At 40.7% G+C, this 70,971-nt stretch overlaps 5 protein-coding genes across 11 annotated transcripts in view; 1 reads left to right on the top strand and 4 right to left on the bottom strand.

Moving 5' to 3' along the window:
• klhl3 (kelch-like family member 3) overlaps positions 1-2,954 on the bottom strand; it is a 15,620-nt gene extending 12,666 nt beyond the window's left edge. For both annotated transcript variants that reach the window (XM_026182231.1, XM_026182237.1), the window contains exons 1-3: positions 2,857-2,954; positions 1,039-1,173; positions 54-160 (exon numbers count right to left, since the gene is read on the bottom strand). In XM_026182231.1, the coding sequence (XP_026038016.1) occupies positions 54-160; positions 1,039-1,173; positions 2,857-2,906 (292 nt within the window). In that variant the 5' untranslated portion in view covers positions 2,907-2,954. The remainder of the gene's footprint in view (positions 1-53; positions 161-1,038; positions 1,174-2,856) is intronic.
• A 2,243-nt stretch (positions 2,955-5,197) lies between these two features.
• LOC113030650 (heterogeneous nuclear ribonucleoprotein A0-like) lies at positions 5,198-7,385 on the bottom strand. The gene has a single exon (XM_026182289.1). The coding sequence runs from the start codon at positions 6,979-6,981 to the stop codon at positions 6,109-6,111; it is 873 nt and encodes a 290-aa protein (XP_026038074.1). The 5' UTR covers positions 6,982-7,385; the 3' UTR covers positions 5,198-6,108.
• A 971-nt stretch (positions 7,386-8,356) lies between these two features.
• On the bottom strand, positions 8,357-12,540 carry LOC113030641 (heterogeneous nuclear ribonucleoprotein A0-like). Of its 2 annotated transcripts, XM_026182280.1 has the most exons (4): positions 11,359-12,540; positions 10,295-10,445; positions 9,890-10,002; positions 8,357-8,461 (listed from the first exon to the last, which is right to left on the bottom strand). In XM_026182280.1, the coding sequence occupies exon 1, from the start codon at positions 12,451-12,453 to the stop codon at positions 11,548-11,550; it is 906 nt and encodes a 301-aa protein (XP_026038065.1). In that variant the 5' UTR covers positions 12,454-12,540; the 3' UTR covers positions 8,357-8,461; positions 9,890-10,002; positions 10,295-10,445; positions 11,359-11,547. The 2 variants fall into 2 exon arrangements, with proteins under 2 accessions (XP_026038065.1, XP_026038055.1); XM_026182270.1 differs by lacking the exon at positions 10,295-10,445.
• Positions 12,541-17,778: 5,238 nt separating this feature from the next.
• On the bottom strand, positions 17,779-31,840 carry maea (macrophage erythroblast attacher, E3 ubiquitin ligase). 2 transcript variants are annotated; one of them, XM_026182246.1, is made up of 9 exons: positions 31,721-31,840; positions 27,976-28,158; positions 26,090-26,293; positions 22,677-22,799; positions 22,024-22,100; positions 21,806-21,914; positions 20,101-20,234; positions 19,755-19,950; positions 17,779-19,618 (listed from the first exon to the last, which is right to left on the bottom strand). In XM_026182246.1, the coding sequence occupies exons 1-9, from the start codon at positions 31,787-31,789 to the stop codon at positions 19,523-19,525; spliced, it is 1,191 nt and encodes a 396-aa protein (XP_026038031.1). In that variant the 5' UTR covers positions 31,790-31,840; the 3' UTR covers positions 17,779-19,522. The 2 variants fall into 2 exon arrangements, with proteins under 2 accessions (XP_026038031.1, XP_026038040.1); XM_026182255.1 differs by lacking the exon at positions 31,721-31,840 and adding an exon at positions 30,703-30,866.
• An 11,337-nt stretch (positions 31,841-43,177) lies between these two features.
• Positions 43,178-70,393, top strand: LOC113030599 (C-terminal-binding protein 1). 4 transcript variants are annotated; one of them, XM_026182199.1, is made up of 11 exons: positions 43,178-43,406; positions 58,494-58,648; positions 60,251-60,395; positions 61,476-61,579; positions 61,954-62,056; positions 62,495-62,619; positions 63,992-64,081; positions 64,612-64,742; positions 65,966-66,093; positions 66,257-66,371; positions 67,717-70,393. In XM_026182199.1, exons 1-11 carry the CDS (start codon positions 43,313-43,315, stop codon positions 67,943-67,945), a joined length of 1,419 nt encoding a protein of 472 aa, XP_026037984.1. In that variant the 5' UTR covers positions 43,178-43,312; the 3' UTR covers positions 67,946-70,393. The 4 variants fall into 4 exon arrangements, with proteins under 4 accessions (XP_026037984.1, XP_026037987.1, XP_026037993.1 ...); XM_026182202.1 differs by having other exon boundaries at positions 43,187-43,406; positions 67,750-70,393; XM_026182208.1 differs by lacking the exon at positions 43,178-43,406 and adding an exon at positions 49,899-50,152.
• Positions 70,394-70,971: the final 578 nt, after the last annotated feature.

Here is a 70,971-nt window from a genome sequence, read left to right as displayed (position 1 = left end):
ACACAACTGTGTGCAGCATCATACACAATGCACCAACAATAGTGTGCATGTACCTGTGAACATGGCACAGAAGTAAGGGCTACAGGACGCCAAGACCACCCTGTGAGCTGGCACTTCAACGCTCCCGGCTACCAGCTGGACGTCACACAGCATCTTTTTACTGGAGGAAGGACAAACAGACGGCGTTATGTACGAGAACCTTCAACTGACGATGTCCATAACTAGACATCTGATTTTATCGCTTGCAATTTTCAGATTCGTCATTATTTTTGTGCAGAAACACTCAATTTCCTAATGTTACACACCTACAAACACGACGTTTATTAGAAAGTAAATCTAAACAGACACGTGGCAGTAACACTATGAGATTAAGGCATTGAAACAAAGAGAATTTAACTCACTTTTCGATAAAGACTAAAAGAATTACTGACATTAGAACATAAATATGTCACAGACATACGATAAACACAAAATAGAGCAACAGATAAGCATTAATGCTTCTGGTCATTCCAGTTGCTTTGTCAATTGAGAGTTCTGGAAGGATTATTTGAGTTGCGTCAAAAATATAAGACAGAATTATTAAAATGTTTTTTGTACAAATGTGAAGTTAAATCTGCACTCAAGAGCCAAGCCAGGCAAGAGGGGCACCTTTGAAGTACAAAAACTCTGGTATTCATCACCAGTTGATGAAATATCACAGTAAAATACATGAACCTGGGCCAGTTGTGTTGAGGTTCACATTTCACAATTAACAAGCCCACAGTCGTTTTTGTCATGCATGTGCAGAATAAAACATCCCCACCCAACAGAAGAGGTTTGCCAGTAGCTGTTCGACAGTGATTTGCAGTTGAAGTCGCTTCTTTAAAAATGCAGCAGTTCAGTTCAGGCAGAAGTCATGTACTGCTGCACTGACATTTTCAGACAAGCCAGGTGAACAAGCGAAGACTTGCATGTCCTTTCTGGCTTACAAAACTCGATACGGCCTCTTCGTTCTCAAGTTAAAACGAAACGGTAGAAACCACAATTTGAGCTACGCACCTCCTCAGGTCGTTCATCAACTGAAACGCTTTCCTCATGTGCGTCTGGTTGAAGGTGTGCATCCCTCCATTCACCGTGTCCTCTTCTGAATCGGTGGCACATGGTGGACGCGGTGAGGCCGGTGTGGCAACCAGACTGGTAAGACATAAGAGGCGGTGTCTGGATCAGCGGATAGCGATGATGACAAAAGGCAACCACAAACCATAACAAAGCCTCCACCATCTTTTACAGATGACTGTAGACACTCACTGTTGTACATCTCCCCTCACCTCCTCTGTACATATGGATGATCTGAACCAAAAATAATTTTATACGGCTTCTTCACTCCATAAAACTTGTTGCTACAGTCCAGTTCTTATGTAATTTGGCATAGCTCAGCCTTGTCTCCTCATTTCCCTTCCTTAGGAACAGATTTTGAACAGCCACATATCCAATGAGACCATTTCTGATAAGGCTTCAGCAAACAGTGGACAGATCAACTGAAGGTTCATATGCATCTCTCAGATCCTGTGTCACGTCTTTGTGTAGATACAACACTGGCTCATCCTTGAGTTAGGTGCCTTTTTATCCTTGAATGGTTAACTGGTTAGTGTTAAGTAGAAAGTTTGGATTTCTCAAGACAATCAAAACAACAACAACAACAACAACAGAGTCTGGCTTCTTGGAAGCAAACTACAAAAAAATGAGTATGTGTATACTCAAAGCTGATCCATTAGACTGATGGATGTCATCTTCGCGTTAATCCAAAGGTACCAAATAACCATTCAAGCATGTCTATTTAACTGAGCATACCTGCTCTATTCAAGATGATTGGAGGAAAGGTGTTCTTTGACCCTATCCTTTATTAAGGATTAAAGCTGGATACATTTTATGGTCAGTGCATCCTTTAAAAGGGTAAAAACAGCCACAATATATAGGGTTTCATTTCTTTTAACGAGCTAAGCAATTAGTGCCTATTTGCTGTGGAAGATTAACAAACATCTGCCACACAGATGGCATGTGCATATTACTGGTAACTTCTTTTACACAGGGACTGCACAGAAAAAGAAGCCCTCACACATGCTTACAAGGAAATGGGGGGAGAAAGAGCATGCAGACCCGAAGCTTCAGCCCAAACCTTAGGATATTAATTTACAAGCAAATGTGACCTGCAGCGAGCTGAAAGCACATCTGATAGTGTCGGACAGAAAAACCGCTGTTTATTTAAACAGTGCTTGGCCGTCTCCACCGTGCATGTACTGTACGATGTGCTATCTTAACTCTCAAAACAAGCCGTCTCTTCACCCACAGATAATCAAGCATTTCGAAGAATTTATGATGCTTCACTGAAAAGTCCCAGTAGCTGCCCGGTAATTCGTTTTTGTTTAACAGCTTACGGTAAGCTTGTCTTCATGCGTCCAAAAAAACCAAATCAACAGGAAGCTGTTCAATTCATATTAAGTTTGTTGTGGGTTAAGTTAGCTAGCTCCTAGCATTGCTAACCAACATATAACCTTATGACAGCCATGGATATCAACTGAAATCGTATTCTAAGCTACTTTAAAAATAATTACAAACCAACCCACTTTCAGTCAACTATCTACAGTCTGGTTTGGTTGGCTGCCATCAGCTGAGCAGCCAGTGATGCTAGCTGACTAACGGGCGCTAACTAGTCAACACAGCTAGCCCCGAGTTCGCGTGCTGTGAGCGAGCTCTCGAGCTGTCCGTGTTGGGTTTCTGGCCACTACATCGCGTAGGTTCAAATGTCATCCAGCAGATGCAGAAGCAGCCTGAATCCCATCTTTAGAAAACATAATCCCCACCGATGAGCCAACTCACCCCAACGACACACCGTCCATCCTCCCGGAGTCAGAGAACACAGCGGGCATGAGCGCCGAGCGGCCGGCTGCACGCAGATCGTCTATTAGAAAGATGAGTAACTCCGCAAGACTGGCATACACAGATGGTTTTATATGGTGACTCACTCCCTTTATTTTTATGCACATTTTTAAAAATAGTTATACAAACTGTATTAAAACACAGTAAGCCAACCTTTGAAAGATAATAAGTAATGACAAGAATTATCAACAAGACCACAATTTCATAAGAGTTATAGGGTTCATCGTTCTTTCTTTGTATCATTCGTCTTTTGTTGTCATTTCCAGTGAAAACAGGATCAGGGATCAACATTTCCCTGAAATTACTAAATGCTCCTCCCACGATAAACTTGAATTTCTCTTATCTTAAAAACACAACTGATTTGAATTTAAATTAGCTGGATGATTATAATTCAGATATGGGGTATGCAGAACTATTTCTATAAGTTAATTGTTCCTATTTTAACAGCACAAACATGCATTTAGTTTACTTCAGCAATAACAAAAAATAACTTGAGGAACTTTCTTCTATCAGTTGAGGTTAAAATAAAAATGCTTATAGGCTTTGTATTAGCACTTTTATGCACTATTTGCAAGGGATTCAGCAAATTATAAAAGTGGCTCAAAAAATAACTCTTTGGACTACAGTTAAAAAAATTACATATCAAGTTCTGCACGTAGTGTAAATAATGGTCGTCTCTATAATAAATCTTTCTAGCTCCACCCACTGTTTGACTTAGTATTTTACATTCACAGTCATCTGTCCAGTGATCGGAGCTTTATTCTGGCTTCCTGTGAGTCAGAGATTTTTCTGCTGTTGTAAAACACTGAACGGGTTGGTGTCAACAGCACTCCTCTCACAAACTCTAAAGGGAATAATTATGAGTTATACACCGGAGTCTTCTCAGTTAGCCTCATTTAATATTGCTAATCTCACTCGCTATGAATTGAAGTTGACTTAAAATCCTATTTGTAACCTGTGAAAAACAAAAAAACCTGCAACCCTGTGCCTGAAGAACTGAACTCTGTGTGACCTTTGGGGAAGCTGTACCTAGATCCCTGTAGGGTGGCTTTGAAGGGAGGTTGTCATACAGTTTACAGGGAGTAAACACTGGGAAGCATGCTGAACATAGGCACGCTCAAATACACTGGAAAAGCAAAGCTTGGCCTGATATGTTTGGCATGTGAGAGGTGCTTCACATTAATATGCATTTAGAGTCTACGCTTGTGCACAATACATGTGGTTAAATAACAAAGAGAGAAGGTGTCAGCGGCACTTTGTCTTTCTCTGCTGCTCGTGCTTAAGTCTCGACACCCCAGGGGATCATTTTTACTCCTTAGTTTTTTATTTTACATTTTCTATTAGGATCTGTTAATCTGGTTTAAATCAAGCATTATATCTAGCAAGATTATGCTCAAAATACTTTGCAAAACAAGCATTACAAATTAACGCTCAAACCTTTTGTGAAGTGTAACTTTTCATTAAATATATTAAACAGGATACAAGGCAAGGCTGCACAGAAACGTTAAAATCATAGGTTTTCCAGGCCTGTTTTCTGCATTTATTTCTGATTTCCTTCCTGGAAATGCACATTCTCATCTCCAGGCCTCTTAGGTCAGGTTTGTGATGAGTATGTGCATTTCCATGTACTAAACTGATAACAGAAGACCAGCATTCAGTTTTAAGTTCGCTCGAGGTCTCTTCCAACTCTCATTCCATTTAATCTAAAGCCAAAATGATTCAGTCAAACAATGAATGTATGCTACTAAACGTGCTTTATAAAAATCAGGCATGAAAGGAGTGATAAAATGCAGTGTACAGCTGTAACAACATCAGGTTATAACACTCAATGTTAAAAAGAAAAATACTTTCATATAAAAACACCCAGTATTTGGATATTTTCCAAACCAGAAACAGGTTCAGAGTGAGAGCTCTCACTTTATTCTTCCTTTGCCTGTGCACCTACTTTCCTCCATAAAATCTTGTAGGTCATGTAGGTGTTGCTGATGACATCCAGCCCTTACACAAGCGGATTTGGTACACACTTTAGCACCATGGCCGGTTACGTTCATCTATATCTGCCAATACCTAACACCTCTCCCCTTTGTTTGATGGACACTAAATACTGGTTGCTCCCAGGTGAAAATATTTATCAGCTGGCTGAATCTGTGAGGGTTTTAGGAGCCTGATATTGTGAAAACCTGTCATCGATGCGTTTCTGTAGATCAATATGGAGGAAAAATAAAAAGACAACTGGTAAGTCTTAAAAAAACAAACAAAAAAAACAAAAACAAAGCAGCAGTTAATCAAAATGAGGATGCTCGTTTATTTTTTATGTTGTATAGGAATAACAAATACTGCTTTGGTGATTCACCACCTCCAAAATGGCCGATGTAGCAGAAATCCATGATTTCCAGGCAATACTACCTCCTAGTGGTCGTTTCCTGAACCCAATTTAAAGAGGAGAGTTTAAGGATTTAAAAAGGAAATAAAAATAATTGTTCCCAAACGTTCCCAAAGTGGGGGGTTTAAAAGCACTTTCTGTTGATCTGAATTAAGACTGCGAGATTAGATAGATTTTTAAAACATTAAAAACTTTAATAAAAGCAGAACATAGGGGGTGAGCTGAACACATGAATTTCAAAGGATTTTAATCTAGGCAAAACAAAAAAAGAAAACAAAAAGAAAACTGGGACGGGAAAGTGGGGCAAGAGTACAGTGAAAATAGTCCCTGACATTTCTCAAAACAATAAACAAAAGAGAGCAAAGAAAAAAGTTTTAGGGTCAAGAAGCTGAAGAAATCCAGTCCCATGCTGCCGGACACTGCCACAAACTTTACCTAAAACCCTGAGTTCATGGTGTGAAAACAGGCAAAACTGACAGATCTGCAAATCAAACAATCGATTTTTTCTCATTTGAAGCAGTGACTGACAAAAATTATACTTAAAGAATTCAACATAACAAAATACAGTTCAATAATTCACAATTCTTAGTATTAAAGTCCATAACGTGTGGAATAAGAGGACAAGAAGGGAAGTCCTGGTGGGGGGTGGATGGGATCCAGAAAGCAGGCTGTGTGGGTGATGGGCGTTGCTTCCTTTTTAATTGAACTCGAAGACCACCTCTCACCCCCTACCTGGACATGTGTAGCTCGTGTGTGTAAATCAAGTCCATTTCAATTAGAAATGAATCTCTCATCGTTTGAGGGCGCCATTAGTAGCCACTGCTAAATCCACCACCCCTGTTATAAGGAGCCCCGCTCCGGTAAGAAGTATAGTTGCCCCCCTTCATCGCTCCGTAACTGGAGTGCTGCTGTCCATAGCCGTCCCCAAAGTCCCCATTGCTGTACCCGCCACCCATCTGGCTGTCGTATTCGTCGTATCCCCCGTAGCCTCCGTAGCCATCCCCCCCGTTATAGCCCCCGCCGTAGCCGTAGCCACCCCCGTAACTACCGCCGTAGCCGCCTCCGTAGCTGCCGCCGCCGCCTCCTCTTCCGCCGCCGTAACTCTGCATCCCTCTCCCTCGACCCCTTCCTCCCCGGCCGCTGGTGGACATTTCCTGCTTGGTTAGAGCCTTTTTCACCTCCACCTTGTTCCCGTTGATGGTGTGGTATTTGGTCAGGACCGCTTTGGTGGCGGAGTCGGTATCCTCGAAGAAGACAAAGCCGAAGCCTCTCTTCCTGCCGGTCTGCTTGTCGGAGATGATCTCGGCCTTCTCCACCGCGCCAAATTGCGAGAAGTACTCGGTCAGGTTCTCCTCAACGATGTGGTCTTTCACGCCGCCGACGAAGATTTTCTTGACATTGGCGAGTATGTCCGGGTTGTTGGCATCCTCTCGCGCTATGGCCCTTTTCACCTCCACGTTGTTGCCTTCGACGACATGTGGCTTAGCGGCCATTGCTGCGTCGGCCTCCTCCGGCGTGGAGTAGGTGATGAAACCGAAACAGCGGGAACGTCCAAGCTGCTGGTTCATGACCACCACGCAGTCGCTAAGGGTACCATACTGCTCGAAGTACTTGCGGAGGCCTTCATCGGTGGTCTCCACGTTCAATCCCCCAACAAAAAGCTTACAAAGTTTGGATGTCATGGTTCCTCCGGAGGATGGTGCGCAGCTCAGACCGTCCCTCTTCTTCAATGAACCGACGTAAGGGCGGGCCGTTTCACTCACGTCTTCGTAAGACGTTCCTCTCGCTGATTGGTCACCTTAAACCAAATCACCCCCTCACAATCGGCGCGCGATTGGCGTCACTGTCCTGTTCCCTTCAGGTCCCATCGGAAATCTTAATTTCCTGAAAAAGGACCGCGTAAATTTCGACCTTTGTTTTTCTTCGAATACAGTAATAAAGCTACACCCCCGATAAATTAATTTTACTTAAAACACATAAAACGTCAATCCGTGTTTTATTTTGTGTCGCACTTTAGACCCACTGGGACAAAATATATTTTTTCCAAGTGTGTACGTGAACCACGTTCAACCCTAAAATAAACGAAACTCATAAGCCTGAATTTCATGTTTTATTTTTTTAAGTGTATATTAGCTCTGCACGACTGGCTGTTTCCAGCAATTACAGCTGTGAAATGCAGTCATTTCGCTGTTAAACTATTATGATCAGAGAAAATCTGAAGTCGCTACAGCCTTAATAAATTAGGTTAGCTGGAGGCAGGCGCTTCACAATAAATGCAACTTCTCTCAGCGCCCCTCCCCCCTTGTTCCTGGAACACGATTTGAGCCCGACAGAAGCGAATAACTCCCATCACATAGTCTGACACACGAAAAGCATTTTTCCTATCAAATTCAGCTTCTTAGTTTGATCCACCTAATTTCTGATTGAAAAAAAAAGACATTTTGATAGGACACCTTGTGGAGATTGTTCTGCAAGCCATTTAAACTTCAGTCTTAGTGGTCGTGCAGATCTGAAATGTAAATTATGTTAATTTAATTCTATGTGAATTTTCAGTAGTGGTAACTGAGATTGGATATAATTTATTCATTTAACACATACTTATTTATCTTGTTTGGCAAACATGTTGCAAAACACCAACTGTAACCAAGTGAAAATATAGTTAAAAGGTACCACCAAGGTTTTATTATTATTGCCACTATTGAACTATTATTTCAGCTAGTTATTTAGCCAAAACATGCAGCAATGTGCAGGCAAAACCAAAGTGGAAGGAGGCCAAATAGGAGTGATGGTGATGGGCAGACCTCCACAAGGCACCTTCAAAACTGGCACAGTATGTGCTATGCATATGGAAAAACCATGAAATCCAAGCTGTATTATGGAACACATGGGATGGACAGTAAAGAAGGGCACTCTGCATGTTTTATAAAACACCCCTAAAACAAAAACACATACCAGCTTTACATCTCTGGGCTCCCACCTCTGCAAACCCTCCACCCAACAGATTGAAAACAAGCAATCAGACTGCCCTCAGTGTAAAAAAGCAACATAACAGACATCTTGATATACAAAAATATATTGATTTATTGTGAATTCATAAAAAGAAAGGCCAACATAAGTTTCCTTTTCCTACAGGGTGATCAGAATTCGCCAAGCACCATCATCCTATAAAAAAAAAAAAAAGGTAAGAGAACAAAAGCATAATTTACACTCATGACCACATCAAGCAGTTCCTTTTTAAATCAGCACAAAACCTCAGATTGGTTTTAATTTTTTATTATTTAAACCCTAACAAATACTTAAGATTACTGTGGGAGTTTTAGTCAACTCTTGTACTGATTTTCTAGTGCTCATTAAAGCCAAGACATCAAGTATTGTCTTGCATTTCATCATTGAAGCGCTCTTTAGAACATCTTTCAATTAATCTGAGAAAACTGCTTCAAGAACCACAAAGACCAAGATTCACTTTTAGACAGTGGTCAGCAGACTTGAAGACTTAAAGCAGTGCTGGAAAAACCAAATAGCTGAATATAACAGTCCACTCTGTGTAGATGACTAGTTTGGTCTACAGTGTCTGTTTATGCAAATTCTGAGTGCATTATGGCTTTTACCTGATACAAAGTAGCACCATCTCCCCTCTGTTCAATTATATATGACTAACGTTCATTGTCAAATGTGGAGGCCGTTTTAACAGCTAGCCCACTTTGCAGCTGTTGAACACTTTAATAATTTAGGTAAGAAGCATTGAGCTGCAGTGGGGTCTGCCACCATCTCCCATGTTTTTATTCCCCACCCCTTCCATTTACTGACCCGTCATGTTTTAATTTTACAACCATCCATTACCACATTAAAACCCGACAAGTGGGTTATTTTAATTACTTATTTGCAAGTTAATAAAATGAAATGTGAAGTCAATTCTGTAGACAAATGTACAGTCAACTGTGTTGTTTACAAAGATCAACTAGATTTTTACTGGTCTTGCAAAACAAGTAAAACCAGAACTACAAGAGCCATTTGAACAGTTTCCCTTTGGCCAAAACCCCACAAAGCATGTGACTGACTTGAAATGCATCTTAAAAAGCTTTACAATTATCAGCTTCAAGTGTTAAATACTTTTGAAACAGCGCAAAAACGCCCATGCTCCCTATGAACATTGGTGGTTTCCAACCAAGATGTTGAATCAAGTAGAAAATTCTCAGACTTGACCTCAATTTTATTTGGGTACTGTTACTCAATGCCAAGTTCTCCTTTCATACGAGGATTTATTCTGGTATTAAACACAAGTTAATAAGTTACCTAGATGAAAGTCAAAACTGTAAAAGCTCAAATACACCAAAAAGAACACACTAACGAGGACTAAGAAAACGCTTTATTTTAGAAGGTGTTCCAGACCAAAAAGGCTAGAAAACCCCGATTTGGATTCAGTACTTATTTTTTTAAAACAAATGCATCAAAGGTGTACACTGGTTAGTCAGTAGCACTGGGGTACTGTATAATCAAAATTCCCTGGAAACCCAGTAACAGTTCACATTAAAAAGCACATTAACACTGCCTTTGACCACACCGGGGGAATCCTCTGAAAACTGACTTCACCTGTGGGGGAAGAAGGCACAACCACTCTTTGGTCCCCACTGTCAGCGTGGAGAGACACACACCCCCCATCGTTTCGGGGGTTACCGTCCTCGTGCCCAGGTTACAGAAGCAACCTGGAGGAGATGAGAAAGAAAACAACAGGGTGAGATTCTGCACCGAGCAAAGCTTCTCTGGAGGAGACTCCAATTTACTTGTTCCATCGTTTCATTTAATTATGGAACAATACTTGGACCCCCTTCCAACCCCCCATCAAAAAATAATTAACCCACCCACCCCTCCCTTTTATTTATTTTAAGATTAGCTATATAAGACGCTGATAAATTAAATAATGGCACACGTGTGCACCATCTCAAAGATATGCCATACAATGACCAACACAGAGTGAAGACAGGTTGATTTACATACCTAGTTTGCTGGATGTGGATATCCTAAAGAGATATTTCAGACTCCTATCACAATCGACCCCAGGTAATCAACAGGGTCCTGATGTAGCCTACAAACAAACTGCTACGGCTATTTTGGCTGGGATAGCCTACTGGAATAAGAGTAAGAACACCTAAATGTAGGAATAATCAAAGATAAATATCAGAGCCCTCATGTCCACATAAATATATGTATTCAGAAGAAAAATAAAGAGTTATTAGCAATATCTAAAAACCACAATTTTAAAACAACGTCACACCCTACAAAGCCTACATGCATTGGCTGTGGGTAGACAACCATTAACCATTTCACCCACCTGAGTGTAAGGGAATAAACTGTGGGAATGATGCCATGTAACTAAAGAGCAACAAGGTGATGCCACTTATATACCTGTGGATGAACTTGAGGAAGCCTGGTTAAATAAGTAAAATAACTAAGCTAAGTGGTATAACGTTTTATTTAAAATGAACATACATGAGCATAGCAAATTGTTTTTTTTTTTAACAGTAGGTTTTGTTCTCCAGACATGAAAGTATACAATATACATTAGATATTGCTACAGGTAAAGGAAACATGAACAATATTTAGACTGAGACTGGCTGAGAGGTTTGGTACAATAAGGGAGAAGGAAACAGTGGTCCTGCATCCCGTCCCGCCTTTGCTGAATGACCCAATAAGTAAATAATACATGTCCGTTATCAATAATGACATAGCTATGAAAAACCATAAACATGCTTTCTCATCCTCATACATTGAAAAGTCACACTAAGTTTTCTGCAGAAAAAAACAAAATCGAAAACGAACTGCTTTAAAATGCAAATATTAAAAATAAATCAGAACTTGTCAGAAAAACAATCCTACATCGAAAAAATCCAAAAACAACGAGTGAACGCAAATAAAAAATAAATTCAACTCTAGACAACTAGACGCCGGAGGCGTGAGTACATAATAAAAAGCGATGTTATTCTTCGTCTTAATGTGTCCTAGTTGAACGGCAACAACCGCTTCTCGTTATAATCAGGTGTTCTGGGAAGTGACCTTCCTACCTGTTTGGGTTTGGAGGTCTTCGTAATGATTTGGGGGAGGGGGTCTTTGTGTCCGTATCTCTGCCATGGTTGGATTTCACGGCAGACGCCCCGTTACTGGCTTTGACTCTTGGCGTCCAATTCCGGGCTGAGGGGAGAGGGCAATTTGTGGGACAATAGTAGGGGTTGCTTTCCATCGTGCAGTCTCATTTAATAGCCGCCGCCGCCGTAGCCCCCCCTTGCGTAGCCGCCACCGCCGCCGCCGCCTCTGGTGTAGGGAGCTGCGCTCCTCTGGCCGCCGAAAGGTGGCCCTTTCATGGGGCCATAGCCAGAAGGATGCTGACCATAGCCGCTGCCAAACTCATTGTAGCCGTTGCCACCGCCATAGCCACTTCCCTGATCTCCATAGCCACCCCCATATGGCCCGCTGCCGTACCCTCCGTAGCCGCCACAGTTGTAGCCTCCGCCATTACCGTAGTTGTAGTTTCCGCCATAATCCCTGCCGCCGTAGCCATTTTGATTTCCTCTCATACCTCTACCGCCTCTGCCTCTCGGTGTCATAGAGGTTCTGTTGGCTGCCTGCATCTCCTGTTTGGTCAGGGCTTTCTTTACCTCAACTTTGTGTCCTTTGACGGTGTGGAATTTCACGACAACCGCCTTATCGGCCGAGTCGTGATCGGTGAAGTACACAAAGCCGAAGCCCCTTTTCTTTCCGGTCTCCTTCTCTGAGATCACTTCGGACTTCTCGACCTGTCCGTACTGGGAGAAGTATTCGGTCAGATGCTGCTCTTCGATGTCGTCTTTCAGACCGCCAACGAAGATTTTCTTCACCTTAGCGAGGGCCTCGGGCTTGTTTGCGTCTTCTCTTGCCACGGCTCGCTTCACTTCGACCGCGTTGCCATCGACGGTGTGCGGCCTAGCCGCCATTGCCGCGTCGGCCTCCTCCGGCGTGGAGTAGGTTACAAAGCCGAAGCAGCGAGATCGCTGGAGCTGCTTGTTCACGACGACAACGCAGTCGGTGAGCGTGCCGTACTGCTCAAAATGCTTGCGTAGGCCATCGTCGTCGGTGTCCACGTTGAGCCCACCGACGAAAAGTTTACAAAGCTGGTCGGTCATTTTTGAAAAATGGCGAATCGATTACACCCGAACACCCTCAACAACGCTCTGAACTCAAGATGGAGGTGGGGGAGAACGCAGCTGTATTTATATCATACGCGCTGTGACGACATGCTAGGCTGACTATTAGCGCCGCCTTTTCCGGTCCACTGCTGTTTCTTTTGTAGAAAAAGACTGAAGATACATGAATAACCCATGATTTAAAAAGACTTAACTACAGTGAATAGTTTTGGCCATGCTACCCTTTTCTCACGTATTACCAAACCACATCGATCTCAAAAACTTAGACCTTAAAACATGGAGGTGGGGAACCTTGTTATGTATTGCGTATCTCCTCCTCATTATTTTAAAGAGTGCGAGGCTATGACCCAATAAATCGGATGAACAAAAAAAGACTTATTCGGACTTATTCTCTTTTCTATCTCTCCGAAATATGGCATTGGAAGATTTGCTAATGAAATTACAATTTTTATATTTGGTTTTATCTACGGCAGAGGATTAGGGCCACTGGGGGAAAAAAAAGTGGGCACGTCTTTCCCCCCTTTTCCAGAATCCTGAGATTGAAGTCAGAATCCTGAGATTGAAGTCAGAATTCTGACTTTTTTCTCAGAATTCTGGAAAAGAAGAAGAAGAAAAAAGACGTGCTCTCTTTTCCCCAGCAGCCCTAATCCTCTTCCGTATTTATCAAGGTAAGAAAGGCTGTAGAAACTGAATAGGCTCTCAACTAGTGTGTGAAATATTACGGGAATGGATGTGGAAACCGGATTTCAAAATAAAAGCCAACTTCGAGTGAATTAACAGATATGTTAAGAACATAATAACATATAATTTAGGCTTTTTTTTTTTTTTACAAACTCTAATGTTAGATCTATATGACACAGCCTTGTACCCTAATTGTGCCCTGTCACTATCAAGGCCATCTTATTTTGGATTTCAAAGTAAAAGCCCTGTGAATCTTCATTTTTGAACTACTCTTTCAATGACTTAATAATGCTCTTAAAAGCAAAAGTCGTATTTCCAAATACTATTTGAACTTTATATCAACACTTTCCAACCACAGTCTTTTTACAGTGATACCATATCAATATCAAGTCAGTCTGATTTTGCCTTTCATAGTAATGGCCCTTTGAAATTGTCCATAATTGACTTAATCTTCTAACGATTCAAAATGCTCTAAAATGAAAAATTCTTGTTTCCACAGGGTAATTCCACCTTAGATCAACAGTATACAGCCCCACAGTGATACCATATCAATGTCAAGTCATTCTGATTTTGCCTTCCAAAGTAAAAGCCTTTTCAAATTGTCCACAATTGACCTAACTTTCAGTGATTTCAAAATGCTCTAAAATGGAAAATTCCTGTTTCCACAGGGTAATTCCACCTTAGATCAACAGTATACAGCCCCACAGTGATACCATATCAATATCAAGTCATTCTGATTTTGCTTTCAAAAATAAAAGCATTTTCAAACTGCCCATATCTGACTTGATCCTGGAACAATTTCAAAATGCTCTAAAATGGAAAATTCCTGTTTCCACAGGGTAATTCCACCTTAGATCAACAGTATACAGCCCCACAGTGATACCATATCAATATCAAGTCATTCTGATTATGCCTTCCAAAATAAATGCCCTTTCAAATTGAGCATATATACGACCTACTTTTTTAACGATTTCAAAATGTTCTTAAAAAGAATTTTGCTGTTTCCACAGGATAATTCCACTTTAGGTCAACAGTATACAACCTCACGATGTTACCATATCAATATCAAGTCATTCTGATTATGCCTTCCAAAATAAAAGACTTTTCAAATTGCCAACATACGACCTACTCTTTTAAAGATTTCAAAATGCTCTAAAAGTGAAAATTGCTGTTTCCACAGGATAATTTCACTTTAGGTCAACAGTATACAACCTCACGATGTTACCACATCAATATCAAGTCATTCTGATTTTGCTTTCAAAAATAAAAGCATTTTCAAAATGCCCATATCTGACTTGATCCTGGAACAATTTCAAAATGCTCTAAAATGGAAAATTCCTGTTTCCACAGGGTAATTCCACCTTAGATCAACAGTATACAGCCCCACAGTGATACCATATTAATATCAAGTCATTCTGATTATGCCTTCCAAAATAAAAGCCTTTTTAAATTGTCCATAATTGACCTAACTTTCAGTGATTTCAAAATGCTCTAAAATGGAAATTTCCTGTTTCCACAGGGTAATTCCACTTTAGATCAACAGTATACAGCCCCACAGTGATACCATATTAATATCAAGTCATTCTGATTTTGCCTTCCAAAGTAAAAGCCTTTTCAAATTGTCCACAATTGACCTAACTTTCAGTGATTTCAAAATGCTCTAAAATGGAAATTTCCTGTTTCCACAGGATAATTCCACTCCAGATCAACAGTATACAGCCCCACAGTGATACCATATTAATATCAAGTCATTCTGATTATGCCTTCCAAAATAAAAGACTTTTCAAATTGCCAAGATACGACCTACTCTTTTAAAGATTTCAAAATGCTCTAAAAATGAAAATTGCTGTTTCCACAGGATAATTTCTCTTTAGGTCAACAGTATACAACCTCACGATGTTACCATATCAATTTCAAGTAATTCTGATTATGCCTTCCAAAATAATGGCCTGTTGAAAATGCCCATAATTTATCTAACTTTCAGTGATTTCAGAATGCTCTAAAAAGGAAGATTTCAGTTTCCACAGGGTAATTCCACTTTAGATCAACAGTATACAACCTCACGATGTTACCATGTCAATTTCAAGTCAGTCTGATTTTGCTTTTCAAAATAAAAGCTTTTTCAATTTGCCCATATATGACTTACTCTTGGAGCGAATTCAAAATGCTCTAAGATGGAAAATTGCTGTTTCCACAGCATAATTCCACTTTAGATCAATAGTATCCAACCCCACAGTGATACCATATCAATATCAAATCAGTCTGATGTTGCCTTCCAAAATAAAAGACTTTTCAAATTGCCGATATACGACCTACTCTTTTAAAGAATTCAGAACGCTCTAAAAATGAAACTTGCTCTTTCCACAGGATGAATCCATGTTAGATCAAAAGTGTACATCCACACCATGGTACTACTTCAATTTCAAGTCATTCTGATTTTGCCTTCCAAAATAATGGCCTGTTGAAAATGCCAATAACTTACCTAACTTTCAGTGATTTCGGAATGCTCTAAAAAGGAAATTTTCTGTTTCCACAGAATAATTTCACTTTAAATCAACAGTATACAACCCCACAGAGATACGATGTTAAGATCAAGTCACTCTGATTTTGCCTTCCAAAATAAAAGTATTTTCAAATTGCCCGTAGACGACCTACTTGTTTAACGATTTCAAAATGCTCTCAAATTGAAAGATGCTGTTTCCACAGGATAATTCCACTTTAGATCAACAGTATCCAACCCGACAGTAAAACCATGTAAATTTCATGTTGGTCTGATTTTGCCTTTCAAATTAATGGCCCGTCGAATTTGTCCATATGTGATATACTCTTTCAATTATTTCAGAATGTTTTAAAAATGAAAATTGCTGTTTCAACACATATTGGGTTTTCATTTTGAAAAGCAAAATCAGACTCAATTGATTATGACAGAATTGAATCATAAAGATGATGTAAAAGGAAGCTGAAATTGCCACTAGGTTGTAATTGATAGTACGTTTATATTTTAAGTCTGTGGAAAGATGTCATGGTTGGTTTGCAAGCTGTTTTGTAATTTCTTTATTTAGAATGACATCTTTGTGGACAATTTGAAAAGGCTTTTACTTTGGAAGGCAAAATCAGAATGACTTGATATTAATATGGTATCACTGTGGGGCTGTATACTGTTGATCTGGAGTAGAATTATCCTGTGGAAACACGAAATTTCAATTTTAGAGCATTTTGAAATCACTGAAAGTTAGGTCAATTGTGGACAATTTGAAAAGGCTTTTACTTTGGAAGGCAAAATCAGAATGACTTGATATTAATATGGTATCACTGTGGGGCTGTATACTGTTGATCTAAAGTGGAATTACCCTGTGGAAACAGGAAATTTCCATTTTAGAGCATTTTGAAATTGTTCCAGGATCAAGTCAGATATGGGCAGTTTGAAAATGCTTTTATTTTTGAAAGCAAAATCAGAATGACTTGATATTGATATGGTAACATCGTGAGGTTGTATACTGTTGAACTAAAGTGAAATTATCCTGTGGAAACAGGAAATTTCCATTTTAAAACATTTTGAAATCACTGAAAGTTAGGTCAATTATGGACAATTTAAAAAGGCTTTTATTTTGGAAGGCATAATCAGAATGACTTGATATTGATATGGTATCACTGTGGGGCTGTATACTGTTGATCTAAGGTGGAATTACCCTGTGGAAACAAGAATTTTTCATTTTAGAGCATTTTGAATCGTTAGAAGATTAAGTCAATTATGGACAATTTCAAAGGGCCATTACTATGAAAGGCAAAATCAGACTGACTTGATATTGATATGGTATCACTGTAAAAAGACTGTGGTTGGAAAGTGTTGATATAAAGTTCAAATAGTATTTGGAAATACGACTTTTGCTTTTAAGAGCATTATTAAGTCATTGAAAGAGTAGTTCAAAAATGAAGATTCACAGGGCTTTTACTTTGAAATCCAAAATAAGATGGCCTTGATAGTGACAGGGCACAATTAGGGTACAAGGCTGTGTCATATAGATCTAACATTAGAGTTTGTAAAAAAAAAAAAGCCTAAATTATATGTTATTATGTTCTTAACATATCTGTTAATTCACTCGAAGTTGGCTTTTATTTTGAAATCCGGTTTCCACATCCATTCCCGTAATACTTTGAATACACAGGGAACGTAAAACAAACTGGAGGCTGGCTTGACTGCAAGTCTCGAATTGGAGGCTGGCTTGACACCAGTGTGAAATTGTAGCAGACATTATTTTTCACTAATTTACACGTCAAACAGAAAATGAGAAAAATACTGGATTAATCTGGAGAAGAAAACCTTGTCAGTGGCTGATGTGTTTTCTGCAGAAGTTGCAGGTTTCGGTTGTAACAGATAAGCCAATCGTCCTGCCTATTTTCCCCTTATCTTTCCTGCCACGATCTCCATGTAAGTGATCAAACACAAAGAAAAGGCCAATTCCCCTCGAATCCCGACGTCCTCGGGCTATGGCGATGTAGTTTCAGGTGAAAGACACAGCACTTGATTTAATTACCTTGTGCAGAGAATAACCACACCTACCAACAGCTTATGGTAATGCAGATTTCAGAGCAGACAAGAGCAAAGCAGACGGCAAACAAAGAAACACCAAAATCAAAGTTTACTGAAACCTTTATGAGGCATATTGCTCATGAAACAATCCCCATTTCTACTCTACCAACACAAACACACAGGACAGTCTGTGTCTGCACAGATACAGCTCCAAACTATAGATGGACACAAACGAGGTGACTCGTGGTTTGCTGATAAAACAACAGATGGAAGAAAGGACCAACCACAAAATTGATTATGTTAACCTGCATTTTTTGAGTATTCTGGGTGTTCAGGCTTGATTTTCAGAGTGACCTTTAGGTCCTTCTCCATATTATTTTATATCCCAGTCCTTCTATAGTACGTTTGAAAGCCATAAAGGTTGAATGTGACTCCTCTCCTCCTCCTGTCTTTGTAAGGAAAGACAAAGTCTTTACCTTCAGTAAAGGCATGTGAATGTATATTAAATGAAATGGTCTTAAAGCCTGTAATAATGGTGCTGCAAGCAGCTTCAACATAGAGTACAAGACTGGTAACGCAGCGCCATTGTCCTTCTCTTTATTATCGAGGCTTCACTGGGAAAATAGTTATGAAATTCAGACTGTAGGCAACGTCCAGTTGACTAAAAATCACCCAGAATGTCTTTTTTTAAAGGCAAAATTTCAAACAAACTGAAATAAACACCAAACCTGTCACACCAAAAATGGGAAGACTGTTTTTGTGTTTTTCATTTGGAAGCTAAAAACATCAGAGATGGTTTTCTTGTCTGAAAACTTAGTACATTTCTTTACGGGAGCAAGTACCGCTTAATTTATATTACTGTCTGTGAAACTACGAGCTTCTCCAGATATGAGAAATTATAAGCAAAAACCGCTTGACTTGAGGATATTGAAGGCTACATCAGGTTTTAAACACCCGAGAAAACACTCAAATTTACACAGCAATCTGTGCAGATGGCAAATATTTTGTTTTTTTAAAATGACATTTCTCTAAAACTCCTGAATTTATAAATGAAGATCAAGTCCTACCTAATATTTACATTAAAACTGAAGCCTTTTGTAGCCCAAAACATCCTCCAGTTTCAATCGTGAGGGAGATAAATGTAATTAATCCAGTTAGGTAGTTTAAAGGAAGCATTTAAAAATATTCCCTAACAACCAACATAAACATGGCTATAAGACAAACGATGCAGACAGCATGCACCACAGGAGGAGATGTGACTAGGAAGCCATGTCTGTTCACAAAAAAGGCTCAAATCTTGTGTTAATGGTTAAAGCAGCGACTTAACACATTTCTGCCACATTATTTCAGTAACAAACAACATTTGTAAAAGGAAAAAAGTCAAAAGTAACCTCAACAGGATTTTATTTGTTGTAGTAAAATCAAACATCTATCTAGCAGTTTTTCCACTCTTCAGTCTTTTTCTCTACTCTCTAATCTTCAGTGTGAAGGCCTGTAAGATAATGACAATGCTGATAGTCCATGTGCTTGAATGGATCAGATTAAACAACTTCTAGCCACATCTAAAACAGAGTCTTAAAGGAGAGGAGCCCAGTTTGTCAGATAAAATGGAGGGGGCGGGGGGGCACGGGGTCTGGATGGGCTAACTTGAGCTGATCATGTAGAGGAACTGGATGGGTTGGGGTGGTGGAGTCTCCACGGACATGTGGGTTTTGTCTGTGGGAGGAAGGGCACTGGATCACAGCTCCACAGGTGGCTCTGAGCAGGCCGGGTCACAGGTGATGGGCGACGGGCCGTATCTGATGTGGTTGATACTCAGAAGCGTCATCCGAGCAATCACATGATGTACACTTTCTCCGCCTGAGAGAAGTTGAAGACTTCTTTGGTTCTGGGACACACCACTTTGTCATCTTGGCGAATGGACAGAAGAGACTGGAAGAGATAATAATGAAATATCAAGGAGTGTTTTATGAAACTTTATCATCCTTTAAGTCTGCATTTTAAATTGCTTCAACATGGATGGAAGCACCTTTATACAGTCCCAGCTGGCATCATGCAGTTTACTCACATTGTAGCCGTAAACATATCCATTAGGCAGCATCATGGGAGGGTTGTTTTCATTCATGACCTCTCCAGAGATTTTACAGACTAGTCTGGAATTGGCGCAGTGGGCCATGGGTAGAGGCTGAGCCAACTTGTTAAGAGATTTACTGCACACTGGGCAGTCTGGGTTTTTAGAGGTGCCATCCTCCTTGTAGCACTGACTGGTTTGGAAATGGGAGTTAAGGATTAATGCAGATTAGGGAATAACACACAGAATAGACCCCCCTTAGAACAAAAAGCACTATCCATCTTCATATAGCTTAAGAAGTTGAAATGACAGGGTTAAGAGTAACCACACACTGGAAGGATACGGTGTCTTGATGGCAGACAGACCAGCCTGCAGGGTGATGGTGAAGACAGAGTTGTTTCCCAGCTGATGCAGTCTGTAATTGTCATATCGGAACTGCTGGATCAGCATCTTCCAGCGGGCTGGATCCAACAGATCCTGATAGATCAGAAAGAAAAAGAGAAAATAAAAGGAAGATTTTTTTTACAACTGCATTTCTGAAAAATTAATAAATAAATAATCACGTTTAATTTGGCACAGGGGGCTTTTATAATTTGTACAATATAAAAAAAGTCTGAATTAAACAAAAAGGTCTACTTTTGTGTATAAAAGGCATACATTTGTCTTTGGTCTGCGCAGCTTAAAACACAACTGAAGCTACACCCTGTCTGGTTAGTAATGTTGGGACACCACAGGGTGCACCTTAGACTTCACGTATAAAACGAAATTTATGGTCGAGCAGAGGTTTGTTGTCCTCTCCATTCCAGGAGAGCAAAGTTATAACATACAAAGAGCTGAAATTTCAATGTTTAGAACAATGAAATTTGTGTTGCATTTTGTGTGGCTCAACAAATTGATTCACAAGGCTGGACCATCACTGACCATATTCTGGGGGGGCACAAGATTCCACACATATTCATCACATTTATCTTCTTGGAGCAGTTTCTAAGCTACTTTTATAGCAACAACAACAATAACAATAATAGCAACACTATGACACATTTTTACTTCCTCCAGAGTCTATTACAGTAATGCTCTCTTTTCTGGACCACCTAAAAAAAAGAAGCCCCACTGAAAGTCTTAGATTCTGACTTGGTCTTTAATCAGCGATGTTGATTTCAAGTGAATTGTGATTAACGGTTTTTCCAAGAACAGCTGAGACTGTAATCCTATCAGTAATGTAACTGCGTTGTCTAAATTAATTACAGTTTAATCCTTTTTAATTACCCCTGGCAGTATTTTTATTGAGCATGATTATATTTATGATTACTTTTATTATGATCATAAGTAATCATGACACTGAGGAAAAACACTATGATAATAATGAAAGCTACTAAGCTCTCCCGTTAATAGCATACTGGCAGGGAAGAGAGGCTGTTTCTGTAACTCTGGCACAAGCAGCTGGCACAAACACTACACTGGCTTGCCTAAAAGCGAAAGAAAAAAAGCCAAAGGCTTTTTGAGAAAAAGCCTTGGTGACAGTGTGCCATAGTACAATTCAGAGGATGTTAGAGTGGAAAATTAAAAACAGCAGTGCCACTGAAAGCCTGTACAAAAAGGGAATTGAGCTTTTTGTAAAAGACAATGGAGGCCCTCTGGTGGCTGGTCTGTGTCTATAGCGCTTTCTCTTTACTTCAAACACACAAGAAGTCAGGCTGGTTTGGTCACAGCTCTGCCCAAAGTGGTACCAATATTTCCACGAGGACAGACCCATGGAGTTTAAAGTTTTTCTCAAAATTTTCCCAAATGTTTTTCTTTCTTCTTAACACAGAGCAAGAGATTTTCAACATAGCATTTCTAAACATATCAGTTTTCTTTAGAAAGCATAAATTATCTATATTTGAACACAGAAACAAAACAAAAATGACCAGGTCAGAATTATCAGCCTGACTGAAAATCTGAGAAATCTTTATTTAGCCAAAGCACAAACTATTGCTGTGTAATGACTTCTGATCAAATCAAATGATATCCTTGTAGACATTCACACTGATAAAGACCACTAATGTTACCTTGTATGGAGAGATGTGCGTATCTGATGGAAAGGCCAGCATGCCCATCACCTGCCGAACCTCATCCAACTGTCCACCTTCTGCTTGGCTGAAGTGCTTTCTAGCATGTCTAATACACACAGAGAGACTCACAATCTCAGTAACGCAACTGCAAATGTGGAAATACGTGAGTAAAAGGCTTCAGGTGAAAAAATTATTTGTGTGTGTGTTTTAAGTACCGCACTGCATCCATGCGCTTGTTTTGTCTGATGAGCTCAATGAACTCCTGGATTCTCAGACTGAACTCAAGACAACTCTGCCAGAGAAAGGAAAGATGGAAGAGGAGGCATCGAGTTTAAAAAAATGAGGCGACCCCCCCATGGTTAATTAATAATGTCCATGGAAATCGAGACAGAACAAACAGCAAAATGATCTGTTTATATTTTACCATCTAAATGGACTGAGCAGGGAAAAAACCCACATCTGTTACCAACTGGAACTATAGTTTTTCTGATTTACATATTTCCCAACTGGCAAGAAGATAAACTAAACCAAATTTTACTAAAACAAAGCCACGTCCATATAAATAATTAACAGCCAACAAGTCAGATTATTGACTCCCGTCTGAATTCTACTGAGGACTCAGACCCTGTCTAATAAAATAATGTTGGGATTAAAATGGGAACTTGCTGAGATTCTCAGCAGAGCGAAAGCTACAAGAAAAGCAATCAAGACTTAATTTTTTGCATCAAAAACCGGTTACACTGCTGACTGTTGTTTATTAGAGCCAAAACTATGCAATGTAAAAAACTGATAGCAGGGTTTTTTTTCAGGGTTCACTGGTATCAAAGCTAGTATTAACAATGCCTTGAAACATCATTAATTATTCTACCTTCATCTTGCGGAGGCGGGACTTGTTGTCATGGCACCAAGCCAGGCAAGTGGCTGTCTCCTGCCTCTCCAGAGACTCCTCCACCTCCTTAGCTGTGAGGAACATCTCAATGTTCACCAGATCCTAAAAACACAACAGAGACAGAAAAACACAGGTTATTTCTGTATGTGAAAGGTATGTGTGAACGAGAAGACTTTTCTTTTAACTAACAAGCTGACAAACAGCTATGAGGATATTAATTTAAAGAAGAAGAGATCTATTAAAGTCTGATCTTCGCTACACATTTTTCATGAAGTCAATCATGGCTTAAACAAAAGAAATCTCCGAGGACCTCAGAAACAAGGACGTGATGCTCATTAGGCTGGCTATTGAGTACTCTCTATAGAGGCTGACAGACATTGTACAAAAAAAAAAAAAAGAGAAATTCAAGACCATTGTTACCCTCCCTGGGAATACTTGACTAACAAATATTCCTCAGAGAGCAAAATGTGTAATAGTACCCGAGGTGACAAAGTAACCCCGGGTAACGTGCTTCTCAGAAACTAAAGGCCTCTCACACTGGCTCACGCTCATGTTTTTGAGCCCACCATCAGCAGAACACTGAACAAAAATGTTATCCATGTCACGGTTGAATGGAGAATGCCACTGGTCTTCCAAAAGAACACAGCTGCTCATCTGCTGTTTGTTAGAGAAAAGACACTGGAACTGTTTGGTGTAAATCATAAACACTACATTTGAAGAAATAAAAAGACAGCATTCCAGCATCTGAATCTCATCCCATCTGAAACGCACTGTACTGTTCGAGTCATGGTTTGTAGGCCTTGTCTGCCGGTCCTTAGTGGGGCGATTCATTTGAATTATACTACAAAATTCTAAAATGTCAGGATGTGCCTGTAAAAAAAAGAAAAAGCAAACTGGGTCGTGCAGCAAGACAGCAATGCTCAGCACATGTCATTCTACAAAAGAAGGATTAAAAAGAGTAAAGGTAATGTTTTGCAACATGTGCTGAGCAAATTCAATACAAATGCTCTGAAAGGACCTGAAGCAAGCAGTTCAAAACGATGAAGCCACTCAGAATTTCTCTATCCAGCTGGAGGCCATTTAAGTCCAAGACAAAAATCACACACATCTTAGATGATTAAAAAAATATTATAAATATTTAAAAAAATGTTCTGAAACAGTATCTCGAGGACAAAAAACTGTAAAATAAGTGAGGGGAAAGGTTTTAGAGACAGGCATGGATGGGGGACGTCCTGTCCTGTATAGTAATCACTAATTACAACTAGTTTGGTGACACGGTTTTTAAAATACTGTGTAGATTTCATGCATTGGCTCATGAAATCACACCATTCATAGCAAAGTGATGTCTGTGCTTCAGTATTCAAGTAGTCGTTCTTCCAGCAGAAACTCTGATTGTGTGGGCTGCATTCAACTGAATCTTGCAGAAAAAGAGAAGCACTGTAATGCTTTTGGTGTGTTTGGCCAGGGCATGTTTGTAAATAGACAGTTTTAACTGACAGCACAATTTATTTCCATGCTTTTCAGTAGTATTATCCACAGACAAATGAACTTCACAGTGTTTGTTTAAAACACTGCATTTAATCTTGTAGTGATTCCACATTACAGAAACAGTACTCTCAGGCTACGTTCACTCTGCAGGTCTTGATGCTCAATTCAGATTTTTTGATCAAATCCGAATTTTTTTGTCTGCTCGTTCACACTACAAATAAAATGCGACAGCAAACGCGCTCTAGTGTGAACGCTCAAAGCGGCCGCATGCGCAAAAGAAGACGTCACACACAACGCGCTCTGTTTAGACCCAGAGCAACAGTATTGTTTGACTGATGGCCCTTAATATAAAGACTTTGGACTTTACGTTTCCCAATTTTTGCTTTAAGTTATTTTGTTATTTAAATAATAATGTAAATAGCCTAATAATGATCCTTATTGCTGTTTAAGAGGAGCGCTGCTTCAAAGGATAGCTGCAGATTTCTGTCAGAATCTGCAGATACAAATAAAATGTTCACGTTTCTCCAACGTTTTTTTTCCCAACAGTTTCACTGACATCTACACTGGATGGCCAGGAAGTGTTCATGGTGTCTACTCCGGAGCTGATAATTGGCGTCTGTCTTGTGTCAGTGACGTAAAAGACGGATTTAATGCGACTTGACCGTCAAACAGCAGTCGCTTTCTGAAACATCGGATATGTATCGGATTCAGCACCACATACGAAAGTGACCCTGATCGGATTTGAAAATATCGGATTTGTGCCGTTCACACTGTCATACCATGATCGGATATGAGTCGCACAGGGTCAAAAAAATCGGATTTGATGCGCTTTCGCCTGCAGTGTGAACGTAGCCTAATGCAGGCTCCCTTTTGGCCATTTGGCTTGTTCTCTCATTAAAACTACCCCCATTTTAGATTTCCTATCAACAAATAGATCAATATCGCTGCAGATACAATTAAATATGAGTTGCCATTATCACTGCTCTTCCTGTTGGATAAACAAACTAATGTTTATCCATTATTAATGTAAAACCACATTCCTACTTAGGGGTGTCTACATGTTGTAGCTGTTTATTATGAACACAGGGCAGTGGGGAAAGTTGTCTTGTTCGTGTACGCGCTGTTGTTGGTCTTTTTGGTTTACCTTCAACTGCAAGTCTAAATCATAACAAAGAGCTTTTTATGGTGTAAAGAAACAGAGTGTTAAGAACAATGAAAGCTGTCCAGTGTAGCCACAGCCTGTACTTCAAGCTGCTGCTGAATTCCACTCTTGCTCCCTTTAACTCTACCTCTGCCTATCATCACCACCGTAGTGCCACATGCTGCTGTTGTTTTGAATGACCATATGCAAGGACATGTGCATGTGACCATATGCAAGGACACATCCATAATCCTTCACTCTCAATAGCCAAAAGCCACAGAAACACAAGGACAGTACCATGGATTCTGCTTTAAGAGTCAGGGCTGTATTCACTAAATCTCCTAACAGCCAAGGAGCAGATGGAGATCCAGCAGGGATCTGCCACAGATCTGAACAGGGCCTGCCACTGACCAACCAGCTGGTCTGTATCAGCGAAATCCTTCTTGGAGTTAAACACTCTGTATATAAGGAACTGGTTAAAAGTCCTTTAAACTGATGTGCAGAACGACAAGTTCTGCACATCAGAAGTTAAGTTGCAATTACTCCTGCACTACATACTGACAGTAAAGGTTAATACCTTTTCCCCTTGCAGATACATAATACTGGATCAAACCCTCAGTAAATAAATGTAAATCATAGAACAATTTCTTTAATTAGGTTCTCTTTTTAAAAAAATGATTTCAGGTCATATTTATGAAGAAATACAGAAAACCCAAAACCTTTGCCTCTTTCTGTACATGAACTGTAGGAGCCCTGTAATTACCTCTATACCGCTCTGTCTGGCCAGTTTCACAGCTGTGTTGTAGTAGCCACAGCGCAGCAGATGCTCCACCATCATGCGGTCCATCCGTTTCTTCTTCCACAGGTTAACTGAAGCTGGCTGGTCGCTGCTGTGCTCCTTTAAGTGCTCGATGCGACGCTTACACAGCTTGGCACTCTCGTCTTCTGCTTGAATGGACTCTGCAGCCTACGGGACACAAACACAATCACGAGAGCTACAAAATGCTTCCTGTTAATCGTTTCTCTAAGAAGGATAATTAAAATGAATTATGTTTATGACATGTAACATGGTTGACTTTAGAACAGGAACAAACCCTGAACACTGAAACCAAGAAGTCAGAAACCTTGAACGCTGCTCAAGTTTCGTTGGAACAAAACTGCTGCTTTCTGCTTCACAGACATGGCAGGATGGAAATTATGGATCACAACCACAAAGGAGTAATTTCTTTCCACTGTTACATGCAGTAAGGACTCGGTGATCCTTCAGCACATAATTACAATCCTAGGCTCGCTTTTCAGCACATCTTGTACTTTTAGAGTAAATTGAAAAAGAAACAAATCGTTAGCTTCATAGCATAATTGCCTAAGTCATTTGACTTAGTCAAATAACTTAGGCAATTATGCTATGAAGCTAACGAAATATAAAATTGTATAACACCAATTTAGATAAGCATTGTTTTCCTGGTAGAAATGGAACAAAGCATGATTTATTTTTCACTTCTCAGATTTCAGATGCCCAATCAGTGCAGTGTCTAATGACATCATCTGATACACAATTAAAGTACCCCCCCTTCCCCCGCCCAAAATGAACCTTTTGTATCTGCTGAGAATGTCGACATAAAGGTAAATTTTTTATTTTTTAAAAAAAGCAAAAGTGCGATTTGACAGCTCAACACACGAGCCACCCTTGGAGCATTCCTTGGCAAACAAATGCAATCCACCTAATGAGGTGCTTTTGCTAAAACAGTGATTACTGTGGTTTTCCATGGTCGGCTCTACGTGAAGCAAGATTTTGTTTGTAAAGAAGATAATACGTGTGATGCATAGATGTATAACAGCTTTTCTACTCCAGGTTAACAAGATGTAGGTGGTTGGTTCTGCTTTACCTCTTCACACTATTTTACATGTTAGGCAAAATGATGGTGTGCAGACGGGTTCGAGTAACTTAGAAAGGCCCACAGAGCACGACCAAAATTTAGCTGCACGATTGAAGTACCTCTTTTAAGGCGTGCACTTTATCTCTTTACAAAAAGCATCAAATTATTTCTTCCCTCAATCGCATTCAAACAGCTGCCAAGGAAAATTGAGATTTCTCTGGCCTTCTGGAAACCGTTTTCTCTCTTTCCAGAAGCGAGATTTTAAATAATGCCAGAAACATTTTAAAACACAGGCCTGTAAGTGTAGCAATGACAACATACACAGGGATGACTATTATGATAGAACTATATACAGCTGCACAGTTGCACTTGAAAGCCATCTTCCTGTTGGGTCTGATTATCTCTGTAATTGCCTTTTTGTATAAAAGCAGTGCTTCTGACTGCTTCCAGAGAAAAGGCTAAAGTTGAAACTGATAGAACCTCTATTGTGTGGTCAGCTTCAGTGGAACAGAAAACAAGCAACCGCAGAGAGTCAGCGCCATCGGAGATTTACTGTTAGGGATGAAAAGAACATGTGCAAAGCTATGCATGTTCATAAAATCAAGTGTTATCATAAAAGGTGGCGGAAAATATCGACTTTTATGCCTTCAAAAACATGATGTTCAAGAGCTGCAAACTCCCTCACTAAAACTAAAAGGAAACTTGGCACTCTTACCAGTCTGGAAGGACTTGACTGTTACACTTGGAAAATGTGTATGCCTGTATCTCTTACCTTCCTCTTCAGGGCACTGAGTTTCTCCACCACTCCATCCAGCAGGGACACCACCGAGTCAACCACGGGGAAGCTGCTGAGCGTTTTCTCCAGCTCTGCAACTACCATTGTGACGTGACTCGTCTCCCTGTCGATGTTCTTCTGAGCCGCTCTAAAGCGTTTGTTCAGAGTCTCGTATGGCACCTGTAGACATCATAAATGTTCTATTTCAGACATTCATTCAAGGGGATTAATGCATCTTAGTGTAATTTTATAAGCTACGATTATAGCTCAATATGTGAATTACCTCAAGACAATATGGTAGAAAACTGTTTAAATACTAAAGCTTTACTTTTTCTTATCCTTGATACAGAACAATTGGCCATCATTATCCTTAATTTGAGATGTTCTGTTCTCTAATTTATGCCGTTTCATCTGGAATGAAGAACAAAAACATGATGCTAAACTCCTGCTTAAACATTTCCTAATACTTAAACTGAAAAACTGCAACAGATTTCTGTAAAAATGTTACTTTCTCCGTCAGTTCACTTTAAATAAAACTTCCATATCAATTTATGGTCATTCAATTTTAGAAAAGCAAGTAAGCTGTCACAACAGATTCAAGAACTTCATCCAGACCACAAAGAGAAGGGGGGAAAAAACAAAACACCATTTCCCCTCACCAGTTGGCACACACTGGAGCGCAGTCAGAGTCTGTAAACTTCTGAAAACTCAGCTTGAAAAAGCTAAAAAAGCATTCGAAACCACGTCCTTTTCAGAGAAACCTGCTTTGTTAAATGATGTACTTATTTTCTTTGCACAACAATAAAAGTACTTAACTAGTTTCATGTGATTCTTGATATTCCCTCTGCTGACATGCTGGATCAACAAAAGAAGTGCTTTGACCGATTGAAAGGAGCGTTTCTTTTAACTCAGAGCCAAGTTTATGTCACAGATTACTAAGATGGCGAGGAAGGAATCGGGGGGGGCAAACTGGAAAATGCAGCACCAAATGCAAAGCCCAAATGGGCTGCATTTCTCAGATAGCTTACTTTACCACATATTGGTATATACTCCAAAAAAAATTATTGGATGGATTTTTCGTATTACACTAACAGCTCCCATCAGAATATAACAGAGATTAAACATTACCTTTATGTCAGCCTCCACTCCCTAATATCTTTCAGTGACGACTACATTAGAGTCAGGATTCGCCACAGACAAGGTTTATACTTACTTATTGACCAGCAAATATTCTGGTTGCCCAGATCAACAAATAACTACCGGTACTCACAACTCAAATTTTTCAACACAGAAGACGATGATTTTAGCAAGATGTAAGGAAGAGCCGAGGTATATTTATAACGTAGGTAAAAGGTTTTTCCTGGCTCAGAGAGGGTCATTAGAGATAATCAGTTTGCATTACGTCAAAGTCATTTCAATATGTCTGTGTTACATTTTTAATATAAATCTATTAATTGTCCTGCTGTTATTGGCCAGCTGACAGGCACAAATGTGTAGTCTCCTCAGTTCACAACACTTATTGAACATGTCAATGTTTTTGATTTTGTTCTGGGGAAAAACACATGTAGCAGGCTTTGGTAACATAGTAATATAGTAGCTAAATGGTAGATTGGTAAGCTCTAATTAACTTTTACAAAACTCGGTGCTCATTTTTTTAAAAAGCTGCTTGAAAATGATTACATATTTTTTCTGTGGCAGACTCATCCTCATGGCAATTCAAACAGACTCATAACTTTTTCTGTAGGTGGTCATGTCAATGGCATACCTGCTGGCACAGACTGTGCTAACCCAGGGTTTTTCCTGGCTCAAAAAGAAGGCTTTGAGGGTGGTGACCACACATGGAAGCACACATTCTCCTTTATAATTTAGCCATAAAGTCTTTTGTTAACAGCTTTTCAGATACATTTTTATAAAATAAATAACACATATTCTTAAATAATCCATAAGGCCCATGTCTGCAAAAATTTTTTAGCTGCATGTTGGGAAAACTGAAATATCCCCTTTCTGAATTTGACTGGCTACTAGATGTTATAACATTGCTAAGATTAGTAACCCCTTTATGATATGACCTTGATTTAGTCAAGAGTGAACATGTAATTCAGCCATGAACACAAAGCAGACTGTTATCACAGTAAAAGCCATACAGTATATGAGTATGGTGGTTATCATTCATAATTGTTTTAAGTGAATCCTTGGAAGAGACAACAGGAAGCCCATTTCAAACAGCAAACATTACATATTAATAACAATCACAGTAATAATCAATACAAGGCTCAAGTGATTTAATTATCATTTTGACTGCATTTTGCTGTCAACATTTTAATACCTTTGTGTCTTAATTGTGAGATCTTTATATATGCTTAGTAATGCAGAAATACAGATCAGATGTTCTAATCTGATCTGTATTTCTTCAGTTTCTGGGACAGGCATTATTACAATGATAAAATTCTGCTCAATACAGCTCCAAATGTAATCAACACTGCTGTCCTGCAGCTGTAGACTCCCATTTGATGCCAATTACAACCATCACTCCTGTCTTAAAATGGTGCCCATCATCTCACTGCAGCATCCAACCATAGCAGCCAGAGACATCCCCAAACCAAAGCCATGCATGCTCAGCACAGAGGCATTTTAACATCAGCTGCAGCAGGAAATGCCTCTATCCATCATGCAACATCACACAATTAGTTACCACACAAAAGCAGTAAATGCGCCGGTACTCACAGCCCTGCTGTCTTTATATGACGACGCTCTCCTGATCACAGGAAGCAGCCCGGACCTGTCTTTTAGCAGCGGTGTCGCAGCAGCAGCGTTATGTGGAATAGAGGAAAACCGTGCGTGTGTGCGGCGGCGGCAGGCTGTGATTTCTCTCACTGGCCATTTTGAAGTACAGAGAGGCAGCAGCAGCAGCAATCTGATGACACTGCGCTAACTCACAGTGCTGCTTCTCCGCCTGACAGCACCGGGTTAGGGGATCTTCCTCCTCCCCCGAAAGCTTTAAACCCACGTATCTCCGAACCAGCCCGGATTTCGCTTGCTTTGACGTTATGAATTGGGCAGGCTGCTCGTTAAACACGACAAATACTGGTTTTAAGTGCCGTAGCTAAGCTAACGGCCGAGTTAGCAGGCCAATCACGTTTGCATGTCACTTCTCTGACTGGGGGCGAGTAACCATGCTGCTTCCATGTAACCATATAAACTGTAACCCTTAAACCTCCTATCCCAGTCTTTTTTAAATGTCCAGGTCAGCGCAGGAGACAAGCTGTACACTCGCACACATACACTACACAAAAAAGCATGCTTCCCACAGGCCAGCCATCTTTAAGGTGATGCACCCTTAGGTAGGTGGTAGGTACTTAGGTGAGCTCACGAGCCATGGTTAAAAGGATAATCAGGCCAAACCCAACAAAAAGTCAAGCGATCAGCTTTTGGGCCTCTGACGGACTCAGAGTCCATAATAAAAAGAATTAACCCAGCAGGAAGCTAACCAACTAACCCCCAGCTTATATCATTTAGGGGACCACTCATATTTTTACATCCGTTCATAAAAACAAGCACTTTACGGACACTGGGTGCCTGGCTAAGCTAATTCAGCTAGCGTTAGCCTCCCTGACGAGTTCACTCGCTATCTAATGAACGACTAATTCCGATTTCTTTCCAAGTGGCACAGCACGCATCGCGTATTTTTGCAACAGCAGACTCATTGGGCTATCAATATACACCATTATGCGTTTGTGTTTACCTTCAGGGTGGGATATTCTTGGACTTTGAGAGCCATGGACAGTTGAGATGCTGTCTCCTGCACCGCCATCTTGGTTTTGTGGTTTTCTTGTGGTTGTTTGTGTTTTTTTTCTATCAGCTCAGAATGGGCTCAGCGCTCACTATCGCCATCTGGTGGGACGGTGTAAGTACTGACTCTGAAGACGTTCAGGATTCAGCACTTACTATGGAAACATAACGAAGTGACAGTTATACTCCCTCCCTAACCTTGTGCACAACATTTACACACAGCACAACACGCACGGACGTACATACACAAACAGTAGGAGGAAAATAAATAAAAAATAAATAGGATAATAGAAAAGTATTTATATCTTACAGTTATTTGCTTGCATTCCTAAACATAAACGTTTTTGTAGTTTGATTATTCCTCACTTTTCAGAGAAGTCCAGTGTGTTGCCTCAAACTTGGGTATAGAACATTATTTTGGTGGGTATTTCTGTCTAAGTAAAAAAGGATGTAAACAGTAAGGACATAAGACATTTAAACAAGTGCAACTTCCACCAATACTTTCAGATTTGCAACTCTGAGAAATGAAATGGGAAAAAAAAGACTAATACACCTCCAGGAAGAAGTACAGAAAGGTGGTGACATCCAGGATGAGCGCTGCACTGTTTTAACCCATTCCAGTTTGTCCTGTTTAGTGAAAGGTGATTTTGTTTTTCTGTGTGTAAGGATGCGTTTCAGCCTATTTGCGTGTTTGTACACCTCTGAAGTACCTGCTTGATGGGTGAAGCTTGAACAAATGGAGGTCTGGAGAGTCTTTGTGGCCTTCTTCACACAGCAAGTGGTGTAAAGATGATCCAGATATGGTAGCTCTGTGCCCACAATCTTTCCACAACATGCTGGAGGGCCTTTTGTCAGCTTTGGTACAGCTACCACACCAAGCTGCGAGGATGCTCTCTACTGTGCTGTAAAAGCTGCAGTGTTGGTGGCAGTGTGGTGCGCAGTAGACTCTCTCTATGGATGTGTAGTGGTGTGTCTGTGGTTTTCTTTTTGGTTCGGGACTCTATAATCATCTCTTTGGTGTGTGTGTTATTAAAACACACACATGACATCATATTGTTATGATGTCAAATTGAGTGCAATGGCTGTCGTATCATCTGTAAACGTAACAGTGGTATTCGTCTTGTGCATGCACTGATGGTCATGTCTGTCCGGAGCATACAGGAAGGGTCTCGGCACATAGCCTTGCAGAACTCCGTGGTCAGAGTGAGGATGGGGAGTGTTTGCCTGCCCAGGCTGACAGTCTGAGAGCAGTTGGTGTTAAAATCTCATACCTGGTGATCTACCTCCGCTGTGACGCATAGCTTTATGTGATTGAATAGCAGTCTTTCAAAGTATTTAGGAATGATCATGGTAAGAGGAATTGGCCAATAGTTGTTGACACAACTTACTGTAGATTTTTTGGTCACAGGTTCAATGATGGTTAAAAAATTAACCATCATTGTGTTTTTAAAAAGTTTGAAGTTATTCAGCAGGAAGAAAGAAAGCATCAAGGGAAAGGGATGAATGACTGAATAACCCTTTAGTGTTGGAAACATGTAAACAGTTTTTGCATGTCAGTAAGAAACATTCTTATTATTGTTATGAAATATCCCTTCTTTAGGGCTGGGAGGACACAGACCCAGTGTCAGTCAACTAACCCCCAGCTTATTTGTATTTAAGGAGTATTAGCGTACTCCCAGTGCCAGTCCCAAGCCTGGATAAATAGGAGGGGAGCATTCAGAAGGGCATCCGGGGTAAAAAATGTGCCAAATCAAACATGTAGTTCTATCCGCTGCAGAGCCCCTTGGGTAAACAAGGAAGCAGCCAAAAGAGCCCAGCCATCATCATTATTATTATTGTCCTCTAAGTGTTGAGACTTGTGAGAATAATGTAAAAAAGAAAAAGGCATATTTTGTCATTTCACAGCCTTGAATGTCATGAGCAATGAAAGAAATCTCCGTCCCGGGTTTCTCCATGGATCGGGTTTCCTCCAAGGCGTGAGCACCGATAAGCAGAGTTCTGTATAAAATTAATTATTCAAAGTAAGCTCAGGTATGCCGTTCAGCAGGTTAGTTACAGCGCCGGGAGTAGCTTGGGAGAACAAAATGACACAGAAACTGCTTCAGGTTGCTCTTCCAAAATCAACTCAAAGGTTTATTCAGTATACAACAGTTTATATAGAGGAAAAAAAAGGTTCGTGTGTCAGCAGATTCTCAGTTCAAACCGGTACAGACCAAATAAGGAAACGTCTTCCTGCCTTCTGAGCAAAAAAGTATCCTTTGTGTAGTTTATCAGTTCAGCTACAATTTATGATCATTCCAGCAAAATACACTCCTAGACATAGAATACAGAGTTCTTTCATTAGTGAATTCTGAAACAAACCACCTGGCCTTTAACGAGCTCTTTTCTAGGAGATAAAGAAGGGAGGATGGGAGTAAGGAAGTGATCTCTGTGGTGTTTTCGACCTTGAGGTACCATCCTGTGATTCTTACACATTAATTCTTGGGTCACAGAGAAAGAGAAAAACAACTAGTAAATGGGCCTTATTGAGTAACAGTTTTCCTGTATAATATCACTATAAAACAATATCCTGTAAATGCTACCATGGTATCAAAATATCACAACAGTTCCCCCCTTTTATCATGAAATGATAACATAGTATAAAGACAGAATGTAATAACATAATATAAAGACAAATCATAAACATAAAACAAATCATAAATGTAACTGGTCCTTCGAGCAAGCTTAATATCAAAAATCCTGAGAGCGTATACATGGTATCACACAACAGACAATAATTATCGAAAACATGCGGAAACGGTTACAAAGGCTACAATTAGTTCCTTCCATTTTCCAAACGTGTCCTGTAGCCACTTATCTAGCCACTGACCGTGGCCTGTATTGGCAATTAGTTCTATCTTCAATGCTTCAAGTTTATTCATAGCTTGTGTGAATGAACCGTTAGGGGCGGTATTATTGGGAATGAAAGTACAGCATACATCAACGGTCACTAGACCACAGGTACCGGTCCAATTAACAGGTAGAGCTAATCTAAGAGTATTGTTGCACAACCAATAACCGTTAGGGATTGCTCTAGTTAGGCGCGTGACCATGTGTGATTTAACTAACTCCCCCCAGTCAGTATCATTTAATACACCGTCTGGGGGAACAATGATCGATTCTCCGCTCGAACTTGAACTGTGTGTGTGTTCCTCCAGATATGATAAAACTTCAGCCACAGAGACAGCTAGCCATGTCTCATTACAGCGTGCACCTGGGGAGTCAGAGAAAAATGTATAGTTATCCTTTGTATAATCTATGTGGGTGTCTGGGCCAGTTAACTTTAGTCTGCGCAGACATATCATACTAGTATTAAAATGGAAAGGGATCTGTCCTAGGGGTAGTGAGGGCTTTAACCTAGTCTTAGGGCGTTTCATTGGGGCGCAGGTCCCTGCCGTGTCATTAGATAACTTCAATAATTCGCCTAATGGAGTCTCAGGGTTAGTTGGTGTGTGTGCGTGTCTAAGTAAGCAGTCGAGAGGGCTCAGAGTCAACTGTAAAGTGTCTTTAAGGAGAGCATTATCTCCGCCGATTTCCTCTAGTCCCTCAGTGAGGGGGAAACCGGATATGGGGTATCCTACTATTACCTGTTCTGGATTAGCCTTTGAACAGACATAACAGTTACTGTTTCCTAAATCACGAGCGGCTGTTCTGGCATTTTCATACCAGGAGTTGACTCCTGCTCTAGAGGGCGCATAAGATGGTTTATTAGTGGCGTCTATGTTGCTATTTACTGATTGTGAGGAGCGTATTAAGTAGGTGTCTCGCAAAGTAGAGCATGAGGTATTGTCAGCAAAATATGACCTGCAGAAATGTGAACATGGTTGCAGTTTACAATACAAAATAGCAAAGAAAAATCCTAAGGTTAATGCGATAGATATGATAAATAACCTAAATATATAAGAAAATATATAAGAAAAACAGTTCTTCAGTCGTCTTCTGGCCTGGTCCCAGGTTCGAGAGACATAGAATAAGCGTCGTATGATGACAATGGGCATTTCATTTTCTCCATTATCAGGATGGAATGAGTCTAGCTTTATCAGATTAGACATCCTGTGGTACTCTCGGCTTTCTATTCCTGCTGGATGTTCGAGTACCTTGCTGTGGCTCTTTCAGACGTTGTGTGTTAATCAGTGATTGCGTGTGTGTAGGTGGATTGGATCCGGGCGCTGGCTCGCCGGAGACGTCGTCTGCTTGATCCGACGCCTGAGATGGTCTGGTTGGGCTGGTCTTAACCCTGCTGGCATGAATCCACTGAGGTTGTCCGTCTGTGAGGATGCTGGTTCTTCGTCACTGCCAGTACAGTCTGGGGGCTGGAAAACGCGCGGCCTCCCTGAGTGTCCTTGGTTTTAGCGACTTCACCAACACCGCATCTCCTGGTCTCCACTGGTGGAACTGTGGAGGGGAGAGGCTGAGAAAGACAAACTTTCTGATAGTTATTATTCAGTGTTTCTACCAGATTGTGAACATAGTCGGACAATGCAGTGTCTACATCCCCTTCCAATAGCGGTGCCCCTCTGGAAGCTGACCATGGTGTTGGAAATAGTCTTATTTCAAATGGAGATAATTTGGTTACTGCAGATGGAGTCATAATGTATGAAATGGAAAATCTGGTTGTGGTAAATGCTGATGTTTCGCTTTTGGTCTCCCTACATTAGTTCGTGCACATGTTAGACAGGTTGCTAATATGCTTTTTACTGCATGTGATGTTTTCTCAATTACAAATCTTGATTTTATTGCCCCTATTACCCCTCTTTGTCCGACATGACTCACAGTGAAAATGTCGGACAAGGACTGGCATCAGGGAATATGGGAGGGCAATCAAACCCTCAAGATTTTGTATAGGCCATCTCTGTCATCTAAGGTACAGTCATTATCCTCCCAATAGGTGTAATCAGATGCAGAGGCTTGCTCTTGTATAAAGTTTAAATCAACATTTGTTTCTAAATAGTCTGGGAGTGTAACAAGTGGCAGCTGTAGGGGCACAGATAATACTTCCTGTGGAGGTGGGCAGCTGTGATGCAGCTGCAGCCTTGGCTGTCACGTCTACTAGAGCATTACCTGCTGCTTCGTCTGTGTCAGCTGTACTGTGTCCTTTCGTTTTTACAACTGCAACGGCCGATGGTAGCTGTATAGCCTGCAAAAATCTTTGAACAAAATCAGAATTTAGCAATTGATTTTCCGTCAGCAGATCTAAATCCTCTTTGTCTCCACAATGTGCCAAAGTCATGTACGACGCCAAACGCATAGCGGCTGTCTGTGTAAATTGTCACACGCTTATCCAAATGGAGCTCACAGGCGCGTATTAAAGCCATGAGCTCTGCTTTTTGTGCTGAGTGAAATGGTAATGAGCGAGCCTCTAGTATGATGTCAGGCAATGTCACCACTGAATAGCCACAAAGAAATGAGTTGTCATTCGGCCTTCAACAGGACCCGTCCACATAAACCGTGGCTGAGTCTGAGATAGGTGTTTGCTCTAAATCTGGACGTGGTGCTGTGGATTCCTGTATACGTGTCATGCAGTCATGATCGTCAAGCCTGTCTGAGCCATCCTGTCGGTCAGAAGAACACAGCATATGGATCAATAAATGTGCTGGCGAATTGGGTGTGCTGTTTGCTTTTATAGTGAGATTTGCATATGTTGTGTAGTTATGTTTGCTAGAATGGTCGTGACCTGGTGATTGGTGTGTAGAATAGTGTCATGTGAGAGTGTGAGCTTCTCGCAGTCCCTTATCATGTAACAGTCACGCAGAATGTGGTCATGAAAAGAACAGTCTGGTATCCACTGTCTGCAATAGTTCACCATGCCCAGGAAGGACAACATTTCCTTCTGTGTAGTGGGCCGAGGGACGGAGGTCACAGCTTTGACCCTGTCTGCAGTCATGGAACGTTTTCCGTGAGACAGTGTAAATCCCAAATATTGAACAGAAGTCTGACAGTACTGCATTTTCTTTGCTGATGCTTTGTGGCCAGTCTGTTGGAGGTGCTGGAGAAGCATGTGTGTAGCAGTTTGACATAGTTCCTCACTCGGAGCACAGAGGAGGAGGTCATCCAGTACAGCCCTCCGGAGGAGTGAAGCTGTCCAGGGTAGCACGGACCACCATTGAGAAAGCCGCAGGGCTGTCTATCATGCCTTGGGGCAAACGAGTCCAAGTGTACTGCTTATTTCTATGTGTGAATGCAAATAACGGCTGTGTGTCTTCATGCACAGGTACTGAGAAAAAGGCGGAACACAGGTCCACCACGGTAAAATGTATAGCTGTGGATGGAATAGATGTCAATATGCTGGGAACGTCTGAGAGGTGGCAGAGGCATAATGACTGCATTAATTTGCCTTAAGTCTTGTATGAAACGCCATACGCCAGGTTTGTTAGGCTTTGGCACAGGATTGACAGGAGTGTTATATGGAGATACTGTGGGCTTTATTACTCCTGTAGTCAATAAATCTCCTATGATGACATCTAGGGCTGAGGCTTTTTCGGAAAGAAATGAGACATTGCTTGACATATACTGGCTTGTTGTTTTTCAGCTGTGCGTGATAAGGTGTGCAGTCAATAAATCACTGGTGTGAGCAGTTATCATGTTGTTGAACAGTGTGAGAGAGACAAAAGTGTGGCTTGTTATATTTGTACACGTTTTTTTTTTTTTTGGCACAGTGTGTGATGTGGAATACCAGAAAAAGGATGTTGAGTTCATTCTCTGCTGAGGCGTCCAGCTGACACAGAGGCTGTTCCTTCTCCATCATGTCGGTGCATAGCAAAGAAAAAACATAAGCTGTTATCAGTGTCAGCAAACATTTCACCCTTTGTGTTAAATGAAATACACAAATTCATTTTTGCTCTGGGTGTCTGCGGCTGCTGGAAAACTGAGCTAAATTTGCACCTCTAGCTTGTCTACCTTGTGGGTTATAATGCGGGTTGTAAGGCTGCTGCCTAAATGTGGGGCCATTATTGCGTGCTTCTTGTGGTTGCCAGTTACCTTGACTGGAAGAGCTCTGCTGACACCTAGTGGCAGGAACTTGTCCTGCGTTCTGTGGTTGAGGCGCGTGTGCCCTGTTGGAGGCTGCAAACTGACACTCCCTGGACCAATGTCCTATCTTTCCACAGCAAAAACACACATCTCCACTCTTATATTTCTGTCCTCTGAAACTTCCTTGCTGTGCTGGAGCGGGTGATCCTGCATACATTAGTTTCTCACTTTCTTCTGAGCCTTCAACATCAAAATTCAACATCATCTTAACACTTTTAGCTTTTGTGGTAGTAGGAAAAAGGTCTGCACTGGCCTTCAGTTGTACAAGCTTTAAGAAAGCATCTTTACTCAGTTCGTAGAGATTATCAGTAGCTGTCACTTTTAGCAACTGAGAGCATTCAGGGTGGATATTGTTCAAAAAGGTAGTAATGAAAATCTGATCATTACCATCCTCTGGCATGCATGCCTCGTTAGTCCAACAGTGCATAAAGCGTTTTATGAATACTAGGATAGATTCATCCGGCTTCTGTTTACACATAGTTACTGCATTTAAGTCAATTTTGTCTCTGGACATTGTTAGCAGGAATTTCTTTAGATTCTTAAAGAAATCTGTGATTTTGTCATCATTTACCCACAAGAACTCTGCAGTTGTGGATGCTTTATCATACTTTGGATCTAATTCATCTATCTCTCTTATGAGTTGTGACTCGGTTACTCCAGGAATGCATGGACACAATATGTACCTGTAATCTGGACCACCCAAATGGTGATATCTGGTACTTCTCTGTAATGCAGAGACAAAGGCTGTAGGATTTTTAAGAGGATCGGGAAGCTCTTTAATAGTTACCACTAATTCTGAGATTTTAGGGGGCTGAATACAACATTGATCTCCTATTATCATAAAGGGGTAAGCGTCATTGACGTCACTAGATTTTGATTCTGATTGTTTACTACCGCGAGTGTTGGCATAAGGACCTTCGTCATTCTGGCTTTGTTTTTCCTTTTTTCCTTTTAGATAAGTCTTTATTAAAGTTCGGGTAACAGGTATTTCTTTAGCTGCCTCTAAACCTCTAGCCACGATGTCGTGGCGTTTCATATGGGTGTCTATGGTGGACACCGCCTGATGCAAAATTTTTTCTTCATAGTCGTCTAAATTGTTTTTCATAAGTTCCTCACATTCTTCTTTCAAAAGTTTTTCTCTTTTTCTATGTTCTGCTAATTCTTCCTCGCGGAGTATATATTGTTTTTCCTGATCTTGTTCAAAGAGGTGGCTAAGACCCGTTGCATATGATTCAGGTTTTTCGTCACTTTCTTTTAAGCTGGTTGGATCAGAATGCTGACATTGTTTGCGTGCAGCTGCTACAGCAACTATTAATTCGGTCTCATCTTCGTAAGGGAGTGGGGCCGTAGGCTGAACGGCTGAGCATGCAAGACTAGCTTTTCCTGCGGTAGGTTTATGTTCTATGCTAGAGCCTGCACTAGTTTTATTTGATGTTAAAGCATCTACACCTGGTTCCGGTCCCTTTTTCCATAGCGGTAACATTCGATGTATCACGTCGCGGCATTCTATCATATATTTTCTACAGGACTGTTTAAGCAGACTACTTTTCTTATCACAAATGATATTCAACATTTCTACTGACCTGTTTTCTGGCGATAATCGTTCGGGATAAGGCTCCGGAAATAAATTAAAATGCATTGAACTTACTGTTCTTAAGTTGTAAACAAAGTCAGTCACATAAGCACTTCCACATGTTCTGGATACGTAATCATGGAAGTCTTCACCGATTCGCGGACGTGGGTTACACGTAACCGGAAGTGGGAGTCGTACTGAGCCGTTATTTGTAGCTTTATATTTTATTTTATTATTTTTTGGTTTTACAGGTAATTTCGATTTTTTATCGGACCTGTCTGTGGTCTTTGAATTATTCTGACCCATGTTCAGTGATTTCCAGAGGGGTTTACACGCTTGAAGGATTTATGTTAGTATTTTGCTGCGGCACAGCTGAGGTTACTTTAAATTTATTGCTAGCAATTTTTGTTTGGGTGAGCAATTTCTCACTTAACGAGCAACTTCTCGCAATACAACAGGCAACTTCCTGTGTCTTTCTGCTTTTAATTTACTTTATTCGGGGACTAAGGAAGTCGTCAGTGTATCTCTCTGGATCACTAAGTGAAACTTCGTCAGCATATCCCATTTCATTATAGATCGATCACTGAGAGAGGTATAATACAGTCCCATATAAATATTAAAGACGTGTATTTACCTTCGTCAGCCGATCCCACTTCTGACACCAAATTGAAAGAAATCTCCGTCCCGGGTTTCTCCATGGATCGGGTTTCCTCCAAGGCGTGAGCACCGATAAGCAGAGTTCTGTATAAAATTAATTATTCAAATTAAGCTCAGGTATGCCGTTCAGCAGGTTAGTTACAGCGCCGGGAGTAGCTTGGGAGAACAAAATGACACAGAAACTGCTTCAGGTTGCTCTTCCAAAATCAACTCAAAGGTTTATTCAGTACACAACAGTTTATATAGAGGAAAAAAAGGTTCGTGTGTCAGCAGATTCTCAGTTCAAACCGGTACAGACCAAATAAGGAAACGTCTTCCTGCCTTCTGAGCAAAGAAGTATCCTTTGTGTAGTTTATCAGTTCAGCTACAATTTATGATCATTCCAGCAAAATACACTCCTAGACATAGAATACAGAGTTCTTTCATTAGTGAATTCTGAAACAAACCACCTGGCCTTTAACAAGCTCTTTTCTAGGAGATAAAGAAGGGAGGATGGAAGTAAGGAAGTGATCTCTGTGGTGTTTTCGACCTTGAGGTACCATCCTGTGATTCTTACACATTAATTCTTGGGTCACAGAGAAAGAGAAAAACAACTAGTAAATGGGCCTTATTGAGTAACAGTTTTCCTGTATAATATCACTATAAAACAATATCCTGTAAATGCTACCATGGTATCAAAATATCACAACAAGCAATAATAGAGAAAAATAGCTTTAACAACCATAAGCACCCAACGTTACTGTGAGATATTTCTGTAATGAAATCAGTAAATAAATAGTGGCTATATTTACATGGATCTTAGTTTTTAAATGGTTTAAAAGCCCAGATAAAGAAAAATGCTTCAAATAAAGAAACTCAAAAAAAATTAATGGAAAAATTAGTGGCACGTGGGAACACGAGCCAAAGTCATAACAAAGATGTTGAGGAAGACAAACAGATGATGCATTTAACAGCTTTGATGTAAACAGCGCGCAGTATTAAAACCATATTTCACATGAACACCTGGCACCAAATCTTTCATCCAAATAAAAATAATAATGTGTGATTTAATAACCTCTTATTGTGTTTATTGGTTTCTCTAGGCTTGTTTTATTGAATCATCCCTTTCAAGCAGAGCTTAGTTTGATCCTTTTTAGTCACTCATCACATTTATTTATATATACAATAGAAATGCAGTTAAATGAAAACCAACAGGGATAAGAGAAAAACGAGGTTTTGGGCTAAAAGCAGAACGAATGGATGACACTGGAGACACTTAAGCTGCTTTCAACATGCACTGCATCCCTGAACATTTCTAGACTTTACCCTTGTGTCTCTTTGGTAGAGGAGAAGCAATTTACATGCATCAACCAGGCAGGAGCAGTTCTCTTACTTACATGTTGGCCTCAAAAGGACGACTGTAAATATTCAGGTGAGGCAGCTGCCAGGGTAGAGCGTGCAAGAAGGCAGACTCTTGATGCCCCGTGGTTTACTGTGAATTTACTGCGTAATTACATGAGTTGTCTCACACATGCAGACTTTGTAAAAGTCTAGAAAAGCTCAGAGCTGAAGCACAAAGCTGTGGACAAAAAGCCTGGCCCAGAGTTCTTGTATAACTGCATAATGCTTAAACAATTATTGAAGCTGGTGGAAGAACAGAAAATTTGCTACTCCTACAATAATCAGGATGAGATATCAGTCTGAAAACAACATTTTTATCTTTCCAAATGCCAGAATTCGGCTGCTTTCATTGTTTTAAATCAGCGTAAAGGATATTTTGAAGTTTGCAGGACAAAATAACAAACTCAAGATGATGAGCTGGAGTCTGGAAAATTATACACTACAGTAAAGGCTGGTGACGATGACAACGAGTTATATGTGGTGCACAGGAGTGACTCATATTTAAACATTAATAACAACAAATGACACTGATGGAGAAAAAGCTGTTAGTTATTCATTTTGTTCACATTAGTCTGTTTGGAAACCAACTCTGGGTTTTGTTTAAGGACGTCCATCTAAAAATAAATTGTATGTAATCAATTTGAAAAAGAAAATGAAACAAAATTGTAAAAACATATTTACACACATGCACTGAATTATAGGAGGTACTGTGCAAAGGCTCGGCCACATTTCTTTTCCTGTGTGTGAGCGAGAGCGCCCTCCCCCAGCTGCGCTGAACATCTTGCCATTGGCCACAGTCCAGTACCAGGCTGTGCTGATTGGTTGGCTCCAACTCTAATCACTTACAATTGGCCCATTATCTACTGCATGCCACACCTCCCGTACGCACACACACACACACCTCCACCCAGCTTTGGGACACAGTGGAAGAGTGGACACACTGAGAGGAAGGTGATGCAAGGTTTGTGATGTATTTTTGGCCCCATATCACAGACTTCCTGTGTGTAATTTTCTGTGTGTGTCTATGTATGTGTGTGCAGGTTTGTGTGATAACAGCGGCTATTCTGTAGTGTGTTTAAGGTCTGAAGAGATAACTCTGTGCCAAGCTAATAAGGGTGAAACAACCCCCCCCCCCCCCCTTCCTCTGTGTACTTAACAGTATGAAGGCTTGGTTGTGTGTGAATGTAAGAATTTGTTTATTTTTCTGTGAAAGGGTTGTTGTTTAGTAAGTAAGATGTTTGCAGAGACGTGGGGATTACTGCTTTGATGAATTCTACCCAGAAGGGTTTTTACATGTTGCTGCTGGTTATATAGAAAAAAGTCTGAGTATCAGCTCTCATCGTATGACAAATACAGCATCTAAAACATCCTTATGAACCATAAATAGGGAGCCGATTAGAGAGCGAGTCTTTAAACGTAAGTGTTGAGAGGGCTGTGCACTCCTCAGCGCATATGATCAGTGAAGTATGTGAGGTATTAAGAGCCAAAACCACTGTGAGTCCCAAAAATTAATATTAATAAGCTTAGATAGGACACTTCATGCAAAAGTTGCAAAACCCCTGTTTTACTGTAGCTAAAACATTAAACACAATCTATAACAAAATAACTTAAATAAAGTAGAAAAGCTGAATGAAGTGAATACAATATAACAAATGACACAAAGGAGCCTAATAGGTAAAAATCTAAACAAAATCCAATAGATCACCATTAATAACACGGTTAAAATACAATAATCTTGTGTAAAGAACAAACAATTTTACAGGTATCTCAGTGAAAAACTAAAAACTTAGTACACTTTGTCTCAACAGCTTGCATAATTTAAAGTATTTATTTACTGTATGGCTTTATCAGTCTCTCACACTGATGTGGAGGAACTTTGTCTCACTCTTCTTCACATTATTGCTTAAATAAATTCATTGAGGTTTGCAGGTATTTGTTAATGCACGGCTCTTTTATGGTTCCACCACAGCATTTCAATCGGGTTGCAACCTTGATTATTTTCTTTTTTTAAACATTCTGTTGTAGCTTTGCGTCTGTGTTTGGGATAACGGACCTGTTGCATGATCCAATTTGGGCCGAGCTTTAGCTGTCGGACTGACAACCTCACATTTGGCTCGAGAACACTTTGGTATTCAGAGGAGTTCACGGTTGACTCTCTGACTGCAAAGTGTCCAGGTCCTGTGGCTGCAAAACAAGCCCAAATCATCACCCGTCCACCACCGTGCTTGACGGCTGGTATAAGGTGTTTGTGCTAATATGTTCTGTTTGTTCTTTTCCAAACATGCTGCCATGTTCTTTTTAGAGAACAGGCCCTTCTTCTCCTATATCTTTTTTTGGCAGCTTACAGGGTTTTAAATCATCCAGTGCCCAATTATTATTTCTACATCCACTTATAAGCACTTGGGTCCGAGAGATGTAAACGGTGACAGCGAGGGTCTCTGCAGATGTCCGCAGAGGATTTACATAACAATGCACCAACTACCCATGCGCCCCAGGCGGCAGACTTCAAGAAGTATAACAGGAATGACTGCTCGGCCGTTGCGCCTCGAGCTGTCTGTGCTTGTATATGATCAAGGTATAACATGATCGGTGTCCCAGCCACTAGAGTGTCAGAGTATCCAGTTTGTAACCACTCTCACGCAGCCTTGTTTGAGCCCAGATGCATGGTTCTAATCTTTACGTTTTGGTCTGCTGTTTAGCATAATGAAAACATCTAAAAGAGTCCATTTCCTCTTTTATTAAACAGCTCAAGAAAGCAGCTCATCCAGTAAGAACTGATTTTTGTTATGCTGATCAGACATTGGAGCATTTCTCATTTTTAACCTCACACTCTCATACTGTTATTGAGTTTTCAAATAGGTTCTTTTCTACTCCTTGAATGAAACAGGAAGATAACACAGCACAAGTTTCAGGCCAGAATCAAAGAGACTACTTGACTACTTCCTTTATTCTTTTCTTACTGTGCCCATCCTTTTGCACTCCTCAACTTCCTCTTCCCCCTTCCTTTTCCTTTCTAGCGCTCTGTTCCTTAATCTCTCCCGTTGGTCTCACCTAGTCAGCCTCTTTTCACTCATCTCGCCCCCCCTCCTTCCCTCCTTCCCTTCCACATGTTGGCTGGATTCTTCACGCCTGCGGTACCCATCTCCACCTACAGTAGATTAGATTGTTTCTGCAGTATCTACTCTCTTCTGTAGTGGCATCCACATTGTTCTGCAGCTCACTGTCAGCATCCATAAATCCAATTTGTTGCCCATGCGTGTGTCTGTATGTGCCTGCGTCTGCATGTGTGCTTCAATGCGATGCAGCTGCCTTACGTTTAGTTGTCCGCGTGAGTGCATTTAAGTGTCGCAGGCATCCTTTTGTTTGTGTGTGCTGCAGAAATATTATTTCCGTGTACCTGCCTTTCAGTGTCAGTACGTTCGTCTTGCATGAGTGTGCATTTATTAAGCTTGTGTCTTTGTGGATGTGCAGGCGTGTATCTTTGCAATTGTTTGTGCGAGTGAGCATGTGTGTGTGTTAGCGATAGCTCTGGGTCTAGTTCGCTGTCAGTCTTGATAAGGCCAGTGGTTGGGAGGCGTCAGTCTGCTCGCCTGGCCTCTGCGTGGTGGATCTGCTGAGGAGCCGAACCATTAGACACGCTGCAGTGACTATAGAGAGAAAAGGAGTGGGAGGGTGGAGATGTATGGTGAGAACGCCTGAGAGTGGGAAAAAGAGAGAGAGAAATGCAGGAATGAGGAATGGGGTAGGGGTGGAGTGTGTCGTGGTGGTTGATGGAGTGTGAATAAGATCAAGATAGAAACTGGGAGAGGAAGATGATAAAAATCATCACAGTCAGATAAGGAGGGCAGATGCAGGCGAGGTGAAGGCAGTTAGAGAGAGAGGATGAACAGGAAAAACCAAAGGAAGTCTATCCCCAGTTCTTTCCCTCTTCTGTTTCACCTTTTCCCTCCTGAAAATCATTAAATATTCAATCTCTTTTAAACTATTTTTTCTTTTTTCCCTTATATCTCTCTACTACCCATCCACCCCCCTTTGTTTCCTCCTTGCTCCCTGTGGAGCTTGAACAGTTCAGATATCCCCGCAGTGTCGCCTTTCTCTGTCCTTATTTAGAAGCACCAAATATGCTTCATATTTCTTCCATCTCCTGGGGAATATTTGTCTCTCGTATGTTAGCTGAAGTCGCTGTCAGCCTCAGAAACAAGATAAACACGTCTGTTGCTTCTCTAGTCGACACAGGGATGTCAGTTTGCATTTGGTCTGAGACCTCAAGCACCTAACACATTCCTTTTAATAGGATACATGCAACTGTGATGTGTCAGAGAGACATTTCTCAATTACTAATCAGTTTAACTACTAACTGGCATAATTTGTTGAGTTCAATATATCACGGTTATGATACTAAAATACGAGACAGCTCGGGTGCTTCTTCTTGAAACAGCAAGTGGCTGATACATTCTGCAGTGTGGAGCAAATCTCACAAACCTCCTAATCCCACAGCAAATTTTTAAAGTATCTGCTGCAATTTGCACCTAATTTATACGTTGGTTCGTGGGCTTTTCCTCGTCGCAAATTTGATCAGAAACACATTTAGTTACACATGTTTACAGTGCAGAGGTGGAAAACCTTGTTTCTTAAGTTAGAAAGCGTCTCAGGTCTGTTCCCGCCAGCTGCTGCTACTGGCTGCGATAGAAAAGATTACTTCAAGTCAAGCTTTACAAGAGAAACATTCAGAAAATGCCATCGCTTGCCACTGTTCGGTGCTGCAGTGTGAAATAAGCATGAAAGTGTTGTGGAAAAAGCCAGGAGGACCCAAAACAGCCAAAATAACGTGTTTTAGTACATCAATTGTCACGGTTGACAGGTCTCTGGTTCAGTATGTCAAGGCTACTCATATATACGTGCCTCATATATTTGCAAATATGAGGCAATCTGCAGCTCGTTCCTTTGACCTGTTTTTTTTTAGCGTTGTCTTGTCTAAACTGTGTTTTTTTCCTTTTACTATGTTTACCTTTGGAAAATTTGGAGTCGACGTAATTTCCATCATAGTTCTTTGAACAGGGCCAGAAAAAAGAGGTTGGGTTATTTTATTTAAAGAAAGAGGCAGTGGCCCAGAGCCATGTATGGTCCACTTCACTGTGTAACTAAAGGGGGGAAAAAGGTAAGGGAGGAGGGTACTGCTCATTTTTAATTTTGTTTCAAACAATTCAACAGTGCATGAAAGGAATGATGGGAGGAAATGCTGGTGTTGAAAACAACAGTTTCGCTAACCCTCTGCCTCTTTTTGGATTTGAACAACTCGCCCACTGGCTGTCTGTGACATTTACCAATAGTGAGCGTGTGATGTAACCATCATTGCTGTTAAACTAGGTTAGGCGCCGGCAGTTAGAGGGGCGTCTGAGGCCGCTTATATCACAGCCGTTATCAAGTGGCTAATGTGTAGATGACAGGAGCTCTAAAGCCATCACTGCAGTCAGTCTGGACAGGTATTTACTGTCGGTGACCAGACCAAAGCACCCAGATGGAAAATTGGAGACTAATTGGATGACACACTAGCTGTTGCTTGCATTTTTGGACACACCTATGAGGTATTATTAGGGAACAATAGAGCATGAAGGAGAGAACGGCCATATTACATCACTGATAAGATTTCTCCTTCTGATAATGGTCTACTTTAAAGGCTTAGTTTTTATGCGCAAAAGGAATCAACAGAAAATAACATGATAAAAATGGCGAGGACATATATACTCGCTGCCCACTTTGTTAAGCACATCTGTTCAGCTGCTCATTAATACAAATATTTCATGCAACAGCAACTCAGTACATTTAGGTATACAGAGTTCAAAACGAGCATCAGAATGAGGAAGAAAGGTGATTTTTAAGTGGCATTGAATGCAGCCTAGTTGTTAGCACCACAAAGATTGGTCTGAATATTTCATAAATTGCTGATATTCTGGGATTTCTCCACATAGCCATCTGTAGGGTTTACAGAGAATGGTCCAAAAACGAAAAAATATGGACTGAGTGGCAGTTCTCTGGCTGAAAATGCCTTGTTGATGACAGAAGTCAGAGAAAGTAGGCAACAAGAACTCAAATAATCACCTATTATAACCAAGGTATGCAGAAGAGCATATTTGAACCTTAAAGCAGAGCAGCAGCAGAAGACCATACCAGGTACTAATGCAGTCAGCAAAGATCAGAAAACTGAAGCTACACTTCACACAGGCTCACTAAAATTGGACAAATGAAGCTCTGATCTGGTGAGTCTGCTGTAAATAACATGAAGGCATGGATCCACCCTGCCTTATACCAATGGTTCAGGCTAGCAGTGGTGGTGTAATGGTGCGGGGGAGGATATCGGCAATTCAGTAGAGCAACTTTACATTATGAATGTTCAACCAACAAATTCATATGGATTTAAGCATCTTTTAATCTACACCATACAAAAAGCAGTTCTGAAGGCAAGAAGACGTCAACTAGGTAGTAGGAAGGTGTGCCTAATAAAGTGGCCAGGACAGCACATAAACAAGATAATTAGAAAGAATAGTAATAGTAATAGAATAGTAACATTTTATTTTTAAATAGATGGATGATTTAATAAAGAAACACCATAATGCAGTAATAAGAACTTTTCACTTATAAAATTTAATGTTCTTTTTCTGGAGGAAATCATTGTCACAGGTTAAATATTTAGCCAAGCAAAACAAGCTAAACGTATATAACAAGGAACTATAGCACAATCAGCACATTTCATACGCTTACTTAAGGTGGGGTAGACTAACAGCACTGACTTCCTCAAGTAACTTCCTTAAAATATAAAAACATGAACCTGTATTCATGCATGGCATAAGCACAGTGTATTTACCCATATAGAAAGTGTGCATTACTCATGGAAGTGGGTTAAGTCAAAAATATAACTAATCCCTCGCAAAAATAAAAAGTTTGAATGTTCTCAAACAAACACAACGCAAGAGTAAACTTATAAACCAAAGATGGTGATTAAACGGGTGTTACTAAAGGCACACATTGATTGCAGTGTTACAACTTGTCTCCTCATTATTCAAATTAAGTTTTGTTATAGTTTCGTTTTTATCACAGAGAACTAGTTTTTCCTCTCTTGCTTCAGCCTTGAAATTGCACAACTCTTCTTTCTTTCGTCTTTCCTCCTCCCTGTCGTCTTTCAGGAAACAAAAGATGAATTTTGGCCCGCGTTAGCTCCTCCCCATTCCTGCTCTCCCTATCGCTCTCTCTTTTTTTCTATGCTATATACCCCCCCGCCATCTCTTTTGCACTCTCCCGCTCTCATAAACGCAGCAGCTCTTGCAAACTGTGTGTGCTTCTTTTTTTGGTGACAGAGAGCTGGAAAGACAGAGAGATTTTCTGTATTAGAAAGTGAGAAAGGAAGGGGAGGGAGGTACCTAAAGACAGCGGGGAGGGAGGGGTAAGAGATAGAGAGAGCAGGCGAGCGAAGGGGACGGAAGGGAGGGGAGAGAGAGAGAGCGAAAAGAGGGGGAGCACATGTGTATGCTTGTCACTAAGGGGCTGGGAGAAGGACTAAGGGAAGCGAGGTAGCTGGCCACAGCCGCCATATGCTGACTGGATTCCTGTTCATGTCTGCTGTGTGAAGACTGTAGGTTTCTGTTGTGTGCTGGCCGGCTGGGGAACACACCATGGGAAGCTCACATCTCCTCAACAAAGGCATGCCTTTAGGTAAACAACCAGCACTCTGCTTTTATGTGGGAACTGCATATCACTGTGTGTGTGTATGAGTGTGTGTGTGCCAATATTTGTGAACTCAGTGTAGATCATTCTGCCTCCTTCTCCCCTCCCCCTTCTCTCTCTTCCTCTCCCTTTTTCCGTCTCCTCCTCCTCCTTCTCTTCTTAATTCACTCACACTGTTATCTTTTGTTTTTCCTTAATCGCTCAGCCGCTCTCATCACACAAGAATGGTTAGTCCTTTCTCTAAAGATCTGTGTGTGTGTGTGTTTGTGCGTGAGTGAGTGTATGTGCACGAAGAGGCAAATCTCTGCTATTGAAAGCTGCTTGAACACCTCTGTTTGCGGTGACAGAAATAGATCTCCCTCTCCTTCGAGGGCTAGCAAGGACATGACACATATTTGCCTTTCATTGTGCTTCTTTTAATGGAAAGTGGTTGCCTTCACTGAAGTGTGCGCACAATTTACGTGCAAGCACACTTACACACTCACAGACATAAAAGGGAACTAAAGTGACACACATATTCAAGTATAAACATGCATGCCCCCAGCCGGATTCACAGGTAATAGATGCACCTTATGATAGGGGCTGCAAAAGACTGTTCTAGAAAATGGGATCAAGGTAGGGCTGCTAGGAATAAGAAAGGGGTGGGAGGGGAGGAGGAAGAGGGGGGTCGGGTGTCGAGCAGGAGGATGAGGGTGTGAAGATAAACGATCATTCCCGTGTTATCGAGTTATTATATCAGCTAAATCTGCATTTGTGAATCCAGTTCTTCTTCAAAGAAAGCAGACATTATTTGATGTCATCAAGAGGCTGCAGGCTCTTTTTCCTGATGACATCAAAGATTAAAGTTGCAGCTATTATCTTACTACCCCCCCACCCTTTTTTTATTGCCCCTCGCTTTGGGCAGATATCTTCTCCACATCCACGCCGGCAGCTTGAGAATCCAAGGTCACAGGACTAAATGACTGTGGCTTAGCAAGGTTTGTCCTTTTCAAGACGCTCATGCACAAATCTCCACCAGTCAATAATCGTGACACTGATTGGGTCGTGGGGTCTGTTTCAGTGCACGGTGACAAGCACTGAACCTTTAAAGGGTGCTGTAAAATCAGCTTGCAGTTTCAGGTGATTGATTGATTCATCTTTCTGAAGGCAGGGGAGCCTCTGATCTCTGTGTTGTATCGTGTCTGAGCTGATTATGAAGGCCTAGATGAGTGACACCCCTCTAAAACCATGTTAAACCAGATCTGCTGGTAAAACACAAAAAATCGAATGTTGGTAAACGCATCCCATGAGGCCTTTACACTGTAAACACGACTGTTATAGTTCCAGGCAGTTTCCCACTGAGAGATGCCTAATGTCAAAGGCAAAAATCGAGGGAAACCGCTCATGTGGTGGCATGTTGTTAGTTTAGAGAAATCCAGAGTAATCTGAAACGGCTATTAGATTACAAGTCACTACACATCTATGTTGGAATGTGAAATAAGGGCTCCAGTACCATTTCACACACTTATGAAAACAAATACAGGTTTTTTTATACTGCACTACTGCCATATAAAAGGCAGGAATCTCCTCAGGTGTAATTTACAGCACTTAGAAATCTATAAAGTGCTCAGCAAAGAGACTGTAGCACTAAGAGCCATTAAGATGCTTGGTCTATTATGTCAAATGCTTACAGAAAAATGACTGAACTAAAATGGGAATCAATAGTGAAAGATGTGCCAGTCAGAACTAATACATCTCACTCTTTTATTCAGTCAAGGTTAGCCTTATGTAATACTTGCTAGCTGCATTTGACAAGTTCGTTTTTTATTGAGAAGGGCTGTTCAAAGGGGGGAATGTGACTGAGACAAAGTGGCAAGATCAAAAGACGAGTACAGAAAAAACAAAACACAACAAAAAACCAACAGACCTACAATTTACCACCCCAAAACAACAGTTAGCAGGTAGGCTATAATTCAGCTATGGTAGGTAATTAGCAGCTTTGCATTATGATGAGTCCGTGCATACTCGTTATTAATTTATATGTCAACACTGTCAAGTGAGTCTGATTGGGGTAAAACCTGCAGATTAAATAACTTTTAAGATGATACCTGTAAAATGGCTTTAGCAGCCTCTTTAAAACGACCAAACAGCACTTTAAGCAGTTATTTTAGCTCAGCTCAAATAAACGGTGCAATGTGTGAAACTAAACCCTTTTTTCCTTTTGCTGGGAATACCCTTGAAACCGCTCAAACGGCCCCCTGCGGGTCCCCGCACTTCAACAAACCCATAATCTAAATGCAGTAAATGCTTCATAGCCTTAATAATCCATTACGGGGAGGCGTTTACACCAGAGTGTCCAAACTGACCCAATCCAATTGAAACTTCAAAGTGACTGTGATTTTAAAAAAATGTATATTAACAATTAATCCAATGTAACAGGCCAGCAGCCATACAATAATCCAGTTACAGCCTTATAAATGTATTTTTTTTCCTCTAGTGCAAATACTGTTTAAGCCAGTACTTATAAACAGTTTATGAATTCCTGCAAACAAACAGTGGGTACTTGTGACATTCGTGGCAATCTGGAAATTGAACCCTAAGTCATGTCAAATTGAAAATGATTGACTTCACAATTGTAAAATAAATATTTTCCAGCAGAAATAGCTTCCAATAATAAATTATTTTTAACAATTACAATTTATTGATCTATTAAGCTAGTCTCTGGAATATTTAAAGTATAGGCACATAGCACAACTGGAACTATAGCCTGCCTCATCAAACTTTGAACTGGTTGCCATTACTGAGTTGCTGTCAAATGTTATTGCTGGTTTGCTGCTGGTGTCTTTCATTATGAGAACAAAGACCTGACAAACCTGAACTGCTTTGCTGACACCATACCTGCAAATGAGAGCCCTGCATGGTGATCGTTTCTATGTGTAAGCACCTGTGTGTGTCATACATCACTGTATATTAGTCATGTCCAAAAGCACTGACTGACGAGGCAAAAGTGTAATACCTGTGTTAGTGTGTAGGTGTGTGAGTCCATGAAAGAAGGAGGACCAGTGGTGATGGATATGTCTGTCTTATTATTTTTCCTTCCTGGGAGTTGAAGTGGGGGTAGGGGGAGAAAGACGAAAGACAGAAACATCAAGCCACCCCTGAACACTTTGTTCCTGGATATTCACCCGCTTTTTAGCAATATAAATACAACTATTATACAAAGCACGCCTTTATGAATTGCTAGGGAGTTGTGCAGAGCGGGAGAAAAAAAGAAAAACGGCAAGGGAGATGAAGAAAGCCTGGGGAAGTGAGACTGAAATGAGAGATGGAGACCAAAAAATGAGGCAACATCAGATGAAGAGATGTTGAGACGAACACTGAAGGGGTGAGAAGGAGGATACGGGGGCTCTTGTGGTTGCTGCACGCCACAAGAGCCAGTAGCATTATAAATCAGCCATGCTGTGGCTCGATGATTGGTTTCTACGGCTGCAGGCGACTTGAGCGATCACAGGTGCCGACAGCGATGTCGTCCCCGCTTTTCTTCCTTTCCTTTTTCTCGCTCGCACAGTGAAAAATAAAAACACTTGATCTGCTGGAGCTGAATGTAGTCAGACGAGGAAAAGGAATGTGAAGATTTGTTTTTAAATATTGAAATGAAGAAAACGGGAACTATTCTTCTAACTATTCTTAGCTTATAGCTTAATAAATAAACTGTAACAATAGTTATGACCTTTTTTCAGCTGACTAATAGTTCAACACAGAGGAAGCCCTACAGATGCTTCGGAGCGGTTTACCCTTGTTACTAGAGTGCATGTTCTTGTGGGAAAAATCAGGTCCGCTGCAGCTTGTTTTGGCAGATCATTCTGCATCGAGGCTGGCCGACGTCCCGTTGACCTGTACGTTTAAAACGCATGAAATTAGCTGATCCTTTTAATTGTCTTTGTTGACTGACAGTGTGAAAACACGGTGTCCCTCCTCGGGGACAAAAATCCAGCTGTTCCTAAGAGCTGGTCAATGACAGCTGGATGCAGGCAGGCCGCAGGGCTTTCCCATTGGCTCTCGTGCTGCAGTCCCAGCAGTCACTGGCAGATGCTTTTTCAATTTCTAAATGTCAATCAAATGGCATTACCATCATTTTGCTACTTTGGGATGGAGCCTATTTTCATATCCATGATGTCATTTGATCTTGCCCCCCCTCCCCAGGCTCAACTGTTACTGTACAGATGGTTATTGTATTATAGTGAACAATGAACAAAACTTTCTTTGTTTTCGCTTTTCCCAAGTTGCAAATCACTACCACTGCTTTGCTGCGTTTACTCAAAATGTCTACTGTTCATGCTTGTGCATCTGAGTTAAAGAGTACTTGTTCAGAAATGCTGGATGGAAAAGCACGAGCAGAGCTGAAGCTCTGGCTGTCAAGAGGCCTGTTTGCACCGTGAATGCCCCCAGCAGTCACCAAGCCCCGGGGCTACGGGAGAGGTAAAGACAGAGTGAGAGATTACTGGAGTATTTAATATAATGAGAGAGGGAAAGGAGAGGGATAAGCGTTTACAGTTAGGGAACTGGAAGTCTGGCCAATTATTTAATATAATGAAGGATTTAATGAGTGTTTAAAGTGACGGGAGAGCGAGAAAAATACCAGTAATAAAAAAAGACCAAGAAATAATGACCATTTGAGTTGGAGGATTAATATTTACAGGGCACTGCTGTGGTTTGTGAGTGTGGGGGAAGAGACAGAGACAGTGAATAAAGCAGTGTTTTATTGCCTAGTACTACTCAGCAGGCTGAAGTGCTGGTACTCCCAAGGTCATTCATGGGGCTGGAATGAGAGCTATTTCCTCCCTCAGTCTGACCAAGTGTGTGCTGGAGAAATGTCTGGAATCTCTGTAACCCCCCCCATAAAAATAATACCAGAATGACAAGATTTCATGAAAATCCTGTCTGCTCAGTTACTACTACTTTTTCCATGTCAGTGCCAAAAACTGAGCAGCGCGGTGCCGTAATTCTTCTCGCTGCCGCTGTATTCCATTTTCTAAGCTGTGCACCATAGATTTTATATTGATGTGTAAGTGCAGTGGCCTCCAGGCAAATCCTATTAGGTATAGCTGATGTTTTAGCAGGCCACATAAGGCACCATGTGCAAGATTTGAGTTTCACCTCACTGGACTGCTTCATCAGATCAAGTTTCATGCTGTAATCTGACAATGCAGATTTAAGAGACAATGCAGAAGTCGAGTGACGGGTCGCGCGATGTTGGGAGCTATTCTTTGTCGCCGTGCAGCTTCTGAGTGCTCTTGCTTTTCTTTTTTATCAGTGGAAGTATGAAGGAAATGCCCACATTAAACCAGGAGAACGTGCTGTGGGCAAAACTGAGGTGGAAACCAAGTTTTAGCTCACGTACAAGTAGCTGAGCTTCTGTTGTGGCTGCACGACAGCTTCATACCACATGAAACCAAAACTGAAACGTGTTTGAACACAACTGTTGGTGTTAAATTCCCGACAGCGAAGCGTCTCTCTATGTATTTTGTCATGCACTTATAGCGTGCTAGTTTAAAAATAACCACGCGACTATGCTGCTTTAAACAAAGGGAAAGTTAACGGTAGACGGATCAAACGAGACACAAACTGAACGCAGACCCCTTGTATCGGTTTTCTTAATATAGACTGTGAAAGCTTATTTTGTGTCACAGCAGAACTCTAATGGCTGCAGCCTAATGAGACGTACGAGCTGAAATGCAATGTAACGCTGCATACATTACTTCCTCATGCATGCACACCAGTGAAAACTGCTGCAAGTATGTGGGGGAGAAAGTCACAGAGTTTCAACCTTAATGACCTATTTACTTCCCACGGTGGGCCTTTCACATGAGAAAAAAATCATCATCCATCATCATACATACTTTTATAAATAGAAGTTAATTGGATGTTTTCCCCCAGTCTGCCCCTTTTCTCTTAATTATACAGTTACACTTATTTACTCCTAGTGGTTACAAATACAACACAGTCCTCATCTTGTAGTGAAGCAAATGGGAAAAAAAGATCAAAGCAGCAACCAGTTCCTGGCCAAATGTAATTAATGTTAAATGCAAATTTCCAGTGTTAACAGAAAGCCAACAAAGATTAAATAATCAAAACATCAGTGCTAAAGGTCAGGCTCAGACATCACTCCAAATCAAAGAGCAGAGGTGTCTCTCTGAACTGTTTTGCAGCAACATAAAACAGTCACACAGGAAGAAATCAATCCGCTGCAGGAAAGGTTGGGACACCGACTTCTCCAACAACAGGATGCAACCTCAAAAAACATGTTGCATTACTCAAAAGGTTTAATAAATTGGAAAGTCCCTTTATGTTTCAGTCATTCTGAAAGTTGCATTCATTCTGCTTCTTCCCCCCCGCCCCATGTTTCTGTCTTCAATAATCTGAAAAGCATGAACTCACTGTTTGAAGTAGAGAAACGCAGCCTTTAAGTACAAGAAAACAAGTAAACAGCAGCAAAACCCAAAATGACAACGAGCTTCAACTGGGCTCTCGGTGAAGCTGTAGCTGCCAGGAGAAGAGTGTTATTTTTTCAGATTTCTCAAACTAATTCATAAGTTAGGAGCTGCCAAACTTCTGTCCACAAGTACGGTTCTCAGGGATTCTTGGCATGCAAAGTATTGCGTAGACCCTAGAATCTTGATTTCGTTTAATTTAAATGACTGGTTTAATAACTTGGCTTCTTTTGCACGATGTTGGTAATGCAAATGGAAAACACACTAAAACTCGGGGAAGGTCAATTGTGTATCCTTTGAGTTTTGAGTGGAATATTTTGAGTGAACTGACAGAGGAGGCTGCTTATTCGAGATGTCAGACTGCACATCTCAGATGGGGGGAAAAGTCAGCGATGAATGATGGGTTTGTCAGCATCAGCAAAAACAGGCATAACTCTGCACTTATTTCATCTGCAGTGTTTCAGAGGGCTGTCAAAACTTTACATGTCAAAAAATCCCAATTACACACACACACACAGCCAGGACTTTCTTCAGAATCTGCATCTCTATGTCCCTCAGATGTCTTCTGTCTCAGGCTGTAAGGCCCTCAGTCATCTGGAATAATTATTCCATCGGTTATGTGGAAAGAGAAAGGGAGGGAAACGATGCAGGAAAATGCAGCAGGAAGGAATATTCAAGGAAAACTAATAAATCCACCTCCTATCAACCCCTGTTCTTGTTATAACTTCAACAAAGGCCCACTAGTGGGGTCATTTGGCATATCTTCATTGTTAAATACCATTTTTCCTCCTGTACAGCCCAGCAGCACTCTCAGGGTAATGGTTTAATCTTTAGGCATGATTTAATAAAACACCCTGCGGCAGGGGTGCAGGAGGAGTTCGCTGTAATTCGGTTATTGACAGATTTCAGTCGGATTTCAGAGACTCGCGTGGCAAACCGCTCTATCCCTTGCGAACTGTTGCACTTCCTTACGCACCTGCACGTTTACCCCTTTCAGCGATGTTTCGATGTTTTTCTATTTGCATTTTTCTTGTATATTTATAAAGAGACACTTGGTTTCATCCAAAATGTGCTGCACAATAAACAACTGAGATATAATCTAGTGCTTCAGGCTGCATGCCTAGTTATTTTCGTATCAACACCGCCCCATTTTTTCCAAGTAAGCAGCTCCCAAGATGCACTCTGAGTCCATGGGGATGAGCATTTACATTCAGTATATAAAGACTTGTGAACAGGCTGGAATAAAAAGTATTCTTCATTATCACAGGCTGTTGTTTTTCCTCATTATTAATAACACTAAATTCATATAGCAAGATTTGCCTTTTCAACGCTATTTTCTACTAGAATAGCTACGACACCCACCTCATCCATCTTCTAAATTACCGCCTGTTTCATAAAGTCAGCAAATTTAATCATAAGTCAGCAGTAATTAAGCAAAAACAGTGAAATATTTCAAAGTTATGAGGAGAAAAACAGCTGTGAAACATGACCTCACACAAGAGGAATTAGCTCCGCAACAGGCAGACAGCTGCTCCGAGAAACAGCTTTTTTTCCTCCACGCCTATTGTCACTGTTGGCATGGCAACCACCACCTCAGAACAGAAACATTATGGGATGCAGATACAGCCGCGGCCTCGTGTGTGCCTGGGACCTCATCCTTATTTTCACTTTAAAATTTCCTACACAAAAGTAAACGCTGGAAGTTTGAATGAAGTACAGAACAAGTATCCCCATTCCTTTTGTAGGAGATTTACACTGGTGGTGTTTCAGCACCACAGCCTACTTTTCCACCCATGTCTTCCCTGTCTTCTTTTCTTCTGCCGATCTGACTCTTTGTCCCTCACTTCTTGCGTTTTTAGGCATCAGGCCCCCCATTATGAACGGGCCCATGCATCCGCGCCCCCTGGTGGCGCTGCTGGACGGGCGAGACTGCACTGTGGAGATGCCCATCCTAAAAGACGTAGCAACTGTAGCGTTCTGTGACGCTCAGTCCACACAGGAGATCCACGAGAAGGTAACATGCTTGAAGTAACATGTACACATAAAGTGCAATAATAATTCTATAATTCTATCTGGATGTTTTTGTGTTTCAGCTAAACAGAAAAAAAAACAGGCAAAGTAAAGCGTTTGCTTTTACTAATTTTGCATATATGGATTAAACAGAAAGATAACCAAGTAGCTGACATGAAACTTGTCACCATGGGCTAAAGGAATAATGAAAGCAACGTCAACCAATTCAGAAACCAGTGATTTAAAACTCTCTTTTCATGCTTTCCTGACTTAATGATGCTGCCATATCTAATAGGCTTAGAATGCTTAAACAGATATGAATCGGTAAAGCAATGGCACCAAAAAGAAGATTTAATTTAAAGCTTTGAAATATAATACTGCCTAGCCCAAAAAAGTCACCATCTGGATTTAGCTAAGAAACAGGTAACAATACACACACAATGTCAGAAGAACTCAAGGGATTACGACTAAACAGCTACACAGTCTTTAAAAAGTGAGGGTAATTGGAAAAAAAGGCTTCTTTTTGTCCCGAAGGATAAAGATTGTAGCGATGGAAAAAGTTCACGAGACTTGAGAAGCCCAGATTTACCCTGTTTCAGGGTGATGGGAATGAAGAGATGTGGATGAAGTGATTTACCCATCACGCCCAGTGCTTACCATACAAGTCTGTTGGGGCAGTGTTATGTCTGGGCTTCCTTCAGTTGGTCAGGTCTACATTCAGAAATGCTATGTGCTCAAAAAAAAAAAATCAACTGAATATACCGAATGACGAGGTTTTTCCATCAGGATGACAAAGGCAGGATTCGCCAGACTCAGACTGAGAAGAGTGATTCAGGAAGCATGAGACATTATTTTCACACTGGCCACCACAGAGCAGAGACTCTAGCCTCAATGAGAAACGTTTAACCTAAGAGAAGAGTCTAAAGTTAAATAGATGATGTTAAAACAAAAGGGATGCACAAAAATCAAGTACAAACTTGAATGTGGGTCAGATTCTGCAACAGTCACTACGATTGTAAATGGGTTTGTATGTCTGGCAGGGTTATGTCTTGTACTGGGTGTCTGCCAGGCGCACCCTCTCTGTGAGCGCGCTCAGTAGGCCACAGTGTGGGAGAAACAGATGGCACTCCCTCCCTCGCAATCCTTCTCTTGCTCTCTGTCTCTGGTTCTCTAATAAGCAGCCACCTCATTGTGTAATTAAAAGGGCTTCTTTACTGTAATTGAACCGCATGTCATTTTCATCCCCTCGCACATATGAACCAGGGGGCTGGCAACATTACAGAAAGATCACACCAATTAAAAGGTGTCGGCTCTGTAATGTATTCAATTCTATATGATAATCTTATTATCTGCTTCTGAGCCATTATGGTTATTGTCAGACAATAAGCTAGAAATGATTAAAAGTCACTGACAATTCAGTGTGAATCGTATTAATTCTAATATTAGACAGTTCAGATAGATGCAGACACCTTATCTTAATTTATCTTAATCTTACTTCAAAAGGCAAAATATCAATGAAATGTAATTCTCAGGAAAAAAAGTTAATAATAATAATAATTTCTTATATGTTAACTTGCTCTATATGTTGTGTTGTGTGTGTTTCCAGGTCCTAAATGAAGCTGTAGGAGCGCTGATGTACCACACCATCACTCTAATGAGAGAAGACCTGGAGAAGTTTAAAGCGCTGCGTATCATCGTCCGAATCGGCAGCGGTTATGACAACATTGATATTAAATCTGCTGGAGAACTTGGTAGGAACATGCACACATACGTGCACATATTTGCATAATAGCAAAATAGTTCTTCCCAGCTGTTTCAGTGCTCTGTCTTAAAGACACAGGCAGAACTGGCACAGATTTTAATTTTCCTGTTAGTAATCTAACAAGAAAGAAGCGTCTCTGACAATTTGGTCTACTGTATTGTTGCAACAGCCAAGTTCGACTTTCTTGTTGCCAAACCTGTTTTACTTGTTCAGCTTCTTATTATATTTTATGTTTTAAAATACTTAAGATGAGCATTGGCGTATGAATTTATTATTCAATAAAAAACGATCCAGTCTTTGGTATGACCCACTGTCTCTCCTATGTGAGGGGGGGAGTGGCCTCATTTAGTAAAGAGATGCTTTTTCCAAAATTAACCACAAATTTCATCACACTTATGCTGTTCCTTACTTTCTATTGTAAATTTACTCTTGCAGCTATGGATGTTAACTTTTGATGTGTCCAAAATTTTAAATAAAAAAGACAAACAAAGTTTTTTGCATGCTTTGGGAACAGATCTTGCTATAAACACAGAAGTAACACCCACCTTGTGTTTAAACCTTTTGTTTTTGCGGAACAGCCAATCACAAGAATCCTGGCTTAAAGAGTGTGAGAAGTGAGCCAGATCTGTAAAGACATTTTCGAAATTAGAACAATAGGGCCCCTTTAAATACATTTTTTAAAGTAATTTAATATATGAAACACGAAAAAGTCGACTGTAAGCTGTGTAAATGCATGACCTAAACATTAAGTCAAATTTTAAGCTTCCTAGCTACCAGTTCCTGTTGCCATGTTTGCAAAAAATCTGTAATAGAAAAAAGGAGAACTTTTTTAAAACTCAGTTTGCTCCTGCAACAGCCTGAACTTTACTAACTTCCCTTATCTTCTTCTACCGAGAGCCTCTTCCATTTTAAAGTGTCGAGTAGTTTTGTATTTTGCACAGGAAAAAAAAACTGCTGACACCTTCAGCTCGTACTTCCCCACAAAAATAGCTTTCACCAAACGTCATTTCTCTCTCAAAATGGTTTTTAAAAGCTATTACCAATCCTTATCTGCTTTCTGGTCCAACAGGCATAGCTGTTTGTAATATGCCAGCCGCCTCCGTGGAGGAAACGGCAGACTCCACGCTGTGTCACATCCTCACCTTGTACCGACGCACCACCTGGCTGCATCAGGTTTGTAGCTCCGTGTGGCTGATAAAAGAGTCTCAAATTAAATGGATTTAAGCGACTTATTTTAAATGTCTTGGTTAGTGGTGTGCATTCGGTTATCACAATTTTAGTTTCGACAGTTACTAATCAGAAAAATTGAAACGTTCATTCATTTTCTTTAGAATGTGGCTGTATTTGAAAGACGTTGATGTAAGATGTAGAAGGTACAGTAAAATGATTTGTTCCTCAAATCATTATTTAGACTTATCACCTGAAACGACTTAGACTTTGGTCATTGAGTCCAGATATTATGATGTATGGCTGGATCATGTTCAACTGTAACGTTTGTGTGCTCTGCCTTGTATATGCGTGTAATAACTAATTGGTATTCGTGCCAGGCTCTGCGGGAGGGGACCCGTGTTCAGAGTGTGGAACAGATCCGTGAGGTGGCATCGGGAGCAGCGAGGATCAGAGGAGAGACCCTGGGACTCATCGGGCTCGGTGAGTAACAACAAAGACGAACGTATGTGAAGCAGAGCTCAGCAATACACACCGAGGTCAGCATGCTGAGGTGCTCACAGTGATCATACTAACACGCAGGTACAATGTTTGGTCAGCTGGTCAGAATGTGCTGTCTGTTTTTACATTTCCAGTGATCGAACATTTGTTCTGTCGTTTCTAGTTTTGTCCTTAGCTCAGCTAAATTGGCTAAATTGTACATTCTAAAGGGTTTTTCCAGTAATAATGAGCAAACGTGGGTAGCAGTCAGAGAATCGCAGTATGTAATTTGTGCTAGCAAAAGACAAAAAGCGGAATATTAGATGCACGTGGATATAGTCTAGATATATAGGTTTTATATGTTTGCAGTTTTTCTAATGCCCCTGCATGAGTATTGATGTTAATGTAATTCCACGCCCGCGGGTATTCCTGTGTTTCTAGGTCGAGTGGGCCAGGCTGTAGCCCTGCGAGCCAAGGCCTTTGGCTTCAGTGTGATTTTCTATGACCCTTATTTGGCTGACGGTGTAGAAAGATCCCTGGGATTACAAAGGGTCACCACACTACAGGTAAAACACACACTTGTGAAACCATTTTATATTTTAAACATCAGCCTCTTTTCACTTTTGTCAGCTCTTCTGTATAATAGAAAAAAAAACCCAAAACATCTTTTAACAGTTTATTTTCCATGGAGTCATTATTTTCAAACGGTAACTCCATCACTGTTTATGCTGTGGAAGCACAAACAGGGTACTCCTGTCTGAACGCAGATAGAAAAAATAAGCTCCGCCTAGATTTTACCATGTGCACGTCACCTTACTCCTCAACCATTTGAGAGAAAATCGAAATGGTTAATGAAAGATTAGAATGATTATTCTGATTGATTATTATCTGATTGATATATAATGATTATTTTTTTACAAATTTTGGAGCCAAAGTTACAATAAAAGTCCATTAGTCCTGTGTGAATCTTGATCAATAGAAAGTTAAACTCATAGGCAGCCTTTTCATACCTCTGCATCCTTGACATCTACAGGCATCGGTCGTATACACTATGTGACACTGAGACCATAAAAGAAGTGAAAGCTAATTAAATTCCACAGCTAATTTGATTTTGAGTGGATTTAAGGGCTACGTTTAATGAAAAATTACAATGGCTTGTGAGTTACTACTGAGAATCAGATTTTAAGGGGGACGTGCTATGCTCATTTCCATCTGCATATTTGCATGTTTTCACTGATTTTCACAAGAAAGAATCCTTATTTATACATATACACTAATACTAATATATACATATATTTACTTATACTTACCTATACTTATACTGGGCTTTGGTGTATCTCCTCAGTTCATGCTTTGTGTGATACAGGCAGTTTTAGCTCTTTTTCCTTTAACTTTATTCTGACTGCCTGCCCCTAACTAACATGTGAGCACGACCCCTGAGCCCAGCTCTGACCGTATAAAGGCTATTGTTGACAACATAGAGACCCAACAGTGCCAAAAATTGGTAGAAAGCCAGTGTTTAGATCAATGTGAAGCTATAGCTGTCACAGTATGCACATGACAGAACATGAGGAGAAGCAGAGCAAAATGCTTTGCACAAATATCAGCAAAGCACCTGTCACACAACAATGCTCACCTGGCGTGTGTGCCAAAAACAATTTCCACTCAGCTCGTATTTAACCAATAAGAGCTCATCACTAGCACAGCATTTAAATGGATTCAGACTAAATCCTCTTTTTACAGGGAAACAAATCCTTTGTCTCCAATTCTCTTTGCTGACGAGAATGCTTTCTCCACAATCCGCCGTGACAAATAGGCATTTATTGCAATGGTGCTGTGACCACTGTGTGTGGAAAAGTAACAGTAACTGTCGTCTGGACCTGGTTCAACATTTCTGTTGGGATTGGGATTAAGTGGCTCCTTTTTTCTCTTCCTCAGGATCTGCTCTTCCACTCTGACTGTGTGTCTCTGCACTGCAGCCTCAACGAACACAACCACCACCTGATCAATGACTTCACCATCAAACAGGTAAAGATCGGCATTCGCACTCATCGCCCAACACACGCGACACTGAGCAGGTACACTGAAGCATAAATGATTTCTTTGGCCTCAAATCAACTACTGAGTCCCATAGCCATAAATATTAAAGAGCCTACACCCAGGGAAGCCCACCATTTTACAGATTAATGAGGTTCTGTACCACGTCTGAAGGACTATCAGATATTGGCTTTTCTCCTTAAAGGATTTTAGCTTTAAACACTTCTACCCTAACTGGGAGAGGATAAGTGAAAAGACAATTGCTCAGTGTAGGCCTATAAAATATTACTGGAAATTCTGCACTGTGAGCAGAAAATGTGATTTCTTTTTTATTAGCTTTACTGAAAGGGATTTGTTTCATATTTAATATCACAGAGTCTTTATGTACAGGGGCACCGATCTTAAAATGTAAATGTGGTGTTAAGCTCAACTGAACATATATCACTGACTGTGTGTGTGTGTGTGTGTGTGTGTGTGTGTGTGTGTGTGTGTGTGTGTGTGTGTGTGTGTGTGTGTTAAAGATGCGTCAGGGGGCGTTTCTGGTGAACACAGCAAGGGGGGGTCTGGTGGATGAGAAGGCTCTGGCTCAGGCCTTGAAGGAGGGAAGGATACGTGGAGCTGCCCTGGATGTTCATGAGTCAGAGCCTTTCAGGTAACCTCCTGTTTTAACTGCTAGCTATATTTGACTTTATCGTTAATGAATTCATGAATTATTCCATCAGTGCTACTGGCCACTTTATTAGGTATGTAGTCAACTGCTGGTTAATGCAAATATCTAATCGGCTAATCGTATGGCAGCAACTCAGTCAAGGCAACCATCAGAATGTTAAAGAAAGATGATTTAACTGATTTTGAACATGGCATGGTTTTGGTGCCCGTATTTCAGAAACCGCTGATCCGCTGGGATTTCACACAACCATCTGTAAGGCTGACAGAAAATAGAAAAAGAGAAAAAAAATCTATTAAGTGGTAGTTTTCTGCGAGAAAATGGCTGGTTGATACCAGAGGTCAGAGGTCAATGGCCAGACTGCTTTGAGCTGATAGGATGATAACAGTAATCTCAACTAACGACTCAGCGCAACCAATCTATGCAGAAGGACGTCTCTAAATGCACAACCCATTGAAACTTGAATCAGATGGCCTACAGTAGCAGAAGGAGAACAGGACACTGAGGCTAAAACTCACAACGGTTCACCAAAATTGGATAATAGAAGATAATAGAAGGTCTGATGAGTCTCAATTTCTGCTGCAGTCTTTAGATGGTAGGGTCAGGCTCTGAAAGCATGGATCCGCCCTACCCTGTATTGGAGTGGGGAATATTTTCTTGGCACACTTTAGGCCCTTGCTGTCAAGTGAGCATCATTTGAAAGCCATTACCTAGCTGAGCATTGTTGCCTACCCTCTATAGCCTATCGTGACCACAGTGTACCCATCTTCTGATGACTGCTTCCAGCAGTACAACACACCATGTCACAAAACTCAAATAATGTCAAACTGTTTTTTTTTTTAACATAGCGATCAGTTCAAGTCCTCAAATAACCTCCATAGTCAGCAGATGTTCATCCAATATTACTCCTTAGAGATGTGATAGAACGGGAGATCTGCATCATGGATTGGCAGCTGATAAATCTGCACGATGGTTTCATATCTTATGGACCAAAATCATTGTTGAATATTTGCAGCATCTTACTTCACTTCCATGAAGAATTAGGGGCAGTTTACAGGAATGTTTACTAATTTTATAATATCATGGTATTCAATGACATTTGTGCCACAGCATAGGTCATCAATAAACACAAAACAAAAGCCTTTTGTGGTGCACAAAATCATTTTTGCTGCAGCTCAGAGTGATTGTACTGCTTGTGTATTTGTCAGTTTCAGTCAGGGTCCGCTCAAAGATGCCCCCAATCTCATTTGCACACCACACGCTGCCTGGTACAGCGAACAGGCATCACTGGAAATGCGAGAGGAAGCAGCCAGGGAGATCCGAAGGGCTGTGACAGGTAGTGCACACACACGGTCACAGAAACACAAACTTTAGCAGACAGCATGATTTCTGATGAAAAAAGCCCAAAAAGTGGTATTTTAAGGAATTCCATGCTTCCTGTCGAGGAATTTTAAGGGCCTTCTTTCCTTTTCTTCTATCCTATTTTTCTTTTCTTTAAGGTCGCATCCCAGACAGTCTAAAGAACTGCGTCAATAAAGAGTTCCTCACCCAGAACAACCACTGGGCAGGTGTTGACCCAGCTACCGTCCACCCTGAGCTCAATGGGGCATACAGGTATCAACCAGCAATTACTTGACTGGGTTTTTAGTTGTTCCTTCTTTTGGCATATTTCTACATATTTTCCAACTATATGGAAACCTTAACCCTTAAGCTTTCAGGGTAAAAGAGCTACAATCATCAGTTGATGTTTGTTTTGGTCTTTCAAATGTACTCGAGCTTTAAAGGAGCATGTTGCTGCCCTGTTGACTTCCAGTCTGTTAGTACTCGCAGATGTGATGACAGCTCTGACTACACACGATAAGAGAGGTCACACGGCAGTCTATAATTATACTGATGGGTAGACAGCGTCGCTGCCTGCCATGAGGAATTCAGCCAGGCAATGTCAGCACAACAAAACACTGGCTGCTGGGGTATTGAAAAGTGCTTGCAGGGTGTATCACATCCTGAAATAGCAACACAGTTCAGCTTACCAAACACTGCACTACATCTACTACGCAAAGCACTGTTTGGTGATGTGAAGAAGGTAATGAATATCCCACTTATAATTATTAGTTTATATTCAAATCAGATTTCTGCAAACCACAAAAAATGGAGGCCAAATTTCTGTACGTACAGCAAATCTAAATATTCCACAGCGACACACAATAATCAAACATGCTGTCGTAATCGGAAGTAGTGTCAAGTGTCCATGGGTTTTTTAAGTGGTCTTTAATGTTTAACATGTGGACATGGTTATGTCTAGGGCTGTGTGATATGACCAAAATCTCATGTCCCGATATAAGAATTCTATCGTCCGATAACGATATAAATCACAAAAATGTAACATTTTCTGTAAATTCTGTGAATCTCGGGCAGCTCGACTTGCGTGAAGTGTTTCCAGCTGCGCGTCATGTAGCTGGAGTCGAGTGTTTTAACCGATACATGAAACGATACATTTTTAGACATAAGTTGCCGTAAACAGTTTATTTTGCGACACCACGAAACAAACGATAGCGTAAAATGAAACGATAGACGTTTTTATATCGTCATCCGATATATATCGTTATATCGAACAGCCCTAGTTATGTCACTCTTTTATCATTTATGCGATTCCTGTTTTTATCCATTCTAAGATGTTTAGTGTTTAGCTTTGTTTTTGTTGAGTGCTTGAACTGAATAACCACCTTGGTGGGGGTGTCCTCTTGGAGCTGGACCTTAGATTTACTGACCCACCCTGTAATCATGTGAGTCATCGAAGGTCATATGACCCAAGGTGTGTGTTATTACTGTCAAGTAAGGTGTGAATCCTTTCTAAGACACTACCCTGTGAGTTATTAAGGTTGCATAAGTGAATTTACAAAATGCCTTTAATCATATTAGTTTAACTGCATTTAAGATGACTCAGTTCTTATTCTCTCAGATTTTATTCTCTCCCCATGTCTGTTACCACCAGGTATCCCCCAGGAGTAGTGAACTTGCCATCTGGCGGCCTCCCTCCCCCTGTTGAAGGCATTGTACAGAGCGCCGTGCCAATCGCGCACACCCTTCCGCCCGCCGTCACACACCCTCCTCACGCCCCGTCTCCCGGACAGAACACAGTGAAGCCACCAGAGGGCGACAGAGAGCAGCATCCAAATGACCAGCTGTAGCCCCTCCACAAACACAAAACACACACGTTCCCGTGTTGTCTAGTGACTGGTGGTGGTTGGCACAGCAACCGGTGTCATTGCGATAAGTTCTCTAGTGACAATTGTTATCAGGTTTGGTGTCAGATTGACCGGTTGACGTCCCAATTACAATCAATTCAAGAACTCTCTGGCAACTGGTTTCCAACAGCCGGTTCACACTCCAAAGAGGAAGACAAGGAAGGTGGTGATGAATTAAAGAGCAAGGCAGCTGTCTGCTGCCCCGACCAGAAGTTGGTCTTCCGATCGCTGGATGATCTTCAGATTCTGTGCCAGAAGTAAATAAAAAAAAACAACAACATAACAATAACTATCTGTTGATTTGGGAAAAAAACTAGGATCAAATTCCTCTGTCTTAGACTGTAGTGTGTCCAAAGTTAGAGGGGCGGGGTTTATGTCTTTCTCTCTTTTCTGTGTCTTTTCCTTAGTTTGATGTACAAGCAAAGTTAGTAGGTTATAAAATGAATGTAACCTGTCTGTGTACAGTTTTAGACTTAAAGCAAGAAGATACTGATATTTGTATTCGAGTCTTAACAAAAGCAAAAGTGATCTCTCTATGTAGCTGAACCAGTTGGAGAATACAATATCCGTTTTTATTTTATTTTAATGTCCCCAAATTAGCAAGCCCCCCCAAAAAGAGGCAGCTTTTTGCACACCATCTCAGGAGAGTAAGTTTCCGCAGTTGGTATATTAGTTATTTTTTGTTTCTTTTTGTTCTTTTTTTTTAGTTTTGTTTTATAAATTCTTTTTTCATGCCACTTAGTGCTTTTGTTTTTCTACCTGCTTGCCTTTTCGTGTCCCGCTACATTAGAAAAAGAACTTTAACAAGAGCTAAAGTTGAACTGATGTTTGCTTTTGTTAGTTATGTTTAAGGGGCATGTGACTTTGCTCTTGGGACTTGTCTAAATGCTTGACCGAAATCAAGAGGGTTGTGGGAGGAAAGGCTGCAAGAAAGCGGTAAAATGGTATGCCAAGGCTGGGAACTTATCTCCTTGTCTCTATTAATATATATGTCGACAAAATGATGCACTGAGAGCTTGTAGCAGACCGCACTTTGAGAAACAAGGATGTTTATCTTGTCCTGTCTAATGATACAACAGTACCCCTATCACACACAGTAAATGTGCAGGTCATGGAGCATGAACAGTTTGATGAATCACTGAGTCATGGTTCATCATGCTGCAAAGTCAGTATATTACTGAAGTTGCCCTTGCAGATATAGATCTCTCCAATCAGCCCGAAGAGTTGCAAAACACTCAACTTTCCATTTGAAGTTTTAAACTCACTCCCAGATGTCACATCTAGTTAAGCAAAGTTAACGTTTACTGACAGATGAGAAACAGTCATGCGCATGAACTTGAATCAAATGAAATCTTCATACTGTTTAGGACATTTTAAAATTCAAAGCAAAGTCAGTAAATAAAATAAAAATCTCATTTATCCAGACTACTATCCCTTTAACATTTCAAGATGGGTCCTTCCTTGAGTATACCGTTTAGCCACTCTCTGTGGCCTCCGTGTCTATGTGTACATATGGTGTTCTGCCTGCCTGTGTCAATGTGAGTTGGTTGTATCTGTGTCTAAAAAAGCAGCACTGGGAGGAGGGGTGGTGGCTTGTGCTCTCCACAAACATCAATACAAAGACTGCCATTAACAAAATACTTAATACGAAACTATAAACACCTGAAATTGAAACTGATTCCAAACTTAGCCTAGCAATCTCTCAGAAATTAAATCTCTTACAGGTTACATTCCCACATAACAAGAAGAGTACAGTGTCATGCAAGTGTAAAACTCTGCCAAACCCTTTTCTCGCGTGCTGATGTTAACCAGCCATCTGAGTGAAGGTGCTTTCTGATCCCCTCCTACCAGCAGCTGAGTAGTAAAAAAACAGTTTACTGTTGCCTACCTGGTCTTCTTCATGGTTAGGTAGTAAGCGTAGCAATCAGGGATGGAAATTTTGCCAGCGATATCTGAAAGGGGCGCCTCATACTGAAGGTACTGCCAGGCTAGAGCCCCAAAATCCTCAACATCATGCTGAACTGTTTTGAACTTGAATCTTAAACAAGATGCCATTCTTTTTCTGTGGACGAAAGTCTTCTGCTTGTTTCTTTCTAAAACAAACTGCGAGCATTCCTTTATTAAAATGATGGGCGCCACATCAGATGAGCTTTTTAAGTGTCGAGGTGCTCCTTGAATTTCCATCCCTGGTAGTAACACACAGTCCACTGTTGCCTACCTTGGTCCCCTTTATGGTAAAGTAGTAGGCGTAGCAATATACAGTATACATAATCTATATTCTACAGTAAATATCATTATTTTTGGTCAAAACTGACAACCTGACAAAGATACGTTTGTGACTGTATGCATTTGTATGAATTATTTTAAAAGAAATAAACTGTGGAAAGGTGATGGTTGCTTCCTTAATGCCAATGTGTTTGGTTTTAAGGGGAAGTTATGAGTATGTACAAGAGTATGAGAGAATTTCTGATTTAAAGTAAGCATGAATTTTGGTAAATTTACCAAGAAAAAAAACGATTACTGAATGTTTATGGAACACACACCACAATTTGATGTTTGAAGCTCATTCTTTAAATTATTAAGTTAAAACAAAGAATTGAGTGGTCAATACAACATGATAAGTAACTGTTTTAATAGTTTAATAATCGTAAGGTAGGGTAGTTAGTCCAGCAATGGGCAGCATAGTGGCTAAATTTGTTAAGTTTCAAATCTCTACACCACGAGGTGACCAGCTCTCCTAGTCAAAGTTCTCAACTGGGATTTCCAACTTGTAAAATTGAAGCTGTCCAACCAACCACAACTTAAGAATATAGGACGTTGGCAGTGAATGCAAATGTAAATGCCACTGTAAAGCATAAGCAATCTGTACTGACAAGTGCAACTGTGAGTTTCTAAATACAATACATGGAGAGGAAAGACTGAGTTTTATCCCCCCAAAAAACAAGCACCACGGTGTAATGCTAGACATG

This window comes from Astatotilapia calliptera, chromosome 2 (genome assembly GCF_900246225.1).
Source record: "Astatotilapia calliptera chromosome 2, fAstCal1.2, whole genome shotgun sequence".
Classification (NCBI taxonomy): Eukaryota; Metazoa; Chordata; class Actinopteri; order Cichliformes; family Cichlidae; genus Astatotilapia; species Astatotilapia calliptera.
This window is presented reverse-complemented; position numbering and strand designations above follow the sequence as displayed.

Excerpts from the sequence above, each read along its gene's own strand:
- LOC113030650 (XM_026182289.1), bottom strand. The coding sequence starts at position 6,981 with ATGACATCCAAACTTTGTAAGCTTTTTGTTGGGGGATTGAACGTGGAG.
- LOC113030641 (XM_026182280.1), bottom strand. The coding sequence starts at position 12,453 with ATGACCGACCAGCTTTGTAAACTTTTCGTCGGTGGGCTCAACGTGGAC.
- maea (XM_026182246.1), bottom strand. The coding sequence starts at position 31,789 with ATGGCGGTGCAGGAGACAGCATCTCAACTGTCCATGGCTCTCAAAGTC. Across the intron at positions 26,294-27,975 it reads TCAGTGCCCTGAAGAGGAAG|GCTGCAGAGTCCATTCAAGC; the intron begins GTAAGAGATACA and ends TGTGTCCCGTAG. Across the intron at positions 20,235-21,805 it reads CGCACATCTCTCCATACAAG|GATCTGTTGGATCCAGCCCG; the intron begins GTAACATTAGTG and ends CTGATCTATCAG.
- LOC113030599 (XM_026182199.1), top strand. The coding sequence starts at position 43,313 with ATGCCACACCTCCCGTACGCACACACACACACACCTCCACCCAGCTTT. Across the intron at positions 64,082-64,611 it reads ATGACTTCACCATCAAACAG|ATGCGTCAGGGGGCGTTTCT; the intron begins GTAAAGATCGGC and ends TGTGTGTTAAAG. Across the intron at positions 64,743-65,965 it reads CATGAGTCAGAGCCTTTCAG|TTTCAGTCAGGGTCCGCTCA; the intron begins GTAACCTCCTGT and ends TGTATTTGTCAG.